Here is a 72089-nt window from a genome sequence, read left to right on the forward strand (position 1 = left end):
TTAACTATAGTCAAACATCGTGGGGTTGTGATTCACTTGGTTTCTTCACTTCATCCTCTCGTTGGCTCGCGACCTTTTCTCTTCTTTAAACTTTTCCTTACGGGGTGGCGAGAATCGCTATACCCTTTTTTCATCCATCTCGCTACCCCACGGTCTTTTCTTTGAGCACGGTCAATCCTCGCAAGGCTGCGAGTTAAGACCCTTGTGACGAGTGGTTACCATCTAGCTACGATGGCTGCGGGGAAACATTTTCTTTAAATTCTCTTTATCTCGCCAGAGCCCGTGGTGATCCTCCTAATGACACCACACAACACGCAGGGCAGCAAGATCACAACTTGCCTTTGTCATTCCTTTGCCCTGACATCCCGCAATAAAAAAGTTGACCAAAGTCAAACATCGCGAGCGCACGGGGAGCCCAGGCCTTGAGTGAAATTTTTAACACGCGTGGAAATTGGAATGACTTAATGAGGGGGTAAGGGGTCGTGCACTAGGACTTAGCAAAAATTAAAAACGTCTAAATTTTAACAATGCAAACATTAATTACCGATATAATGACTTATAACCTAGCGCAAGGGGGCAAGTCAACAAATGTTTGGATGGGCTCAAGATACAAATTAGAGGCACGGGAAACTTGCTAGACCAGTCAATGAGAATATATCATATAACATTGAATGAAGCATATAACCTTGAAGCTTGAAAAATTAAACCAAAAAAAATGAAACCCTAGCATAATTAGGGGTGTACATGGGTAAAATCAAGCAAGTTTTAGTAGTTCTAACATGACTAGTCACATACCAAAATCCCCATGTTGAGAAACCATCACACCTCTCATCATGCACGAAGCATGTATAGAAAATTGCATCTCATCCATTACACCCTAAAGGAACTAGGGTCTAGAAAATAGCTCTTCTATATATCCACAAAATCATAAGCTTTTCTTGAGCATGTAAAACCACTATGTTTAAGAACACGCACACACATCCATACACACTTCACATTTGCAAGACTCAAAAGTCTGAAAAAGCACCATACTAGTTAAACCAAAACAATGGTTTATCATAGATGAGCATATCACCAAAGAATTTTATAAAATATTTGTAAAACACTCAAATCCAAAAAACATGAATATGAGCCATGAAAGTACAAAATCTATAAGGAAAAAGCAGTTCAGGAACTCCAAGCCTATTTGTAGACCAGATCTGAAACCACCATCAATACATGCATCTAAGGGAACCACGTTATTCCGGAAGCTTTCAGATCATCAAATGATCAATTCCATAGCCTCAAAGTATTTGGAGTAACAAAAGCAACACCTTCCCGTACTAGAAAAAGCAAGAACCCAGCATAAGTACATCACTCCATTGTTGAAGCAACACAAACTTCTCCATATCACCAAGGAGCCTATCACAAACACCCAATATGAAAAATTTGTTGCATGCAACTACAAAGTGTAATAAAAACACTCCATGCATCAAGAATTATTTCGTTGTCAAACAAGAGCTCTAGATCAATGCTATTTCAACATGACCAACACTATTTTCTTCCTCTTCACCATCCTTTAAACTGCGTATTGACTTCACATTAGAACAACTACAAGACTTCCACTCACCAAAGGATCAAACCTCAACCGATTCCTTCAAATTCCCTCAAGTTTATCCGACTAAGAAATCTTCACAACAGGAATACCCAAAACTCGAAACACCAAGAAATCTTACATGCATTGACATGCAAGCAACAAACAAGTCCATGCAGCTCACAAAAAAATACAATCAAGCAATATGAGTCCATGCAAGTACGTGCAACTCACTTAAAACACATGCAAGCAACAAACAAGTCCATGCAAGTAAATGCAACTCACAAAAGAGCACATGTAAACAACCTACATATCTTGAAACAAAGCTTTGATACTAAATGAAGGGAAATTGGACATTCCAAAAAAGCCATATGAGATCAATATGCACATCTAACATCAATTGTTTCTTCATAAACAGATGACAATATGTCGATACAAAAACTACTATGCCATGATGCAAAATTAAGAACAATTTATTTCCCACGATTATTACTTGGAGGAAAATGATTGCAATTTTAGATCTTGTCAGACCAAGCATTTTCAACAATATGCATAAATTCAAATTTAACATTACAAATTCATAAAATAGAAAAAAATAAGATAGAAGATGGAACACAGATTTATGTGGGGAAAATCCTTTTGAACAAAAAACCCTATTCCTAAACCAAAGAGCCATTGTATTATTCAGCAACAAAGAATTATGGTTACAATACAATATTCAAGCTCTCTGTATTTACATAGAGATTACAATGCAAAAAGTAGCAGCTTTTGAAAAGTGCCCACATTCAATGTAGCCAATGACAACTTCCTACCAAACGGAGAACAAGTTACAGATATCATGCAAGTGCCTTCACACATGTAACCACCATACAACTCGAAGAAGTTTTCACAAACTTCTTTCTCCAAAAGAGCACCCAAGTGACAAGTGGTAGGAATAACTTTCCCATCGGGCCCCACAAAGTGATGTGGCTTCCTATTTAAGTTAGAACTTAAGATATTATTGAATATGCACCATATTAATCAACTAATACCTAAATAATTAATGTTACGACCCAATGGTTGAGACACCTTAATCCTAACAATACTGATTTAACAGGCATGTGGTCAAATGGACTAATCATAAAAATGCATTTAATGTTTTAGGTTATTTGTAAAATGAATTCATTGTTGCAAAAAAAAATTAATTGTTGGCACCCTGATTTGAGGGAGTGAAAGGGCAACCATGGAAGATATTAGAACAATAATCATGTGCATATATAAGAGGCTTGCAGTGGGGTCATTTGTGGCTTGATCATTCATTTGATCACATCTAGTACTTGCTCGTTGTAAGCTAGGGTTGCTTTTTGAAATGATTTTATGAGGCATGGTGTGGGATGTGAGGCTCTTATTTGTTATTGGATTTTGATCTCATAGAGATAGCAGCAACAGCTGCTGCTTACTATTGAAAGTTGAATCTGGCATGATCTCTTTCCTCTTTGAGAGTGTTGATCTTCCTAGAAGGCTCAAAGCTTGAGATTGTATTGGAATTATTTTGTTGTTGGAGATTATATTGGTTTCAATGCTTTGGAGACACAGTGTTTCCAAGCGGGTTTTACATACCTCTCTTTGTGTGGTGATGCTTTTTTTCATTCATGTTAACGTGTGGTTTATGCCAAGATGCTACTGAAATTAGCATAGATTGTTGGTACCATCGTGACAACATCCTTCATAGGGTTAATGTGGAACTATTATGTACTATGGTTATAGCATGAAATTGTCCATATTTTTTACAATTGCCATCAAGTATCAAAATCCGTCTATGATTTAGGTACTGGTACTGTAAATTTCTGCAGTAAGCTTGCTTGGTCTTCCATTTCCCTACAAGGAGAATGCCTTGAAATGAAATCCTTCACCTCATCATCAATGTTGTTGCCGGGATATCAAGAGTTATAATTGATGAAGGTACCATCGCCTCTACAAGTTTATTGGATAATCTACAAGTACACCAACACAAAATTGTAGAGATTATGATAGACAAAGAAACATGCCAGCAGGCTGCATTTTGTCACTACTACTCCATTGTCTGAAATTAGTCATATCATACAAAGACTAAGAGTTGTGGAATCATCTGGACTACATATAGTCAAAATTCCATTCTAAGATTCAACTTATGTGAGGTTAGGCCAATCCATGGGCCAGTTATCTGCAAATGTCTACTCGTGCATCAAAGATCAATATCAATGGACATTCCAAATTTTGAAATATAATAAATCCTGAAGGATTGGATTCAAATGATAGAAAAATCAGATGCACTTTGTGCCAATCTGCACGAGGGAATACTCAATGCTTGTAACAATCTGCTGACTACCTTCAAACCAAGGACTAGATTGGCTACAATGCAAGAGTTAGGAATACAAGGACAACCTTAATTCTGTTATTGAAAGAGACCCTGCCAGCAAGTATCCACTAAATATGGCTGGCAGTGGTCCTGAAAAATATAAGCAAAATTTTGTAGTACAAATAGGAAATGAAATACTGCCACAGCAAGAAGATCACCAGCAAAATCAGGTAAAACAAGGAGCCGACCCTTTTAATTGCAATAAGAATTGTGTAATCAACTTATTTGAGTAACAAGCACCACCCACCAAGAACATTTGGCTGAGAGAGAATAACAGCTAGGAAAGAATTAAAGCATCTATGAAGAAAGGTGATAAGCAACAATATATCAATAGAGACACAGACCGTATCAAGTAGAGCTCCTATTCGGCTATGTACAAGCTCAACATTTAGAATACAGACAGAAAAAAGCAAATATGGAAAACCTTGCCAACAGGAAAGATATTATATCGCCGACACCTGTTGAACTGGAATAACATTACTAAAATTGTGACGATGATGAAACCACTCATGGCTAGCCACCTTAGGTAAGCCTTAACACAAAACTCCTTCACACATGTTCTTGAACAAATTGATAGAGGTTCCTATGACAACCCAGACAGCAGGAACAATGTTTGGACCATGCAAGCACCTTCAAAAAAAATTCAGGTGCAGCTTGGAGTGATCATTCATTTTCCAAATGTCTCAGGTATTTTGGCAAGAGCAGATAACCTTGCATTAGTCACGAAATCAATGCAGACCCCCTCCTTCAGCTTGCACAAGTGGTTGAAAGGACTAATGAAGCAGAGAATAACTAATGAGGCTATCAAAGGATCATCGTATTTTCAGCTGTATTAACAACTGCCTATTAGTTTATGCTGTTATGATTTTGCATTCATGTTAATGGTCACTTCTATTATTCTATACCAATTTTTTTCACTTCGTATCTACAGACTAATGCTTCTAGGATATATCTTCCTGGGTCAGCTTGATTGTTATAATCATCCATGATATAGCATGCTTTTTGACTTGAAGTTGATGGTTTATGGTCTTAATGCCTTGCATTTTGGATACCAATTACTGACGTATGCTCTTTTACATAATTTTTTCTCAGGAAGCCTTATTCAATGAAAATCTCATTGAATTTTTACATGATGCCACAATAAAATTTAGTATGTTCTCTTCATCTCAAAAAGACAATATTCCAAGGTAGCAGGGCAAATACTTTGACAAAGAATTGAACAGAGCTTGCTGCGGCATAGAAGTTTTCACTCCAAGCAAATCCACAGAAAATAAATTATACATAGCATAATACTAGAAAATATTCCTCTTATCTTAAATTTGTCTTCCAAAACTTGCTCTCAAGTTTTGCTGGTTCTGGATTTGTTTCTTTTTTTCTTTTTCGGTTTTCTGTGACGTATGACAAAGATACTACCAAATGTATGCTAGTTACATTTTCAAAATCGAAAAGCAAAACTCAATTCTATTAACCACTGTGTTATTCTAAAAAAAAAGATCCAATTATCCAATTGAAACATAATAAACCTGATTTTGCAATGCAAGCCTTCTCATAGAAAACAAGTAAATGATAATCTCTTGAAATCTAAATGCGCATGTAAGTTAGCGCAGATTATTTAACTACTCAAGATTAATACTGGTCAAAAATGAAAGAAAATATTATTTTACTGATCCACTATTAGACAAGTCAAGAGAATGTAGCTATGCCAAATGACGGATCATACATTGCCTCTGCTTTGATCTGATCATATCAGTGATATAAATCAAGCTGCCTTTGGAATCAAACATCCAGATGTCTCTTTGCCCTAAGCACCCCAATCTATTACGCATAACAATCTAATGACCTTAAGCAGCCACCCTCTTTGCTGTGACAGAGTTGCAAATAGTAGCGAATTCCGGTCCCTGGCAACATAATACAAGTTAAATACAGAAATACAAGAGTGTTTTATGTGGAGTAATTGATTGCCAGAAATTCAAAACAAGAGGCATTACTAGGAGCCACTACTATCCCACAGACAAAAACTGAAGAATATCTCATTGCACGTTCATACAAGGATTCTGCAAGGTTGTTTAAAAAAATTAAATCAAAGAAGCAACAAATGAGGAAAAAACAAGAATCAATAGAACAAGATATACAGAGTTGCATGGAAAATTGAAATCAATATGATATCAAATAGGTATATAAATAGATACAGCAATTATAAGAATATGCATGTATTCAATTATTAAGTTATCTAAGAACAGAGAACATCCCTGTTAAAATATTGTTTACATATGTGTGTGTGTGTGTGTATGCGCACGTGTATATGCACGACTTTTTAATAATTATTTATTTTGCAAATTGGATAGGAAATTAAATATCGTGATGTATCGAGCAATATTGGGTAAGACCAAATATTGGCTCACATACAGATATATCTGGATATGGTATCCATGTTGTATCTATCAGTATCATATTGGCATCGAATATCCAATATTTAGATACACATGTATCTAAACAGATGGGAGAAACTAAATAAAAAAAAGTATTTGGCTTTAGTACTCGGTGGTGGAAAAACTTTGATGTGTTTGCTTATTTGGTTTCCTCTCGAAAAATTATGCAAGTTCATAAAAAGGCATGTCATTTCAAGCCCATATGCAAAAGTTATTTCTTCCAAAAGATGGAGGATAAGAGGAGAATCCAAGAGAAGTGGATGTCCTACTCTGTCCTTTTAAGCAAGAGGATGTGAAAAGTCACAAAAATGAGAGGAAAGGTTACACAATGTCTCATTAATGAAATAAAGATGAAAGGTCACACGTCTCTTCATTTCCTAAGGCTTTGAAACAAGCATCGATGGAGTTTGTAGAGTTTTGTATCTATGGGAGCTATTTGTGAGCGTTGTTCTCATATTTTGGTTGTACTGAAGCCATTTAGAGTACTTAAGTGAGTCTGGCTCACATTTTGGTGGAGATTTTACCCACAATGGATTTCTCTGCATTATTTCTTGTGTCTCAATTGTTATGTGATTACTTTTTCACTTAATGTTCCTGACTGAGATCTGATTGTGTGCAAGAGTTACCCAATTTAATTGCTCTCATAACTTACTCTATCTAATTTCTGAAATTTGGAGACTAACCTAAGGAGTATCCTTGGTAGCTTAAGGATCGAAAAGTATATGGAAAATGATAACAAGGATTAGCTAACAATGTTTTAAGCTCTATTTTTCTTTGTGTTTCCTCCATAAGCAATATGATATTACTCAATATTTGTCTATAATATGGCTATGGTTTTCAGTATTTATAGATGTCAATGGTATTGTCTCCGAGGCAATTTGTATGAACAATATTTGACATCTATATTTACTACTTTTAACACCTAAATTTACATATCCAAAAAAACATATCACAGAATATTAAACCATGCATGTCAAATTCTCAAACACCTTGTGTCAAATCAGATCACACTTGTTTGATGGCTTGAAGCTATGTCACCAAACAAATGAATTGGTAAAACAAGCAATCACACTCAATTTGATTTCTTGCATGTCACCAATAAGTATGAATCTCAAAGGATCAACATATTAAAATTTAATATGAACTCAAAATCAAGGCTCTAGAACCTCCTCTTGGTACTCATACATGTCATTAGTTGCTATCTTGATTGGCAAGGAATGCTACCAAATAATCATGTATCTAATAACCACAGGAATCTTCCAACAACAAAAGTACACTTGTACATAGTCAGTCCATAAACATAAAATTTTGGATGCCCCTTGTACAGTAAGAATCAAGCATTAGTCCGTGGAAGTGACCTCCCTTGAACAAAATATATTGAATTTTTTAATACACAAGTATAAGGACTTCAACACCATACATCTATGCAATGCAAACAATTCAGAGATCATTTCCCAATAGAACACATACAAAACCTGTAATCTCAAAAAACATGCAGACATCAAAAACAATCTGCTGTCCTACTTCCAGTCTGGCAATAAATGCAGACACTGAACAAATCTCATGCATCTGTAGTGGCTATGTCCAGTAAAAATAGGAAAAAGAATACATGTTCAAAAAAAAAATACATGACAACCTGTTTTAAGTGAATATGCCAAATCTGTTAATTATGTGAAAAGCAAGAACCACCAAGACATGGTGTAAGGGATAGAGACACAACTATTCAACAGATGATTCAAAGATCAAAATCGCAAAATAGAGTGTTTCCATAACAAGAAACAACATACGAAATGCCACAAGACATCAGTGGCAAAGAGCTAGATGCATAAACAGAAAATTCACACTATCATCGTAACAATGCAAACGAGGGAACAAATACATATGGAATATGTGAGAAGGAATATGACCAACAGGAAGAAGTAACTCCAGAATATCCCAAAATAGAAAGAAATAACTCCCATGGAAGATGCCAACAACTCACTCCCTGACCCACTTCTAACAAGCCTAAGCAAGCTAAGCCCAAGTGTAGGAAAAGCACATAACAACTATATGAATAAAATAAAAACCTACACTAACAAAATCATGGCCTGTAAATAGTATTCTTAATTCAAAATAGCATACCAGTTGACAATGAATACTTGTGAATAACAAAGTGAGCTTGCACAGAAACTTAAATCCTAAACAAGGCTCCAGCATCTCATTTCTGTCCAAACATGTGTGGCAAACTATGGGTTTAAAACTATTTTGAGTAGATACAATTAAATCAAGAATTTCAGTCAATCAAAGTTAAATAGACACAGACGCCCAAAATAATGAACCTTCGATTCCAATGAAAAACATTTCCTTCAATTTTGACGTTTTTCCATTTTCAGTACTCCTCCTGATCCGAGGAGGAGGAAGATGATTCATATCCTTCAAAGGTGTTACGAATTTATGAAATAGGCAGAAAAATTTTTAAAAGATTAATTTACAAGTAGATACAACTGATGGTTGTTGTAATGAAACCTAGAAGTATTCAAGTAGGTGTCATTTCTCACTAGCTGTCTCTTGTAAAATGCATGATGCAGGTTGCATTATGGCACTCAAAATGAATGATGCATGTCGCATTATGGCACCCAAAATGAATGTCTTATTTCTTGAAAAAATGGTGCAGTAATCTTGTAAGCTCAACAACAGCGCTAAAATGGCAATCTACTTTCAATTTATATAGATACAAGCCCTTTCAGCACAGCTGTTATAGTCATGTATCAAACTAATCACATACTTGACCAAGGCAGCTTAGGAAATGAAAGTCTATTGTAAGATTTCAATTTTAGTGTTTACTGATGACATCTCTTGACCAGTAAAATCACACCTACAAAGTTACTTTGATATTCAACAATGTTTGAATCTAGAGTGAAATTTTTTTACAGCACCAATAAATCAAAAACGCTAATAGATATCAACTCACTTAAGCTGAAGATTACCTTCAAAGAAGCACCACCAACAAGAAAACCATCTATATCTTCTTGCTTAGCCAACTCTAAGCAATTGCTTCCATTTACAGAACCTGCAGACAGTAGCACAACTCAACACAAAAAGCTTTACATAAATAAAATAAATGCACAAATTAAAAGCTAATCGCAAGAATTATGATACGCAAAAAATGGCCAAGAGCAATGTTTAAGTTGAAGTAGACCAACTTTATCAAAACAAACAAACAAACAAACTTAGCTATATTCAAAGAAATATTCTCACAGATAGGAAGAAATAGAAACATAGGCCAGACATTAACAGGCTAGACAGTATTAACATTTTTTTCCAACATCGCAGTTATATAGAATGAGACAGTTTTATTGGGCATTCATGGCCATGAATAGAGAAAATACAACAAAGTTTCTATCGAACAATTTAGCAGCTTAGATTACAGATGGCAGCTCAAACTTCTGTTAACACTATTTGGCCAAAATGCCTATTCCCAACCAGTGCGAAGTAAACAACGGAGCCCATGTGTTAAGAATGGTATAATTATTGAATATAAATTATAAACACAGGAAGTCATAAACACCTTGAAACCCCAGGTCAGAATATGAGAGCTTTGAAAAGAAATCTTGTGCCAATTCAATAAGTGTCAATTTCAATGATTTTGACAGGCATCTTCATTTGATATAATAAAATTGTTCAAAGGAGAGTTGAACTGTTAACCTTCAAGTCTGAATGAAAGGATTTCCACCAACACAGGTGTTCGTGTCTTGTGAGCGTAAGGCTAAAAACATTGTTTTGAAATATGTTTAGCTTGTATGAAAGGAAAAAACCCTTAAAAACTTACAAATAATTAGTCAGTAAATACTACAATCAGATCTTAAGTACTTTATATTAAACTACACTCTTAAAAATACTCGAACTTGCAATAGTATTCACAAAATCTACTACAATAGCGATATAAGGAAATATTTTATGGCCATAGATTTATTTTCAGATGTTCAGATGCAAGCGATCATTGAAGACATGGGTCATGGAGGATGTAAATGGGACATCTTCAAATAATTTGGCAGTACGCCCATTATTGCACCCACAGATGGTGCAACATACTAGAAACTAAAAGATGAATCAAATTGGAAGGTAGGAGAATGCACAGCATCATGAGTAGTTTCCGTAAAACACAATATCCTATGAAAAGTTTCACACCGAATAAAAACCATCACCTCTCAATGTTAATGTAAATAGCTAAGGTCGGACTCCTTTAGGACCAACACAATTGTTCAAGACAATTACACATTGATTTAATAAAACAATTAAAGACGTGAATGATTTGTATAAATATATTTACTTTATTATGCTGATATCATTTAACAACTAAACCCGCCACCCTTGGTACATGTTAATGAAGAGACACGATGTTTTATGATGACGGACTCTTGGAAGAGTCGTGATGGTTAAAGGAACACATATCGGGCGTATATAAGACTTTGTCTCCATCCTCCAAAGGCATCGAATGATTAATACATAAGCAGATCAGGCATTCAGATCAGATCGTCTCCTTCTTTGACAGCAACAACGATATCCTTCAGCAGTTCGTGTTCCTCTAGCAGATCGTATTCATTCATTAGTGGTGTGCTCTCTTTCTCTAGGCAATTCATCAATCTAGATGTTAGATCAAATAAGGATTGACCTTCATTAAGCAGTCCTCACGGCTACAGCAGTTCAAATTGGTTACAGCAGTCAAGGGTGAATCAATGACTTCAAAGAGTGAAGTGAATCATTGTAACATTACTTGTCATACTTGGAATAATAAACTATACTTCATTGCTGGGTTTTTTCACCTTCAAGAGGAAGGTTTTCCTTCTTGTTGGATTTGTATGTCCAGACACTTGAACATGACATTAGCCACAAACAACAGCTATTGTGACAATTCACACACGAAATGTCTTCGTGCTAAGCTCTAATACCAAATATTATTTTCACAAATGAAAGGAGATAGGCAAGGATGACAATGACAAAGCTACAAACCCCAACATCAATAATTTCATTATTGTAAAGAAAATTATATCACAAAGCTTTACAGCTCCCTTCGATCTCCCCAGAGAACTGAATGTTCATTTCCTTCCAAACTCTTCAATATTATTCTTTATAGTAGTACTACCTGTCTTTAGATCAATTCCTAACATTAAGGTCTCCCTCACTAACAATTATTTTTTATAAAGGATGAAAAAAATTATTTGTAATATTCAGAAGGGAAGAAAAAACTAAAAAATGGACATTTTCAAATATTTATTTTCATTATAACTAATCATATATATAGCATTCAGATACCCATATTGACAATTTCATAATTGTATTTCTCAGTATTTCTCCAAATTTCCTAGGCATAGTGAATTTTGGGACAGCAATTTTTTTCAGAATTTTTGGGACAGCTATCAAAATAATATATAAGAATTATTATTTGAACTTTTAACAGAAGATCCACAATTAGTTTTGGTTTTCTAAGATTCTAATTGTGAAATGGATAAAATATAGAGTGGAATCAGTTATCTTCCTCTTTTTCTTGAGAATCCACAACCAGTTGGATATCCAAACCTCCAGTGTCCTATTGCTCAAATCTTGTGGTCTCCTTCAAAGAGACTTCTTTGTTTACCACAAGAGACTCAATCTGACTCAAACTTACAGGCCCCAGAGGCCCCTCAATGTTGATAGCCGCCTTCTTCATTGCCAACTGAAAGAGAGGAGAGCCCATCACCGAAGGAGCACCCCCAATTTATCCTCAGACCATCCACAACTGGGCAGCAGCTTTCCTAATTCCTTTCTGCATCCAATAAGTGTATGAAACTAAAGGGCTCTTCAAAGGACACTGTACCAATTTATGCCCCAACTAGTTGTACCAAAAGCATTTAATGGCAGCCCATCAGAATTGATAAATTGAATCTATGAGCCTTTCAAAGACAATGATGGAAAGCAAGATAAGTTTTTGAAGATCCATCAAGACAAACACTCACAACTCTGTATTGAGAAAGATTCAACTTGCTGTCAATTCTAATAAACTCACCCACTTTGTCAACCAATTATTTTATCAATCCTAGGTCCCTAGATCCCTCATAATCAAAGGAAGATTATATGAGAAAATCCATATTGGAGCTTTGGTGATAGTGACAGCTGATGGATCAAATAATGGGGTCCAAGGGCACACATAAACACCGCATTTCCAAACAACTAAGGCCATCATTCCATACAAAATGACAGCCCTCAACCATCTCAAGTTTGAACAATAAAAAACCTTTCTCTAGTAGAGACAGCATGGACCACAATCAAACAACTTTCATCCAAAGATTTATTTCATCAAAACAGGGTTGCTTCCCAACAATCACTAAAGATATACTGTCAATTGCCATTGCCATAGAATATAAATATTTATCTGAATTAGCAATTTTTGCACCTCAGTGGCCACGACCACAAGAACATGACCCAAAAATAAAAGTGGTGGAATCTCCTGCATTTCTGCTTTATTGACAAACTCATTCTATTCAAAACCACTTCATCCTTGTTCCACACAAAATCACGGTCCTCAACTATCTAAAATTTGTCCAAGAAAAAATCTTTCTCTAACAGAGATAAACAGGAGACCACAATGTGCTTACAATCATCTAATGATTTATTTCATCTGAAGAGAGTTGCTTCCCCAAGAATATGCTTACCAAGTATTCGCTGCCAGTTGTCATTGTTATAGAATGTAAATATTCATCTAAAATTGGCAATCAGTGCACCTCATCAACTAGGAGCAAAGGAATATCAACCAAAAATAAAGGTACTCGAACCTCCTAGGTTTTAAAATCACCAACAAGCTTATTCCCAGAACGTAATTTAGTGGAGAGAGCCTTATCTGGAACACCTCCATCCCTTTTCCCCAACCTATCCAACCACATCTTCACCCAAAGAATGGCAAAATCAAGAATGGGTAGCTGCAAGCAAAATTGGAAGAAGGGCCTACAAGAGTCCATGAACCAAGAGGGAGACAACTACTCTCAAATGTATCTTCATAACCATTGGAAGCAAGCAACAGAACAGGAATTTCATTTGGTTGTTGGATTGAGCATTTACATGATTTAAAAAGAAGATAGTGCTGAGTTGTAAGCACATGTATGGGAATTGAGCAGTACTGCAAATGCATCTTGTAATTGATGCATGTTTAAAATTGCTATTAGAGCAATCAAACTATTTGAGCAAGAAGGGATGTTTATCCACCCATCATGTGTAATGTCACCTTTTGGGATTGTTCTAAATCTTGCCCTTGCAAATATCAAAGTCTGCTAATTTTCTCTCTTATTAATTCTGATATTAGATATTTATCCCTTGATCCATTGACTTTCTTGTCTTCTTTGATCTAATGGATGATTGCTCCCAAAATGAGACCACCTCTTTTTTATATCCTCCAATATAAGGAAGAGTGGCACCTCTTCACCATGTCTGCCCTTTGCAATGGTCACAACCTTCATAATTATCACCTTTTGAAAGAGACACAACCTTTCATAATTATTACCTTTTGAATAAGTCATAACCCTTCAGTTATTTCTGCATTTTTGAAAGAATCGCTTCATTATTTACTTCCCATTCCTCCTTCTTCCATTTACCTTTCCTTATTTCTATGCTCCATTCTTTTTCCCCTTCCTCCTTGTCCTCTTTCAAATGAACTCTTCTCCCTTTTATATCTCATGTTTGAGGAGTCACAACTCTTCATGTAGCATGCCTCTTGATTTTTCATTGAACTTAATTAACTTGTAATTATAGTATATTATATTTATTTATTTATATTTTTATTTCATTATTATTATTTATTATTAAATCCTATTTCAAAATAGGGACATTATAGTCCACCCCACCCAAGATTACTTGTCCTCAAGCAATGATCATGGATTGTTAAAAACGATTCCCAATATGAAATGGCTTTGAAAACACACATGGAATAAACTTGTTGAAAACACATCGAGTATGAACCAAACACGGAGCATACACATAAAAACACAAAGCATACACATGAATATATGCAAACACAAAGTATAGACACAAATACACTGTGTTGTTAGATCCCTTCTTTTTTTTTCAAGCTAGAAAGTGAGCCTAACCCCATCTGTTAATCTTTAGAGGATCCGGTTGATACTGAGAGGGGGGGGGGTGAATCAGTATTAACAAGAATTTCAAACTTAAAACTCAACCTTATAGAACTTTACCAAATAAATCATAAAGCAGTAATAAACTCTTTACAAGTACCGATAATCACTGATAATCATCTGCTAAACTGATTTATCATGTCTGCACATTAAGTGTTCATTTACCATGCATTGACTGAAAATAAAACATAACAACACATAAAAACATTCACCATATGAACACCATGTTTTTCACGTGGAAACCCAAATTGGGAAAAACCACGATGGGAATTGGTACCCATAAATATTTTGCACTCTTTCGGAATATGCCGTGTTAGGAGCCAAGCCCTGTTAGAAGCTTACAATGATGTCCTGTTAGGAGCAGACCCTGTTAGGAGTCACCCAGTTAAGGGATTTAGATAATGAGCCCTGTTAGGAGCTATGACCTGTTCGGATTAACCTCGCAAGAGGATTTAACACTCAGATACTGAGCTACCCGGTTAAGGGATTTACAATGTAAGGTCTGTTAGGACCTACCCGGTTAAGGGATTTTAGCTGCTGCAATTGTTAGAGAACAACAGTGAATGATCGGGGTATAGCACTTAACTGCTTGCTTGATTAGATCCCAAATCTACTCCAAATCTACAACACTCTGGTTCGGCTTCACACACTTCTCAAAACCACCGACACAACAAACATCAACTGTACCGGCCTAAATAACCTTTACAACTTACTCGGTTACAAAACCCTAAGACTTACATCATAGATCATCACAGATCTTTACAACTCATTACAGATCATCATATGGATCATTACAATCAATTACAAATCAATATCAACCGTTGAGTGATCGCAACTCATCACAACAACTCGATTTGATACAAAGTCAAACCCTTAGCTCATTCCGCTAAGCACTTTGCACATTCCCAAGAAATTCCATCTTGATCGCGCCAAAACATAATTCAAACACTTCACGCGGGTTGTGTCACGTCACCACCAACATATGAACTTGATGTAGATCACCGTCAAACCAAAAATCATTACTGGTTAAGAGAATTATTTAACGGTCCTTAAACCCTTGGAAAAATATCACAGAAATCATAAACATGACTTCCAGTAACCAAAACATGATGTGGTTCCGGTCAGATACATATTACAATGATACAAACTCATATTCCAAACCGCAACACTTCAATCATCACCAATCTCCAGAATCAATCAAAACATTTCCTCGTTTACCGGTTAAGGTCCTAATTCTCAGTTCATTGTCCTCAATACCGGTAAGGCATTTCCGGTAGACCAAAAAGACCAAGATGACAAAATACAACATAGTAAACATCAATTGCCATCAATGACAACACAAATAACTGATCAAAGTCATCCAATCATACAATCTCAATCTCTTCATCACAATGTCATCACAAACAATCCTTTACCGGTTCAGTCATCATTCTTCATCTGCATCAGTTATGCCAAACATGCCAACACCCATCTTCCTACCCATAATCCATTTTGAACCAAAAAGTGAACCTTACCCCATCCTTCTGCCCATAATCCATTTTGAACCAAAAAGTAGGCCTAACCCCATCCTTCTGCCCATAATCCATTTTGAAGCAAAAAGTCGGTCTAACCCCATCCTTTTGCCCATTATCCATTTTAAGCTAGAAAGTTGGCCTAACCCCATCCTTCTTCCATAATCCATTATGAGCCAAAAAGTGGGCCTAACCACATCCTTCTACCCATAATCCATTTAAAGCTAGAAAGGGGACCTAACCCCATCTTGCTGCTCAAAAGTAAGCTCAAGTTTGCCTTAAATAGGAATGATATTCAACAAATTGCTTCCTTTCTCTTCCAACGCCCTTGAGCCCTTTGGCTAGTTTGCACTGACTATCTTCTATCCCTCAGCCTGGCAAGAACAGTCCTCTAATACCATTTGTAATGTCCCCTTTTGGAATTGCCCTAAATCTTTCCCTTGTAAATATCAAAGTCTACTAATTTTCTCTCTTATTAATTCTGATATTAGATATTTCTCCCTTGAACCATTGACTTTCTTGTCTTCTTTGATCTTATGGATGATTCCTCCCCAAATGAGACCACCTCCTTTTTACATTCTCCAACGTGGAGGAGAGTCACACCTCGTCACCATGTCTGCCCTTTGCAATGGTCACAACCTTCATAATTATCACATTTTGAAAGAGACAACCTTTCATAATTATTACCTTTTGAAAGAGTCCTAACCCTTCATTTATTTCTGCATTTTTGAGAGAATCACTTATTTATTTTCCATTCCTTCTTCTTCTGTTTACCTTTCCTTAATTCCTATGCTCCATTCTTTTTCCTCTTCCTCCTCGTCCTCTTTCAAATGAACTCTTCTCTCTTTTATATTTCATGTTTGAGGGAGTCACAACTCTTCATGTAGCATGCCTCTTGATTTTTCATTAAATTAATTAATTTGTAATTATAGTATATTATATTTTATTATTTATTTATTTATTTATATTTTAATTTAATTATTATTATTTGTTATTAAATCCTATTTCAAAAAAGGGACATAACATCAAGGATGACCATGAGGAGTTTGTCCACTTGGGAGATACAAAGAGAGATAACATGTATGAGCAAATATCATTTTCAGCCTTTACATACCCATAGTTATGATTGGCAACTCATGTTCACTTGTAGTGGCATATCAAGGAAGGAATAAGTGGGATTGTACTGCAAGAAAAAATTGGCAACAACTTCTTCAATAGCTTTATAAAATCAGCAAACATCATAACATAGGCAACAAGATTGTTTTTTCTCCCTTGTTTTAGCATATACATTTCTTTCATGACGATGTGTTGTTGAAAATATCAAGAACATTTGTTTTCTACCTTCTTGTAACTTGTAAGTTTCTTTGATGATAATGCATTGTAGCAAAGATCAAGACCACTTGCAATGACATCTATTGTACATATGATTTGAGCATCTTTTCAAATTGTTTAAATGTTTCAGTTGTTGGTAGAGCAATGGGAACTAATAACTCTCGTATGGGCAAGCATGGGAAGTATTCTACTCATCATGAGTGAGCATGGACTTTCCGATCTATGGTAACAATACGAAAGTAAATAACTTGATTTCAATTTGTATCACTAGCAACTTATTGTGCATGGCAATAAGCAAGGAAAAGAAAGGCGCTACAAGGGAGAAAGCATCCAAAGCATGAGGCTGGGCAGCAGCTTCTAGCAACAAAAACATCAAAATAATTTAATTGTATCTTTTCCATTGTACTTCACATAATATCCCACTGCAGTATACTGGACAAACAATTGTTACTATAAGGAAGAGCACTTCAGTATGATTAAGTTGTTGCAGTACACATAGATGCACTTCAATAATTGAAATATTGTTGTACAAGTCTGATTTCAGCACCACACAGTTGTTATAGTATGGTTGGGGATTACAGTGATCATAGGTGACTACTTCCATCATCATGTAGATTATAGGTATGCACATAAGGAGCTGCAGTAGATATGGCTAAATTATGCATGACTATTTCAATTGTTGTGTGCACCTAGTACATGGTTATAAGTTTCCAAATCTGATTTCTGATTTCGATGTCACATAAGTTTGATATGCATGTATTGAGCATTGGCAGTCACAATACATTGTACAATGTATGATTCCTCATAATAAGCATGCTTTGTAATAATAAGTATTCAAAACATGATAACTGATTTGTATGTGCAAGAAGTTATAGCATGAAGACGACAACATATACAAGTGTTGCAGAAGGGTTTTTACATTGCATGGCAATTGATTGTGGCATGATTTGGCCATCAAAATGCATTGACACGAATATTTCAGCTAAAAAATTATTTGCAACAGCATCATGTTTGGTTTTCTCTCCATGGGTGAGAGGAAATGCACAAGGGGAAATTGATTACTCTTTCATTCAACATTGAGAAGACCACAAGGTCAACCAGATGGCAAGGATGGCAAGAGTTTGGAATATCCAAATCTATATGAGGCAAATAAATTTGTTTGCATGAGGAAGAAGAATTGACCACCTCTCCTCTATAAGAAGCAAGGTAAATAGCAGGTTTCAAGCATGTTTTATGGAGGATGAACACATCTTTAGGATCTTTCTATGTTGCATGAGGAGGAATATTTCACTAATGCCTAATATCTTGAATACTTTGAGTAAGCAATACACTGGGAACACCTTGAGATGCAAAAATGAGGTGTGAAGAATTTTCTTGCAAGGGAGATGCAGGAAGACCAAAGCAGGAGTTTATTCGCAGGTTGGCATCATGGCTGAAACACCAAAAATTACTTACAAAAATGTAAGCTTTTGTAGAACCAAAAGCCACCTAAAAATGGAGGTCTGATCCATAAAGAACTAAAAAAGTAATCAAATAAATCCATTTACTCCAAAAAGCATCAGCCAACCCAGGAACAGTCATTAACAGGGCTTAAAATAAGGAATTTCATGCATGGTGACAAAACTCTCATGTTCAACTGGTGATGATTACCTGACCAATCATTGGTTATGAAAATGCAAAGTAACACAGATGATGATTACCTGACCAATCGTTGGTTATGAAAATGCAAGGTAACACAGGTGTTGATTTTGAATTTGATTGTTTCAACATTTAGTAAGTTAATGTTACGAAACTACCATGGTCAAAAACATAACTGCCAGTCTGCTACATGCAGAAGTTTTGTCACAAGAATCTGTAGTCATCATAACGGCATAACCCATGTCTCTTCAATTCTTCAACATTTGGGAGTCCTTCATGCATGATAGGGCACTCGCTGGGCATTATGAGACGAGAACAATTTGGTGAGCAAGTGCATAAGAGTGAGAGCAAGTGTGACGAAGTGAATTGGTGATGTATTGGCAGAGTAATCAGCTGTTCTTAATTAGAATTACTCTGAGCCTCTTATAAGTATTTTTGTAGCAGCACAGGGAATATGGAAGACATAGAGGGTATAGGTTACGCTCAAAGAGCTCTTTGTATTGAATTCATTTAACAAAGGAAGAAGAAGAAGAAGAAGAAGAAGATGTATCAATTGCCACTCCCAGCTGATTTTCCCCACCTTTGTATTTACAAGATAAAATCCTTGTCTTAATGTGGTTCATATCTCTTCTATCCATGTTTATAATTGAGTAATGCACACACTGGATACACATTCTACTACCCTGACACACTCTAGTACCATCGCCATTTGAGTAAATCCAAGAAGATGCAGCAGGATTAAGGAAAAAAGGTTTTGTATTTGATTCCCACAAGCAATGTTTTTACAGAAATTACCAATTGTTCATCATTTTGAGGCTATGGCATAGAAACTTTTCATTATCGTCTAGCAGATCCATAGAAATGGCATCTGCTTTGTTGGCCATCTAAAGTGACATACCTCCATAAATAATTCTTGTTTGGGATGCAACTTCAGGTGAAACATTCTTGGATAACCATTCACGGACTGCTAAATGCACTTCCTGAGCTTGTTGAGGAGTAGCCACTTTGCCAGTACCAATGGCCCAAACAGGTTCGTATGCAATAACCACATTAGCCCAGCTAGGCACACAATCTGCAATCCAATATATAGATTGTGAACACTTACTACAATACACATACATCAACCTGAATTTTAACCAAAATCTAGAATCAACCAACATCCACAAACTATTGAATAAGAGGATTTGGGCAATTTTTACCAGTAAAAGCCTTTAGTTGTTCATAGCAGACATCAAATGTTCTCCCTCCTTCACGTTCTTCTAGTTTTTCTCCTATGCATGCAATCACCTTGAGATTCTCACTCAATGCATATGCAGCTTTTTTTCCAATAAACTGCCAAAAAAAGATTTAACTAGTCAAGTTCTAGATCTTACTCTTAAAGAAAAATATCACAGTACACCATTCCAGCTTTGTGTTTGTGACAAACACTGATGATTATGAGGAAAATATCAAACCACTTGCCTATATTTTTGGACATAAAAGAAATGCAACAGAGCTATGACCATCCACAACTTGTAAAAAAAACTACCATATGATTTTAAGATTACCGGATTATCCTCTCCAATAACATGTCTACGCTCAGAATGCCCAAGGATAACCCATTCACAACCTATATCCTTCAACTGCTCCACGCTGGACACCAAAGGAAACAATGCCAGAAAACAATATAAGTTACAGAAGATCAATATGTAACATGATATTGAAAATAAGAAACATGCTTAATTGCATAAATACAAGATATTCAGTAAACTCTGGATAATACTTTCAAGGAAGAATTCAAGGGGAACTTAATGCCCAAAGACTACTAAAACGGATCTGGCAAAGGATAGAATTATTATAGAGTTGACCAGCTACTGATAGCTGTAAATCATAAAAAAGAATATTGAAAAACAATGCACTTCTTTACACAGGAAAGTAACATGATATTGAAAAGAAAAAAAAATGCTTACTTGCATAAAGACAAGACATTCACTAAAAAACTTTCAAAGAAGAATTCAAGGGGAACTTAACGCCCAAACACTACTACAAATGGATCTGGCATATGATAGAATTATTATAGAGTTGACCAGCTACTGATAGCTGTAAATCATAACAAAAAAATATTTTCAATAATCAAAAAACTCGATTCCAAAGACAATAAAAACAGAGAGCCTTTTTATATTTATTATTTAAGTCAATTTATTATTTCCATACTAGAAAGATGAACTTCACAGCTTTTAATCCTTACATCACTATCTAGTTTCAATTGTGATTTAGAAAAAAATCATAACCTGGTATTCTCAAAATCTGTATTTATCCATCAAATAACAAAAACAAAGCACCTTACAAAGTTTTCAAGTAAAGCTGTACCTTGCATGGAAAACTGCCTACCGGTTCATTGATAAAGCCAACATACCTCAGGCTTGCTCTATGTGAAGTTAACTCTGCCTTTGATGTAAATATTATTAGAATTTTTGGATAATCTTTGTGCAGCCATAGCTAAGTTCAGTAAAACCTTCTGCACTTCATGCCAGCAAACGAATATGCTACTTTTAGTCATACGTAGACGTGCATATTTTCTTTTTTTCTCATCCAGCAAACTATTGTAGGTAGACTAGAGAAACAAACAAATTCAATCAAGGCTGAACCCCATACTTTCCAGTTCAAAGCCAAGCTGTTTTCTCTCAAGCAGCTCCTGGGCATCACTATTTTCTTAAGGCATATATTTATCCCTTAGGTATCACAAAATACTCTTAACCACCTTATGAGTGTCATCAAGGGGCCAATTGCCATAAAATAAATCCATGCACCCAAATTAGACAAGAAAAACTCAGACCAAAAATGTAGAGTCTGTAATAATATTCATGGCCAATAACAACAATCCTCATATTAAAAGAATTGAAAGTTTACCGACTCCATCAACTGATATCTTTCACATATGATGCATCTGTAGCATCCAAAATGTTGATCAAGGAAAACCCTAATAAAAGGTTTCAGGATTAAAAACACTTATTACTGTGAACCTTGAGAAAAACTTCACATTTATATGAAAATTATACACCTAAAGACGGAACACATTAAAACTGAAACATAAGTATTTACAAGAGGTGGACGAACAGAGGAAACAAGGGTTAAGTCCCCATAGATGGAACAGCAAAGGAGTACAAGAGAGCACAAACAAAAGAATTCCCTAAAGACAAGGTAGAACCTAATACTGCAACAAAGACTACATGGAAAGTGGAATTTACAACACCAACAATGCAAGATACAATGGGGATAGAAGAAGAAACCCCAGAATTGAATGTGGTCGGAGAGAAACAACATTGCTCATACTGTGGAAAGAATTATTTACAATTGAAGTAGAAATAGATACAAGTAGAGAAGACATCGAAATAGAAGAAGAGGCAACAAAGAAGGAAAACGATAAATAAAGAAGTAGAAGAACTATGTACAAGAATGTTGGAGGAACTTACCAGTGAGAATGAAGAAACAATTGATGCTTAAGAACTCAAGGCTGGTGGGCTATTGTCCTTCTTTGCCACTTTGGTTTTGGCCATAAGCCTATGTATGATGGATGGATTCATTAGATGAAACACACAAACACGCAGTTTCATAAGAATGATAGACTCTGTGAAACTCAATCTTACTGAGAGAGTAAATATGAGCTTGGGTTCTATTCTGGGAACAGTCGCTTTGCTGTTTAGGATGCTTTGCAAAGAATTCCTGCAGTAGAGCATCATGCATCAAGGATGCAGTGTTCTTGAGAGTTCGGCAAGGGACCTTAGAAGATGATTGCTGGTCTACATAGCGAGTTCTTGCACTATAGAGATAGCCAAAGACCACAAGACTGAGTTCAGATGGTCTTCTTCCTGCAAACTCCAAATAAATATGCCTATGGCATGCTGAGTCTTGTCAAAGGCTTCTTGGGCAAGTTCTTGTAGAACAATCCTAGGGAGTTCCACTCTATTATAAGAAGCTTTGCACAGAGGTGAAAAGATGAGGATGGGTCCAATCCCACGAATGGAATTGGAGAAACCTGAGTGTATCATGGGGAGTTGGGCTTGAGATCAATATTCTTTGTGTCATGCCCATGAAGGATGCGAACAGAGAGGTGCAGTACAGCATTGTATTCGTAAACAATCTCTAAGTTGGAGCTAGTAATGGGTAAATGTTGGGTGTTCTTGAGAAGAGACCTAGGCCCAAATTGTGTTGAATAGCATTAGAGCTGGTAAAGTAGAATAGAATGGGATCCTTTTGGGAGAGGTCAAACTCTTGAAAAGAGTAAAGCATGACGACCTGTGTGAGTCTGAAATTATGGATGAGCTAGGTTCTTGATATGCTGTGAAAAGATTCTTGCCAAAGAACTTATTGGTGCTAAAGCAAGCTAGAAATGGAGCGAGCATAAAGTGTGAGCATGGTATTTGTACATCATTTGAACAAGGTTCATGAGGTTCTAAAAAGGCATTAAGGGAGCATTCTAGTCAGGGAGTAAGGACATCTTCATGGAGAGTTGTTGGGTTCCTTTGGGAGTGATGTACTTGTTATTGTAAGGGTTCCAAGAGTTGTTGATTGTGCCTAAGTTGGATACACAGGGATGAGCTAAGGGATGGTGAGTTCGAGGATGTGGATGTTATAGTTCGTCTGAATGAATCAAGTAACTATCTTAACTCAATTATGTTGTGTATTGTGTGTCTCTATTGTATGTGGCTTTGTGGTATTGCATAGTATGGTTTTGAGTTTGCTATAGAATATAGACTTAGGAGGTGGGACAACTTGGATCCACAAAGGACGAGCTGGTCTTAAAGGTAAGGTATATGTTGGGTTTTGAGAAAAGTGTTGTCCTCATAGGAAGACTAAGTATTGAAAAGCTAGTGCCGCATGGGGCTTGGAATCTACCTCCATGACCACTCAAACTAGACTTCATTTTCTTGTTCTCATCTCCATCATCTCCTTCCCTAGAGCCCAGGATCTTCCATCCTTGTTGTGCAGCAAGAGCTGTGCTTCTAATTTGTTATTGTGGTTGTTGAGGTGGAAATTGTCCAATTTTATTGCTTGACTGAAAATGTTTTGAGGTATCCCCTTGATCTCATACGTATTTATTGGTTTCTCTTGTGTTAGATGGGTCGTGAAAGTTGTGGCCACTTGTATGTTTCTTGTGTGGAGTAATGCCCATGTTGTCAAAGAAAGGCCTAATAAGAATCACTCCTAGGAAGAAGAGGTAAGGAAAGGTGCTTGATGAACACCTTTACCTAGACTAGACTTATCCTAGGCAAATGGAAAGTTTTATACAAGTATGAAGGGGTGTTTGATCCCTTGACCATGGGTTCCTAGCCCCCCACTAGAGCATCCCATTCTACAAAAAAATTCAGCCTCCATTCACTTTCATTGAGAAGCTCTTCAATAGTTGCCTTGGCGAAGCATTCCAATTTTAAAGGAACATAACTGAGGATTACCTTCAATTATCTAATGTCTTCTTCATCTTCCTAATCATCAATTTTGCATTTGTCCTAGAGGCCTTCAATTTCTCATTTTCCTTCAATGTCAACATAAGGGTTGGTCGTATGAACAATTTTAACAATAAATCATCACCATGCCTCAATCTTGGCAACATTCCATTACAAGCTCCCAAGATTCTTCTTCCAATTTGAATTTAACTATTGCTCCATAACTTGATCTTCTTTCTTCGCCACCTCTTGTAGTTCCCTCCTTGAGTCCAAGTTCTCATCAAGATTCTTGAATTAATTGACGTCCGATCACATCTCATTAACATAAGAAATATTGACCTAGAATTTTCTTTGAAATTTTGCAAACTAGCCTTCTAGCTTATAATACATGTTAGGGCTTCGTAAAAAAACTACAAAATCTTTCATGCGGGAGTCCAAGTTTTCCTTTATGACTTTAATTGTCTCCAATTTTACGTTGGAAAAATTCATTATGTTGGTCATGACCTTGGTTTCCTTGAAAGTTTCGGACCCCGATTAGGACTTGGATTAAGGTTCCAAATCAATTTTTCATCTTGCTCCCTACTTGCCCCTTCTTCTAAGTTTATTTTAGTACCCCTTCAAACCCCAATCCTAACAAGAACTAGGAACTTCTAGGTCCACGTTCCCTCTCGAGATTTGTTTCCTAACATATATTCATCTTCATCCCTTTCGGACTACAAACCCCAATTGGAACTTGTAACTCTTAAGTTCCACTTTCTACTTCCTCCTTGACCTCGACATCCACAGTTCTTGTTGGACTCCAAAATTTGAGTTTGAAATGGAACTTTCTGTTCCAAGTTTCCATTACCTCTCCACTCCTAACCCCTACGAATCTTAGTTTTGAATTCCAATTTCTTCCCTGCTACCAATGCCCACTAGCCCTTCTATAATTTGTGTTCCATTTCCTCCCTAAGACCCGAACCCGACTAGCATATTTCCTATTCCAACCCACAACCCACTACCGAATCAATGCAAGGTTCCAAAGTTCAAGTTTCCTCCCAAAACTTCACCCCGCGACATTGATGTATTAAGAAAGGATAAAGGTAAACTAAACAATGGAAAGAGTTTCAAAACCACATGAAGTTCCCCACAAGCACCAAGTATTGTACAAGTGTAGTTTTGATATGGTTCCTAGCACCACTAAGGTTCCCAATGAGTGTCTAGTTCCCAACAAGAATTTAAGAATTGAAATAGATATTATAAGAAGCATTTTAAGAGTTCTTGGTGGTCAGTGAAGATCCAACTAATAGGAAGTTGCAAAAGGAAGTTGTCAGAGCATTTTTAAGAACTAGGAACCTTCACCAAGGTTTCATGTTCTCAATCTACCTCTACCTCTAACTTGAAATGAAGAAGAGAGAGATGTGTTTGTCAATGATTTAATGTGCTTCTTAAACCACCTCCTCGATCTGACATAGTTTTGATTCTTTCCCAAAATGCTAACGACTTTTCCGAAGCTGACATATTTCAAAGGAACCTGATAATAAAGTATGTTTCTTCGAATAGTTTGAGCACCAAATGCAATGGCATTCTTACACTCGCATAACTAAATATCATTGATGCAAAGGAGCTCTCCCAACAACATACATTAACTCTATCTACTCTCCATTAATCCTCCCAACTATTGTACCTCAAGTAGTTGACTTTCAATCTGAAATGCCCATTTTAGGTGGTAGTTGTTTCTGCTCACTGATTTTTGTAGTGCTACTTTGTTGTATATTGGAGTTTCACCCTATTATTGTCAAGAAGAGGATTTTGCTTCAATTTGAGGAAGTTGGTTCTTCTGGTGGCAACTCAAAACTATGCAGATGTAGGGTTTGTCTAGGGTTTCAATCATGCCATCCTATAGCAAGGCATTGAAGCAGTGAAACAGTTGAAAGATAAAATGTTGCCAGTAAGCAAAGAGTGTCTCCAAGTTGTATGTATTTCTTCACATAAATCTTTACTACTATCAAGGTTTTCGCATGTCACACTTGTTGACATGATTGTACTGGGCATTTGAAAAAGTGACAGCATTTTAAAATATTACATTGTAATAATCATTTGTTCAATTCATATGGGTTCATGCAATTCAGTTTTGGATTACTAAGTATGCAATTCAGTTGTATAATGCTTATAATTTGATGGCACATGTGCCTAAATTAATTCTTCTATGTTTCCTTTCGTTGCTCTCCTTCCCATTGTCTATGACTCTATAGCCAATCGAATAGGCATAGGCATTGGTCCACCTAATCAATCTCAAATCATTCATACAAATCGTAACATTTACCTATATTGTAGGAAGAAAAAACTCAAGTTGTGGATTCATAACTTTGTAATATAACCAAGGATTTATCATCAAAAGAGCAATGAAATGAATCTATTTCATGAGGGTTACACTTGCACATATTGCATCAGCTATATAGGGGCTTTGAGACAGCTAACTGTTTTTGGCTTAGTAACAATCTTTGGGGCCATGTCAACAGGTTGAGTTTGGCTATCAATGTTTTTGCTTATCTATTGTGTTTGATTTTAATACCTATTTATGTGTCCCTTGGGATCACCCTCCCAAGTCTAAGCAGAGTTTAGAGAGCAAGAGATAAAACCCACTCTCATTGAGTTGGCCTTCAACCCTCCACGATCTGTTGATGACCTGATTTCACTTGCATGGTGACAACCCTAGCCTTGTGAGATTTTGTTATAGGAAAGGAAGTGGAGCTACGATTTTGGCACCCAACAGTACCAATGGTTACGATTCAGCTGTAATGACAGCTCATCTAGTTCCTTTGTTATGGCTTCAAATGTCTACTTTTTCAAGGTAAGGAAATGACACAGATACAAGAATGTGTAGGACACTTTCTTATTTTTGTTTCTCAAGATTATATGTTAAAACTTCAATGAGTATGTTTGTATTCAGTAGTGTCCAGCAAAGTTACATAGGTGTTGCAAATTACAGTGTTATTAGACATAACTAATATGGTGTTTTTACATCATTAACATAGGCAATAAACACTCGTGTGTCCAATACCCCTTGCTTAATGATTAAGCTAAAGAAAATTAAATTTTATCCTAAAATTTGATGAAAGTAATAGTACCAGAAGGTTTAGCCATTAGATCAAGAGATTGTTTATGAGAAGTGTAATCGTGGAAAGATATATCATCAATGTCAAACTAAAGGCTGAATGTAGTGACAATGAACCTCAATGTGATAATGATCATAAAGTTGGTTCTTCATTAAATTTGGGACTCCCTAATTTCGCAAAAATATGGAATCTATATAATTTGAGGAAGTTGTAATGCTGGAAACAAAGGATAACCATATTGCTTTGCAACTAGCATTAGCAGTTAATTTCAACTCTACTTCAATGGAAGATAAGCTACAGGGCATTGAAGTTTACTTTGCCATAAAATATCTCTTGAACCCAAGGAGAAAATATAGCCAATAGTTGATCTCTGAGTTTCAATTGAATCATCCCAAAGAGAATCTATATCCTATTGACCTAGGCAATCGGTCCTTGGATAAAGAATGCCAAAGCCAAGAGTACCTTTCACATATTATAGACTGACTTTGTTGCCTACCCATGAACAATCAAAGGTAAATAACTAGCAAAACCAAGATATGGTCATGTGGATATAATTTATCAATTGCCCACCAAGTGTCTATTGAGTGACAAATTGAGATGATGAATCATAACCTAAGAACTTCAGCCCAATATCCAGGTGTAGTACAGGGATTATAATCAACCATGTAAAAGTATTTCAAATATTTGTACAAACCAACTTAAGCTATAAAAATGAAATCTACACCTAACAAAACTGATAGGGTGCCTAGATGGTCTCGTCTAAAGAAGACCATCCTCGATACCAAAATCAAGTTTATTCAACCAAATCTGGTCAGATCCGAATTTTTAGGGTCTAGCCAAATCTGTTTGATTGGCTCAAGTCTTTTCAAACTGTATAGAATTTTTAGCGCGCTTTTAAAAAAATCATTTTTTGAATTTTTTTTTCCTTCATAAGGAATCATTTTTTTTAATTTTGTAACCATACAAAACATAGATCAAATGAGAAGTGTTGATTTTCATGTTTTTATATCTAGATGAGCAATTGGGAACATAGTCATTTCAATTGTATAAAGCATTCATTCCTAAACTTGAATTAACAAAAGTCATAGAGCAAAATGAATATTTAGCCTCCATTTTTGTTGGTGTTAAAAAGCTAGTCACAATGCGTGTTGTTTAAGCTCCTATAAGTGAATTATTTGAATAGGATTAGTTTCCCATCATAAGCACACAAAAAAGAGAAGGGGAATGGGGGGGGCTGAATCAATATTTTGAACTTTTAAACACATGAAACCACATAAACAAATAGATAGAATAGAGAGAGCAAACATCAACAAGGAGAACACCTAATTTCATGTGGAAAACACTTTCAGGTAAAAAACCACGGCAGATCAATAGCTTTCATTCACGAAATGGGAACCAACCCAGATTACATAAGTGAACACCAACTCTCCTCAAAGCACCAACTTCAGTTTTCACACAAACTCGAATGCTTTGAAACTTATTAACACTTTTCATAATACACCGAGTACTTCAATCACCATATGAAAATTACACACATACCGCTGAAATAGTTCTTGACTTCTTATCTGCAGCAAGTTGAAAACACAACAAAAATATATCCCACACCAAAAGTGAAGACAGCAATTAATAGTAGAAAAATAATCTTGAAAAGCTTAACATGCAGCATACATGCTTTTCTCCGTAAACTCTAAACAAGGAAGGAAAGGCCGAGGCATTTATCAATTACTTTTGAATTCAAAATGATTCCCTTTTTAATGCTGATGTTACACAACCATCATCAGGAATAAGCCGCCCCATTCACAGTCAAACGAAGAATCTATTGTCGCTCAAGAAGGATAAATAAATTAATGTGCCACCAAGAATCAAAGTTTGAAACTGTCAGAGTATACAGACACCTACAGCCATCATACACTAAGAATAATACCATATCGCCTCACTAAATTACCACGTCCAGCAGATGATATTTATTTCATCAAACAATAGCACGGATAAACTATAATTGCCAATAATTAAGAAAATCGCTAACTAGCTTTGACATCAATGACAAAATATTCAACATACTGTAGGTAATCATTTTAATTTCTTGCCTTCGGAAAATTTTATAAATTTTGGTGTTTTTTGCCAACTTGTATTAGTAGAATTTTTACTGCCTATTTACCAAAGGTTGTTCGCTTGTCTAGGAAGGAGCAAACACTACCGGTGGGAGTAATCTTATGTTTTTGAGAAACTATTGATGTGAAACTTCATCTCCATGATCCACTATGCTTGTCTTTACACCATAGAATGCTTAAAATGTTAGGTTGGGTGTTTCCATAATGTTTATTCCGTTTCTGTTCACTTGTGAAGAAAGAATATGCCTATCTGTGAACTAAGTGAACTAGAGGGGTTTCCTAGTGTCATTTTACTTGTATATTGGGTATTGTGAAGAAAGTTGGATGCTATACTCTTTCATTTAAAAATATATGCTTGTGGAACTGAAGTGAATCAAATGATGTTTCTTAATATATGCACTTCTCCATTTATGCTTGAACTAAGTAATTGGTAAATGGAAAATCTTTTACTTATTGCATTAATCTTTTCCTTGTTGCTTTAATCTTTTCATCATTGCTTTAGTTTCTCATTTTGTATGGGGTGATGAATATGACTACCTAGTCACTTAGCATAGGATGAGAGCTATCTCCCCTATTTGGTGTCATTGGGTTAGCTGAACATGTGTCGTCATTCTTATTTCTACCCTTGTAGTGAGTTGTCGCACTTGAGTTAAGTCTTCCATGAGTGCTTATGTCTGTTTGAAGTGTCACATTGGAATCCACACTACCATCAATGGATTGAGATGAGAATGCCTTTCTACTTGAGGTTCTATTGTTTTCACAAATGATGATGATACTGGTGCACATGCAAATTATGCAATCTTACAATATTGTGTTGCAATTGTTAACAGGAAAATATTGCTGGCTATGTTTCCACCCATTTTGTCCTGAGTAATTTTGGGGCATTTAATAGACAATCATGGGAAAAAATAGGCAATCCTAGGCAAAAACAAAACTGAAGTGTGCAACAGATAACCGTTGGAGTGATCTTAGGGACTGAAATAAGTTAAAATCGGGTCAGATTTATGCCAAAGAGGCATAAGATTGTACTTAACTTTGAAGACAGTGGACAAGTGAGCATTTTACCTTACTTTTCCTGCATTTTTGTCCCTGAATGCAGATTCTCCATGGCAAATCCTTGTGTCTTCTCTCTGCAATGTTGTTGCTCTTAAATTTCATTTACGTTCATTGTTGAGTAACTTGCCTAGGGAGAGCAGTTTGTTAAATTCTACATTTAAGATCTATAACTAGTGTAAGCCATAGCTGTCTCTAGTTTACGGACAACAGACAAGAAGTTATGCGATGACATAATATCCATAAAAAATTCTGGGTTGTTAATGCTTAAGCATTTTGTTGCTGTCTATAGCTATTACTGTCTGTTGAGAGCTGCAAAACCAAATAAAAAATGGATGACACTATCTCATGCATTTCTTTGTGTGCAAATAAGCTTTTTTGATCTAAGATAGCCAGATTAAATGGCATTTGCAACATTCCCTACCATCATCCGATGAAAAAATCATCTAAAAGGAAATCACTTCAATCATAAAGGCTGGTATAGATTAATATACACAACGGTCATCAACAGAAACAACCTGTTTCATCCCCACAATTAAGTTATTACTTGCCCAGAAACATGAATAGAATTCTCAATCAGCTCTATTCAAAAATATGCTTTACCTGATTTCTCCAGTGAATGCCCCACCCTTGCCAACCCAGGAATTTTGGGCTGAAATCTCTATACGATCATTTAAAGTGCTCTTCACAAAATCAATATAGACAAATGGTGGTGCCACCACAATATCTGTTTTGTACGAGGACAAACAATTATTAAGGCCATGCTCAATATTTTAAATAAAGAAATGTTACTGTACTTCATTCTGATAACATCATATTCTTTTGCAAAACAGAAATGCTGCACTTGAATTTTCTTGCAAATAAACAAGAAAATAGAAATAGATTCTCCAGAGGCTCGAATGTTGAAGAACATTAACGGAAAACTTAAGAATATAAATCAATGTTAAAACATTGAACTATAAAAAAAATAGCACATATTTTTGCAATATGCAAATATCAAGTAATTAAATTTCACAACATTCTACGACTTGTAGCACACCAAATAATATCATGTATTTTAGAATCATCATTTAAATGAAGCACTAGATGTGTTTTGCATTTAGAATCAAATGTTAGGGTTGCAACCAAATAATTGTTAGCACATACACAAAGTGCATACAAGAAGAAAATCTGCCCGACTCTGCACTTCAGAATTATAGGAAAAAATACTAAAAAAACCTTGTAGCAAACCATATAACCCAGTTGATTGGAGTTTCATCAAAGTAGTTTTAGAAAATATTGGCTTTTCAAAGAAAAAATGTTACTGAACTTTGATGTTGTATCTTGGGACCACAATTCTCTGTAATTTTGAATAGCTGCCCAGAAGCTTTTTCCCCTACTCGAGAAGTCAGGAAAAGAGATCCAATCTATTCCAACCTCTTCAACATCTCAGTGTAGGTTTTCTTATCTCCTATTCTGTCTTACAACACTTATACTGATATCAAGACTAATGCTTCCCATAAAACCATTTACAACTTTTTACCAAGGTAACTCGTGAAAGGCTATGAAAATTCTTCCAAATAAAATATCTTAAGAGCAAAACAGTCTCATCTAATGCAAGCAAATTTTGGATGGAATCAGAGGACGAGGACGTGATGATAAAACTGGATATAAGCAAAGGATATGCCCAAAATGACTAAAATTTCCTAAGACTAGTCTTTGAGAAATGTCTTCAAAAAGGAATGGTGTCACTGAATCTATAGCTATATCTCAGGGCCCCAATTCTTTGTACTCCAGCTGCCCTATTAGTTTCTTCCCTTGCTTGAGGAATTAACCAAGGAAACCCCATCTATCCTTACCACTATAATATCTTTGATAAGGCTTAGTTATTGCCTATATTGTATAAATTTAGCAATGGCATAACTAGGTCTAAAGTTCTATCTTGAAACTCCACTTCTGCATACTTGCGAATGGTTGCTCTGCTAGTTTCTTCCCTTGCTCGAGCAATGAGTTGAGGAGACACTGTCTCTCCTCACCTCCTCATTATCATGGCTAAGGCTTTGCTTTCTCCTATTTTTTATACAAATTTGACGAGGCTACTGTGGAACTTTTCAAATTTGGCATGTAAAACTGACTCAAAACTTTTACTTTTTGAATATTCATACTCATATGTTGCTTAATAATTTTCTTCAATCTTAAACAGATTAGATGTTTTTTGCTTTATAATCATAAATATCAGATTTTTAAGTCCATACATCCTCATATTCCCTTCTTTCCCTGTTTTTAACTTCTTCAAAAACCTCTACTTTCACCGAGACTTAGAAAATTCAGACCATTTTGCATTTTTTGTGCAGGTGCAAAGAAGCAAGCAATTCTCAATTATTCTGCCTTTCCTCCGAGCAAAGACTTTTCCTTTCCCAATAGGGAAAAGCACTACCCTTTCCATCCTTTCCTTCTATTAGAAACATGTGAACCTTCCATTGTTCTTCATCAGGTCTGGCAGAAGTGCTTAGCAGTGCATCTCTACCACAATGATCACAATGAGTCTTAGGATCCTCCAAAAATGTGTAGTAGCATTTTCCTCATTTGTCACTAACCTTTGTAGAATTTATTTGGTTTTTTCCTGTTGCTTCTTTGGCTCATTTGACTATTGATTTTGCTTAGACGACTCCCTCACCTAGCTTCTCCTAGCTTGTGCAAACATTTCATCAAAGTCTTAAGACTTTCTATAGACAACTCTTTTCTTATGCTTGGGTACAATTTTCCTGTGAATATTATCATCATATCCTCTTCCTCCAAATGTGAGTTCATCAATGTGGTTTTTCTATATAATTAGATGGTGTAAACCTGCACAGTCTAATCAGTTTTGTGTCTGACAGGATAGTACACCTGCACAGTCTAATCAGTTTTGTGTCTGACAGGATAGAGATGCTTCTGAAGAAATTCTGTAATCCCTTCCCAACTAGACACTACCACCCTATTTTCCAGATGAGATAGAAATGCTTCTAAAAAAATTCTTTAAACAATTCGCCTAATTCTTCTTCTGAAATGTTGTCAGATAATTTCCCACCAAATGAGAGTTGACCTTCCATCTTGAGACATGCAAAAGAAATATTCTGTGCCTCACCAACTGCAAGCATGCTACAGAAAGCCTCCATTTGCTTTCAACATCAACCTATCCTTTGGAAGCTTCAATATGTACTATTGTTCCATCTTTGAAAGGAAGATTTCAGCAGCAACTTATCCTTGCTTTAATGTCTACTTTTGTTTTCAATTTTAAAAGGTTCATTCAACTTTTTGTTTACCTTACCTTTTTCTTTTTCTACCTTGGAGTACCATCAATCCATGTACCATTCCTTAATCTTTGTTCCTTCATCCTCTTCATAAGAGGCTGCTCTTCTTCCACTCAAAAAATCTTCCATCTTATGCATGTAAGTTTGATGCTTAACAGTCGGCTCTTGTTGTTCGATAAAACTTTCTTTGGTTTTCATCATAAACTACAAGTTAGATTCAAGTGAGGCAACTTTTCTCCCAAAGGTTTCTTCACCTTATTTGTCCATCTTCTTTACTTCTTGTCAAAATATTTTATTGACAAGGCTGTGATTCCTCTAAGATCTTGTCATTATCATGCAAACCAACACACACAATCCATGATCCCAAAAGCATTGAACAAGTCTAATCTCTCATGATATTATGCTTGACTTGAAATTTACAAATGTGTATGCTCCGTACTTGATTTAACTTTATTTTAACAAAGATTAGTAACATGAAATAAAGCAAAGTGACAGTTGTATGAAACAAAGATGCAACTATTTAAAAAAACCAAGTACAAACAAGATTAGCACAAAGATTTTAAACTAGAATACAGAGTGGAAAAACTAGCTAGAAGTAGCAATAGCTTAGCTTCCTTGATCTGTAACTTGCCCTTATGGCTATGGAAGTCGGACAATGAATTCATTGTTCTACTTAGTCTCCTAAATTGCAGTTATTAATGGAGCAATTAGAGTGTTATTAACAAAGAAATTAAGGGGTTAAGTATAAAGTGCAACACAATACAGATATATGGAGCTGGTAAAAGCCCTATGAAGGGTGAAAAACTCAGATGGTGGGAGAATTGCTCTCAATGGGAGTGTATTGCTCAAATAGGCAAATACAAAGATTTTTACAAACTTTGTTCAGCCTATGAGTACTTCAGCTTCTTCTCAAATATACAAAATCCAATTCTCCTTGCCTTCTTCTCTATGGCATGAATCAAGTAGTTGAGACCTCCCCTCAGCCTCCCAAAGGTAAGAATAAAAAAAAGTCAAATGCCAAATGGAAGAGAAACCAAAGCAGGCACATACATAGGAATGTCAAAAGTCACCCTTTGGGCATTTCTAAATGAACACAGCATTTTTATCATTTATGTCATTGATTCTGACATGTAGCTTATCTTGCCACATGGATGACTATACAAACTTTACTAACTGTCAAAATAACCTAATCATCATTTCTTTAGGTTAAACCACATCCCATGAACTTCAGTGGCACCTTTTTTCAGTGCCATAACTTTCTCACATGGACCCAAAGTGATGTCTTTTTTGAAAATTGCATAGCTTTCCAAGAGGGCAGAATATGAAATGTAAACATGTTCCACTTTAGATGCCATATGAGTATGAATATTTTTTCCCTGCAATATAGTTTTGGACGCTGATATCTCTCCCCTTAATGATGAGCTTTACTCCTAGATCCAATACAAATCAATCCTCTCCTTCCATTGGCCAAAGTAGTTACAAAAAGTTCTTGATAAAGCATGTCATGCTCATTTTCCTATTGCCACACTTGCTCTTCTCCGCATTGAACTAGTTCTTGCTCCTATAACCAGCTTAACTTATTAATTCTCTTCCTCACACTTACATGTTTACAACCAATCTTATGTCTCTTAGAAATAGAAACACTGGGAGCATCCTAAAGTCATTTTTTCTTTCATTAATCTATATGTGCATTTGAAACAAGCAAAATCACCACAGCTGTCAAGTAAAAACTGCTATGACAATCGCACAACTGGCATGCTATTTGTAGATACTCTACGTTTAATACTCTGTTCTATTAAATATGCTCTATCTTGTCACCATTAAATATACTCTTATGTTTAATACTCTGTTCTGATTGAAGTCCTTGGTTGATTGATAAAATAAATTCTTTTCCAATCCAAGGTCAAGATCCCTATCATAACTTTAAGCATTTCTCCTTGCAGTCAGCACTTCATTCAAAGTACCGCCACACTTTTTAATACACGTCCAACTACAGAAAATGGATCAGGTAATAGTTTGCTTTCAACATTAAGAAAATCATGACCATATATTAGTTCGGATTTCCTAATGATAGAAAGTCAACACAAATTACTACAACCCTAGTAGACTGAATTAGGACTTGATATTACATTTTATATTCCATTTTCTGTGTGGTTTGAGTATCTGATGAATAGCTCTTCTGATACTTAAAATAAATATATTAGGATGTGAAGGCTCTTCATTAATTATGTTTTTAACAGGCAGAACTTAAGAGAATTCCTCTCCAAAATATATAAAATAGAAAACAATGGAACAAAATAAGTCAATGCTAAGCAGCTCCAAGTCTCCTCTTCTTTTTCCCTAACCTAGGCATTGAATGTGATAAGATTTTTTAAAACATTGTCATAGCTAAAAAACTAGAACATACATCTAAAATCTCCAGAGTTGCATCTTTTTTTAATAGCAACTTATGAAATGAAAAATAGAAAAATATAGTGATTTAACATCCTGATCATGCCAACACATCCAAAATGTTGACCAGAATCATATTGAAATTACATTAATATTTATAGAATAAACAGCAACCGCAAGGTAGAAATCAATAAATCTTCCCTGCATTGCTCCATAACTAACTCGAAAACAAAGATTACATAAAGATATATAATAGGCAACTGACAGCATAACAAGACATATTCAACAAGAAAACAGTCTGCATTTCTTACCTACATCGTCTTCCAGATTCACACTGTTCAAGTCAGACACAAGCTTTGAAATGGAAGCTTTTGTGCCATTCTGTAATACAGTCAAAGTTCAAAAGGATCATAAGCTTTGTGTAAACCAATTATTTACTCTCCAGTGCAAGCTCAAAAAGATTTGTAGTTAATATCTAGATTATAGATTCAGCAAATAAGAAAGAAAGAAATTATATTAATGTCCACGATTGGCCAAGAATAGGTCGAAAGGACTGAAACGTACATCTATTATACTAGAAAAGCACTAAAGAAAAAAGGGCCCTAGACTCAAAGAAATGCAAAAAAAAAAAAAGAAACAGACAAGTCGGAGAAAACCTAAAATGGTAAACAAAGAAAAAAAGGCACTGAATATATTATTCATGGTCATTAAAAATTCTGTAGTAAAGAATACATAAGAGGAAGAGGAAGCACACAAAGCAATGTAGAAGAAGATGAGAACAAACCCAAATTTCCATGGGTGTCCTAGATCTTCCTAACTATAGCGTCCAGATTGTGGGTACAATTTCAAAAGACAATCCAAGACGTCGATAGTTACATATAAAAATATGAATTAAATAAGAAAATAAGACTCTTAGATATGCATACCATTGCTTAAAAAAAGGATATGAACAAAAGAAGAAATAATATATATTAATGTACATCACATGTAATTCGCAGTGTTGGTGTATATTACTTTAATCCATAGTGTTGAGACTCTGGACTTAGCAAGCTCTTTTTGGACTTGGATTTGGACTAAATGGAAAATCTCAGGCAAACCTAGGCAAAACTAAGCAATTAAAAACTACATTTAATATATATAAAATGCTTTTAATGTTTGTTTTTTTTAATTTCAAGTTTATTTTGTAATTTCTTCAGACTTGTTTGAGTATGTGAGTCCCTGACTTCTCACCAAATCTTGAACACTGCTTTAATCACACAAGTACGGACAGGAAACAAACCATCCAAGCAGAAAAGAATAGAGGATGCGTGCATGTACATGATTATGTGCTGAAAGAATTATCTTGCTCTAAAAAATATGCAAGCATTAATCAATAAAATAAATGATTAAAAAACTGACATCAAAATGATGATACTTACACATTTCCAGTTCCCTCCAACAAAAAACTGTCAAATCCAACGCAAAATATTAGTGCCATATGATGGGAAAAATTAATTAAATGGAAAATGAAACTAACAAACAGAATCTCATGAAAAAAATGAAATTATACTCAATCCTACCTAAAAGGTCTTTATTTTTTATTACACGAGGTAAATGCAATTCTCATGAAATATTACCAAGTTAAACAGGAATATCTTCTAACGTAAAGCAATACAACTGTTTGAAATACTTACCAAGCCAACTATCATTAGAAAAACTAAATTCAACTACTTTCTTGAGAAATCAATTAATAATTTCCATGAATAGAATGCTTCAACTTGATGTCTGCTTCATCCCAGTATATATTCACACACATACTTATAAACATGTGGTTGTGTGTATACTTAATAATGGTAAGGAATAACATCAAATTCTTCTATAGTGTGACTAACAAAAGAAAAGCAACTGTTTCAATATTTTGAGAACAACCAAAAGAACAAAATTTGTTGTCAAATTACATCCTCCCCAGATTCAATGGTGAACTTTAACTAAAGCTTATAATTTAGTCAATGTATCTAATTTTGTCAAATGTGGGATAAGGAGAGAATGAATGAGTAAAAACTTAAGAAATCTGGATAAGCAATTTCCCGCCCATCCTGCGTAAACAGGTTGGATGCATAAATACCACACAAACATTAAGACAAAGCCCAATGACTGCACATGCATGGATGTAATTTATGAGAAGATGGTAGATTATTCATTTAGGCGTGCCTATCAAATAATAGTCATTAAAGAATGACCAATGTTCACATGGATATGTCAACCATATGATTGTATATTCCAGTTTAAATGCAAATGCACCATTGGCATAACTATGGTGCACACTCCATACAGGCTACCTTGCAACAGAAGGGTTACCATACAAGAAAAAAAGGAATGTACTACGCAGAAAAAGAAATAAAATGAATCCAACTGCCATTGATATGTCATGCAAGAACATGTAAGCCTCAAAAGATCTCTAATGCCTGTGAATTATACTTTGATCAATTGATATTCCCAATGCCTATAAGATAAAATGTTCTCCATATCATGTGAATTAGATAACATTTATTGTAGATTATGAAGACACTTATGCAGAATTTGACAAAAGAATTCACAATTTGATGATTTCAATATACCTAATATGCCCAGCCATGAAACTAATTATTTATAATCCAGTATATGCCCACTGACAGTAGTAGAAGATATCCTACTGAGAGTCTTGCCCACTGACGGTAGTAGATGTCTCATCTAAATTTTTCTTACCCTTCAGGAGAAAAATTCTTTCCATTGGATTGGTTTATTAGTGAATCAATGAGATTTTTGGATGCCTAATTGAGCAATTTTCCTCTATGCCTTGACAGAGGTAACATTTCTGTTTGAGATTTTCTATGGTTGGATGAAAAGCAAAACCTATGCTATCTGCTTCTGCCATTTTAAAATACAGATTTGTATCTCTTACATTAAGTTTTTCATGCCAAAATGAATAATCTCTTACATTAATCTTGACATGTTATATTAAATTTGCAGCGAATTAGAAAAAGTGTCCAGAGTTACAATGTATTATTATCTTAGGCATGTAACATTAAAAATGCCACTTTAAGTTGACTAGAGTAAGGATTAGGGCACTTAATTTCCAATAGAACTACAAAAGACAACACCACAAGACGAGGGAACTGAGAAAGGGATGGATCTTTTACATGATACACTATATAAATTCAGATTATGGTCAATAGGCAAGTTTTAATGTTTTATGGGTGATTTGTGTAGACACCTAAAAATGGTCAACGCTTGCGGAGTCATACTTTAACATTGGCGCATTGCCTCATTTTAGGTTTTTGCGTCGCATTAACATTTCTCCTATGATTCGTACTTGGTTTTTATCATTTGCAAACATCGAGTCATTCTTCTACATTCTTCATTCTGTCTCGCTTTCAAATTTGGTCTTGTCGACAACACTATCCAATCATAATTTTGATCGATTTTATCCTATCGCATCAATGTGCGTGCTAATTTGTTATCATTTTGGACATCGTCAATCCTAATTAGGGTTTTGTCCTCTTATTAATCTTATCATTAATCTTATCATTTTGGACATGATCGATTTGTCATCGGTCGTTGTCATGTTCGATTTTGTCATTTTGCGATCGATTCGTCATCGATCGTGGTCATTTTTAATCTTGTCATCTTGCAATCTAGTTTGCCGTCAATCCTCGTCCTCTTGTCAATTTTGTCATTTTGGATCAATTAGTCGTTGTTCCTCGTCAATTGGCACAATTTTATCAATCAAATCATTTATCAACACTGGTCATTTATCAATTCAAAATCATGATCGACATTAATTATCTTCAATCAAGACCTAATTGTCATCCTCGCATTGCTAATTCACCTTCTAGGGTTTTGTGATTTAGTCATTTAACCTTGCTTATCATTTTCTTCCTTTAGGATTAATAAATTACTTATTTATCCTAAGTCTTCTCATTACAATTAAATGTTTATTTAATTGGTTAATTAATTTCCTCCTATTTTTGTGAATTAATTAATAAATGAAAGATTATTAATTAATTTACCTAATTTCTAATTTTTCATCAATTTCCTAATTTCCAAGTCATTATTTCCAACTTAATTTTCTAATTTATCCTAAATTCCTAAATATCTATTTCTATTTCAAAATCTTGTCATAAATCCTTGCATAGCAATTTGTCATAATTTTGTCATAAATCATCAATCAATCAATTTTGCATAGAAAGTGCAAATTTGTCATAATTTTGCTATTCTTGATTTGAATTTCCATTCGAATCATTATCATGCTAATTTGATCATTTTTCCAATTTATCTATAAATTGGATGAATTTCTTCAATCAAATCCCTTGACCCTTGATTCTTAATTGGTAATCAGACTATCGCATTTATGCTTCTAGTACTCTTGATCAAAAATCTCGTCTACTTGCTTTCAATTGTGTGTGTGCACTTGTAGGTGAGATCCACAACCAAATCATTTGAAGAGGAAAGAAGAACAATGGAGCCGCATGAAGGAGCATTCAAATCACATCTTTGGTTTGCATAATCTTTGCTTTTGAATGTTTTTATTTCATGTCTCTATTGAGTGTGTCTTAGGATAGATTCATTGCAATGGATGCTTTTGTGATTGAGCTATTAATGAATATTTTCTCTTGTCTTGTGATGATTTCCTATTTCCTATGCTACATTAATTGGTTATCAAACCGCATTTTCAACAGTTCAAAAATGGTGCATCTACAAATCTTCATTTTGTAGAATAAAATAGATTACCATCTACAGTTTTGTGATGCACAAATGAAATGTCACCTATTATAATACCCTAACAAGATGTCTTCTTTCTCACAGGTTACCTTAAATCTATCTTACATGGCAAAAGAAACAACAACTCATGTTTGGTAAAGAAAGACTATGGGATACTGTCAGTGGAAAAACACCAGAACTGATGAATACTGATGGTGTGATGAAATGGGTTGTCAAAAATCAGAAGCCATGGCTATAATTGGCTTGGGGTTATCTGATGGATACTTGTATCATGTAGATCTTACAAAAACCTCCAAGGCAGTTTGGGATGAACTGGTCAGTCTATACGGTTCTTTGAAAATGACTTTGAAGTAGAGATTGTTTGGGTTAAAGAAAGAGAAAGGCAACAATGTAGTACAACATATAAATTAGTTTCATCCCTAAGAAATCAATTTGGTATACAAGCTAAAGTAGAAGATGATGATGTCCAAGCAATTTTGTTGAATGGCATGCCCATCAGACACTCCTATATTGCGTTTACGCTAAGCAACATTAATCCAAGCCTGGAAATATGATAATCTACCTTGATTGATGAGGATAACATTCAAACTAAGAGAAATGACATGTTTAAATAGGAAAGTGCAATGGTGAAATAGAAGCCAAGTATCTCTCCCAAGTCTGGCCAGAATCTATCGTCGTCAAATGCAAAGCAAACATTAAAGAACAGGTATGTACATTTCTACTGCAAGCCATAAGGGCATCTGGTAATGGATTGTGTTCAAAAGTATCATCCTCAAATGCAAAGCAAACATCAAAGAACGGGTATGTACATTTCTACTGCAAGCCATAAGGGCATGTGGTAATGAATTGTGTTCAAAGAGTAAGAGACCTGATTGACAGCAAACCAAAGAAAGAGAAGGCCATTCTCACAGTCGATAGTTAAGATGATGGTTGTGAGTAATGTCCCCTACTGGGAGGCTGTCAATTTCCCAATAATCAACACCCATTACTTAATATTATCATGCCTTAAATGAATTTATTAAACTACATAACCAAATTTATTCATATTACAATTGATGGTGGCTATATTCAACCTCCAATCCTTACTTCCTTTCTAATCCTCGACCCTGGATGGGGATTTACTTGTCTAGGGCGCGATGACACCACCTCCATAATTGGGCCCAAGTTTCAGGAACATCCATCGAGACCACCCTTGGGGCTCACCTAATTTGGGATGGATTTACTCCACCTCTCCCTAACAACACCATGCCTCTCCTTATGGGAAGCAATAGAAATGATTAAGTAATTGGGCTATGAGTACACTAACTTCTAATGTATTATGAATATATATGAAATTAAGTATGACTGTCATACATATTGCAGGCTATATTAATATTCCTATTAAATTCTGCGTAAGAACATTATCAAGCTTCATATATTAATTTCTAATGGTCATGTGCAAGTCAACTCATTATAATGCTTTTACATTTAATATCTTCAAGGGGAAACATTTTCTCAATACTTCTGAATAGAAAATAGATAGTTAATTGGACAGTTAGAATTTTTATAATTAAGATAAGGAAAATGGGGGTTTCACATTTTATTATTTAAAAATTAAGGAGTAAAATAGTTCAGAGACAAGACAAAAGTATTTAAAGCCAAGGAAGAAAAAAGATATTTACTAATAGAATTGATAACAGACTTATTCAATAGAATTTTTAGATAGAGATGTAATTGGTGGGTTGTTTACTTGATTTTATTAACAATAGGTCACAAAATTTGGCTTAAGTTAAAGGCAGTGTTTTCTTTACTAATGCTAAATTCAATTTATAAGGCTTTCATATTTGCTTATTATTACAATGTTTCGGTTTGGCTAAAACTGAGGCTTTATCGAAACAAATCTGATGCTTGATTTGGTATGAGTGTACGGCTAAAGCATACCACTTTACATGTTCCAACTTCTTTTAACCATGTTTGAATAGAGAAACCAGTTTAACCAATGTAATAGGTCACATGAGCAAGAAATTTTGTTGACATCCAAGTAATCAATGGGTTCAAGTTCCATCTTATATTGGGGAAATATTGGATAGTCTGAAGTGGGATAAAGATAGTGTTAATGTTTTTCTTATAATGTTTTCTAAAGATCTTCTTGGTAATTCCAATAACGTAGGAAAGGGATTACAACTTTGAAGCTTGTGTAGGGATTCCAACTTTTGTTAAAATAACTTTTAATCTGCACTTTAGAAAGCTCATTGCTTTTGAATACTTTGGTGAGACATAGTTTATATAGTGGGCTATGTCAGCAATGCAAAATGTACAGATTCTAAGATTTTTAAGCAACCCAACATTTTGGGCACGGTGATGGTGGCAAGTAACTTAGAGCACTTTGCTCAACCTCCTTGATATTGAATATGCTCTCAAACACCATTTAAATGGATAAGATTTTTTTGAAGGTTTTCTCTAACATGGGGCCAGACAAGAAAGTTTGTTGACAAAATAAAACCAGCATTTTGTTTAGAGGAGCACAATCTATGGCATGTCACTTATACTATTGTGCTAATAGGTCTGGATTAATAGGGGGCAAAGAGGAACTAATAGCAATACCTACAATATGTCAATAGAATTCTCCTTTGCAAACGAAAAAGGTTCCTTAAGTTTTGAGGTTGTTCGATTTAGAGATGACTTCTGCCCAAGGGATTTTGATGGAGGGGGAGAGTACATCAAAACAACAAGATCTTTTTTATCAAATTATAAGATCTTGAATTTTCCTAAATTGGTAGTTAGTGTTTTAGGTTATGGCCGTGCAAAATACATATAAATATTTAAAATATAAAAAGTAGCCTAAATTAGACCAAAAAGTGCAAAATAAATACAGAGCACAGCTGAAAATTGACAGTTCAATGAAAAAAATTAAAGATATATCAAACAAATATATATGTTCATAATACAGGAATATATAGTTGTCAAACATGCAATTGTACACGGAAAGTCGATACAAATCATCAAATTGGATAAATAGTTTCTGTTTTTTATTATTTTTTGGGGGGCTGGGTTGTAATTGTCCCTTCTTAAATTTTCATTGTTTTCTTTAAATATAATAAACCCTAACTCACAATAATAGTTTCAGAATTAATTAGGAGTATGAAATTTGACCTAGAAATTGTAGCTTAACAGTTTATCATATATTTCAATTTTAATACTTGGAATGTATATCAGAAAACAACATATTCTCTTATCTCCGCTGTAAATCTTCCTTCAATCTGAAGTGATCTCTCTTTATTTAAATACCTTTGAAATGTCTTAGAGTTTGCCTCAATCAGGGGTTTTCATCCACCAACTAAGCAATAGAAATTAAGGGGGTTTTGTCCTTTAATTTCAAACCTTGAGGGGTTTCATCCTCAGCTTGCTGAACCACAGTTCACATTCCACAAGGGATGAAAATCAGATATAAAATATATTTTTCAATGATGCCTTCTTCACCTTGCTTAACTCACTTAAATAGAATCTTGCTCCAACAGTCACCACCCTTCCCATGCCCCTTGGAAGATAAATTTTAATTATAACACCGTTAATTAATCCAAACACTGAATTTTTACTTTTTGTGATTTCTTTTTATTTGGTATCTTTTGTAATTTAGTGCTTGCTGCTATGATTTGTCTTATTCAGCATCTCTTATTCCTTTCTGGCTACTAAAATCAGTGGCAGTTTTAAGAAAGTAAAACTCCCTTGTCCTGTAGCAGCTGCTCGTAATTGGGCCCTCTTTAACCTGGCTTAATAAATTATTAAGATTCCTAAATAATTCCATCTGGATTTATTTTTTGAATTGGGAGCATTACATGGGTGCAGTCCTAAATTGTGAATCCTACCTGGGTATGTATGGAATGCATCTCAGCAAGACCCACAGTTTGGTGTTGTACCCAATAGATACCTGGTATGCACAAACCCAAGCGGGACTCACAATCTAGGGCTATATCCTGGATGTAAATGGGTTGTACCCAGTATGTACCTGCTATGAGTATGGCATGGATACATGGATACACATCATGCCTGCTAACACAGCTTATTAATATCGTATAACATTTCTAAATTGGATAGCGTTCAAAGGATATTTAGGGCTACGGACACCATGAAAACTTGTAGGCAATGTTAGCCAAGGCGAGGATTATAGTCAAACAAATCATGAGTTTGAGACAAGAGCATTCAATAAATGGACGCTCAGGCTGGACAATGGTTTAAGTGAAAACGAAAGGATTGGATCATGTAAGATAGTGCAGTAGGATATCTAGGAAGAAGTGCAAAAGAGATGGATTGGAATTCAATGAAAAAGGGAAGTGAGGTGGTGAATCACTATAAGGTAATTGGCATGGTGCCCATGAGGCAAACTGGCATGGTTCTTTGAAAACAATGTGTGGAATTAGACCAAGTAAATTCATAGGATGACAAGTTACCGAGAGGAAATGAAGATATTTAGTACAAGAAAGGAGCCAACTAGGAAAGATGTGGCAAAGTAGGTAGTAATAAGAGGTAAATTAACAGCAGTAACAGTATCAATAGAGATACAATCAGAAAGACGAGATTGTTTACAGCTTGGAGGTAACTATATTAAAATTCAGAGTGTGTTATGCAGATCCTGCACTCAAACAATTTAACTACACTATCTAAGTGAATATCCAATCAAAACTGCAACCCTCAGCACAATAATCTGTAAATGCAAGTCTGCTGAAAGTACAAAAAATAATAATAATAAAATTGAATAACTTGCTATTTGAAAAACTTCATTATTCTGAATTTGCTTCTGCAGTTCAGTTACAAGATAGCAAGTGCCCAAGGTCTTAAATAGACCTCCAACTTAGACAATCCAAAAAATTAAAAAATCAAGTCTTGTTTTTAGATGTTTTTATCCCAAAGAAAGCACTAACAATATTTGTCTAACATTCACCCAGAAGCAGAAAACTAAAAATAAGTGTCTGTTGTCTGCCAAACATAAAAGTAAAAATACTCCAACTAACAGAAACAAAAAATAAAACACAAAAACAAAAATAAAGCACGTAAAAGAAAGCACCAACACTAAATATGAGTGCCTAGAATTTGGAATCAACACCTAATCATAAATGCCTATTGTAGCAGCCGTAAATACTAAGCGAAGGATTTGAAATCAGCACCCAACTGAAGGAGAGTCATTTCTTTCCTGCTTCCTACGTACAACTGTAGGAGAGCAAGAGTTGAGCAACCAACATAAAAAAGAACACCCCCTCTTCACAAGGAAGGTTTTCTCCATCAAACCCAGCTTCTCTCTTGGTATTTCAAACTTCCCTTTTAACAAAAGCTTGACCGAAATGTCTGCAACCTATTCATTTAAAGGAAAGACCTTAACAAAATGAACTCCCTCGTTGTTAGAGAATCCTTCAACAACTGAAGCAAGAGTCTCATTAAGATCAACTCCCTTTTTCTGAGGGAATCCTATGGTGATAAATTTGTCCTAGTTCTTTTCAATACTCCCATCAATTGCATGCATGGAATCAATCAGTGATTCCACAGTAAGTTTAAATAACTATCTCTGTAAAAATAGGACACTCCCTCCATCGTGGCATCTTGTCATACTTGCTTGACTAGATTATCAAGTAACTTATAAAGGCTATAATCTCTTCTGAGCAAAGCTTGACCAAGTTCACAGCTGTGTTTTCTAATAATCAATTGTTATCCATCAAACTCAGACATACATTAGAGATCTATAATGTTGGAGCATACAAGACATCACCTAAAGGCATGCAAAAGGAGACAGTTTACAGTCCCCATAACAGAATAAGTGGCATCATCACCAAGCTCAATCTATATACCAACCTTCTACTGCTAAAGTCTACCAAAAGCCATCTTATTTAAGTCCATGTGTCTAGATGCTTCACTGCGCACATACCGTCCTGCACCAAAAACAATGTCAATGGATAGGCATGACACCATGGATAAAGTTGTCTCAATTTTGGATGCTAACTCATCTTCTTTACCTCGAACATCAAGAGAGAGTTGACCAGTTCAAGTGGAGATGATGCAATTCAAGAGAGACGGCATTAAACGTACCCATGGTACAGTTATTTCAGAAAGATAAGAATAAAGCTAGCAGAATTCAATATACGAGAAACATGTTTACTTCAAAATAATGAGAAATTCATGTAAACTTTGTAATAATTAGAGAAACTCTGCAACTCTTCAAGAATGTCAAATCTATAACTCTTTTTTTGTGCAACCAAGCATCAGTAAAGGCATATTCATGATCTAGTAGAGCAAAAACAGATTCATAAGAGTTAGAAAATTCAGACCATTCAGTTAGACTACTTGACTCGGAAAAGAAGTTTAGTTATTAGTTAATGTTCTCAGACAAGGAAAAATTGAGATGCTTATTACTTTATTTGATATTTCTATGAGAATTCATCTGAGTAGCTTTTAAGCCACACACATTGACCCATAATTCATGAGTATGAACCCATCTCTCATGAGAGTGAATGGTTCAGTTAGCATTCAATGCATCTAGGTAATGTTCACAGGGTGAAGCATTGGAGCTCCACAAGGGGGGTGACCTATCTGAGAACTACTCCAACTCAAGTGCACTTATCCATGGAGTTTCCCCCAAGATCAAGCCTATTTAGCTTGCTATGTCATCTGCAAAACCTTAAGCAAGTGTTGCACCTTATGAACCATTCATCATAGAGTCCTTTTAGTTCATCAATGGATAAGTGGACTTGATCTTGGAATCAAAGTAGCACGAGGATGGGTGACCTCAAAGAAAGTTCCAATGCTTCACCCCTTTGAGCATCACCTAGATGCAATGAGTATAGAGTAGACCATTCATTCTAGATGTTCATGTGAACAGATAGTCATGAAATATGAATCAATGAGTTTGACTCAAAAATTACAGAGTTGAATCCTAATGGAATTATCTTAATTTGACACGTCATGGAAAATACCTCCTACTTATCACTTATGACTTATCAGTTAGGCTTCATGACTTGATCAGTAAATTGAAACATAGGATGCATCTACTTTATCCCCTTCAATCGAGTATTTGCAATTAGCACAGGCCAAATATATTAATGCAAGAAAACAGCTCATTTCTCTCCATATCAATCAAATGCCTAACTTAACAGACCTTACACACAATTTCCTCAATCTAATGATTGAATGCCTAAAGATTCGCCTCTCATTCAATTAATTTTGTTGATCTGTCAATATGTTGAATGCTTTCCTAAGTCCTTTGAGAACTCTGTACAGGAAAACACGTTTTATTGTATAGATTTAAGATAAAGTAGCGCATATTTAATTGTTATCTCTAACTCAACTCAAAGGACTCAGGGGGGCATTCAATTGAAAGAAGAGAGATCAGATCTCTCCCAATCAATACATCAAGCCATAACATAGGAACAACTATCTAATTAAGTGATCATGTATATTAGCATTACGGATTTGCTGTATAAGTGCAACTGCAGACCATCTAAGCTATTTTCTGGTTATATTTATAAATAAACATCCATCCTTATAGAGTTTTTGAGCTGGATACACAATGTGGGTGAAAAAACCTACTGTGTCTCTCCCAGGTTTTCTTTGATTTAAATAAGGAAAGGACTTCTTCAGCTATTTTTTCCTTTACTTTCTGTACAAATGTTCAGTTGCATATGATTTTAATCATTTTGCTAACCGTAGGCTTCTGTTGTTCTTCTCAGCCGCGCCATGTAAACTAGAAACCTGCAATATCTCTACCAGATTTTCCTTGATCTAAACAAGGAAAGGATTTCTTCACCTATTTTCTCCTTTAGTCTCTATAAACATACATTCAGTTGAATATATTTCGAATCGTTTCGCTAACCATAGAGTTCTACTGTTCAAATGCAAACAAACAAAGGAATATGCATTATTATTTCTAATAATTCAAATCTATGCACGGTTCTTTTGTGATCTTTACCGTATGTTTAATCCAGACAAGTAGCCTAGCTAAATCAATAAGTAATAGCAGAAGCTAGCAGATGACAAAAATTGTATAACAAAGTGTTGTAGAAAACAGAACCCATCTGTACAGCCTGCGATTGGAAACTGTGATACTAAAGCTACTCGCACCTTCAAAATAACTTTGACATATAACGGAATAACTGTGTGACTTAATGTTTGTTTCAGTTTTCATTCTCCATGATCACTGACGGTTGCCATACAAAATTACAGATGCATGTGTTGTAAATGTGGCAAACCATAAATTCCCAGATTTCCATGTTCCCGCTGTTTGGGTGGCATCCCTGAAGTCCAGTATTAGGGACGCATCTTGGACGGGCATCCCATCTTTTCAAGGCTGGACAACTTGTTTCATTTGGCACCTAAAAATTTAAAAGGCAATTTTTTGGTAGCAATGTTCCAGAATGCTGTAAATAGAATAGAAGATTTTTAACGTCTACAAGGCCAAATAATTAAAAGGAGTGAATTGTGATTGCAAATTCACCACATTATATTTACTTTTTAAACGTTGGCTGCATTTAATTTGTTTGAATTATTATAATAACCACTCTGAAAAGGAAATTAGTTCAATTGAACTATTAATAAGAAAGCTTGGTTCACACAGAACGAAATCGATTCCCGCCTTAGACCTGACACCGTAAGAGATAAACCCAGATTCGAATCCGTGGCAAATCTGGGCTGCAAATTCCTCCAAACCAAAAAAAATGCCATCCCCAAAACAGTGTTCCCACTTCCCAGGACATCAGAGAAAGAGTGATAAATTCCGCGATTGGTAGAAGCATTCAAACAAAAGTACCATATCATACACCTGCATTGCCCTGATGAAGTTGGATCCTTCAAGATTTGAAATTTACAAAGATTTAGTCCTAGAGCAGAGATATTGACAAACCTTGCCAGTCCCTGCCATACAGGTGACAACTCCGCGTGTGGGCTTGGCCTTGCTTGTGCCCTCAAGCTGAAGCTGAAGCTGAAGCCTCCTCTGCATTTGGATTTGTGGCCTCAACCTCTTCACAAGGAAGGCAGAAGCAGATGCCGAGGCAGATGATGCTGTTATCATAGCCGCCATCCTTCCTTGTTCGCTCTGGGTCTCTGGCTTTGAAAATACACCACAATTTTAGGGTTGCAGCACACGCGTAAGAGCGAAATATGCAATGGTGTCTCAATCCGTATAAATAGTAGTTAGCGGTTGAATGAAAGCGAGATCGGACAGCATTAAATGTTTGTTTTCCCCAGAGTCACACATAGAAATGCCTATCTCGATGCCTGACTAAACGATAAACAGACCAACGGCGATCACCCCAACAATTTTGTAAGTTGCCTCTACCTCGTACGAAAAAAGGCCCGCAGTCGGTAGATACATGCAGGACCTTTTAACCACAGGTTAGGTGGTTTGAACGACAGGTACCTACATATATTTGACGCTCACCCCAAGCCTGTCAACTTTTACTAGCACATGCATTCCAATTCCAACAAGGTGTAATGGTTATGTCCATATCTGTGGTTATGTCTATGGTAAATATGTTTTGGGGTTTTGGATAATATATTGGAAGGAGACAAAAGTTGAAAGTGTCGTGTTTGTGAAGTGTACCTGTACCTGCAACCACAATGCACTCAATAAATCATTACAAGCAATGGTTAGTGAATTAAAACAATGAAATGTAAAACCATAGCTAATCGACTTATTGCCTCCTAGTAAATGTGAATATGAAAATGCTCTCAGATCTGATTATGCAAATTTCCAGTGACTTGATTACACTTAGATGGAGGATTTGAATGATGCAAATGCATGATCTTAGCAAGAATAGCATGATTAAGCTATATGAATCTAGAAAATGAGCTAGAAATAAGATGCAATTAAGCTAAAATTGAGCATGATAACATTGCTAAAGATGATAAGCTATAAGCTAGATGCATATAGTAACAATGCAAATGATGAATCAAAATGATATGAATTGGGACATGAAATTGGGACCCATATTGCTCCAAAATGAGGTCTATTTATAGGATTTTCCAAGGCTAAGGGTGATGTGGCAAGAATCAACGGTCAAGATTGATCTGAAGATATCAATGGTTAAATTGGAGGAGGATGGGAAACGGAGTTGGATTAAAGGGAACACTTAGTGACAAGTGTCACAAAGGTTCTAGAAGATGTTAGATGAAAGGGGACATGGCGGTAGGTAGAATGGGTTAGGTTTAGGAGTGGTAGAAGTTAGGAGAATTTGAATTTAAAAATTCAAATAATAGGAAAAGGATAATTAATCTCAACAATTCATGAATGATTTGTTATAATTAATTAGGACTAGAAGAAATGATTTTGATGGGGGGAATTAATTAATTTGAATTAATTAATTAAAGGGGTGAAATGAAATGAACCTATTTAATAAATCCTTAGATTTATTAATAAGTAGATGAATGAGAGATTTAATCAAATTGCTTAGTGAATTCAATTAAATTGGGAATGAGAGATTAATTAAATGATTGCTTATTTAATTAATTATCTTCAGACCATTTTTAGGTGTATACAGAAAGAAGCAAGGATTACTTTTGTTAGGATTGATTATTTAGAGTAGAATTGAGTTGATCTTGAAATGTGGGAAGAAATTGAATATGAATGGATGCAACTTATAATTTAAGCATCTTTTTTACTTGGTTCTACATTCTATATGTTCTGCTGCAACATTTGGTGAACTTGTGCTTGCGTTGTAGTTTCACCTTGTTCTCAAACATTGTTTGTAAGGTGACATCTATCGTGAATTGGTCTCACAATGATTTGGCATTCGAATGTGATGTGTAGATAGGTTTGTCCATGTAAAAATATGATAGTTTTGTGAGGTCATCAACCAGTATTATGGACATTCCACCAAAGCATAGATGTTGATTGTGGGGAAATGCCTCACATAATCTACTCTCTATGTTTAATAGTAGCTTTGGCCCTATGAAGCTCATCTCGTGAATGAGAATGTATCTTGGGTGCTTCAATTCTTCTTTGAATGTTGTCAATGCTTGTCCTTGCAATGGCTACATTTTTTTGATAGGATTCCTGAGCATTGAATTTATAGTTGATGTATGTATGTTGAATGCGACAACTCCTGTAGGAGCTAGTGTGAGCAATTGGAATATCTTCCATTCAGGAGAGTGTTGAAACGATACTATATCTTTGCATTTTTTTCATGTACTCCCACCCAACCCTTTTTAACCTAAATCAAAGTACAAAATTTAAAACTTTTTTTTTAATATTGGAACCATAAACTTGACTCTAATTAAACTCTAACACTTATCACAATTAAACTCTAATCCTAACCATAATTGAACCCTAACCCTAACTTTATTTGAACTCTAACCCTAACCTTAATTGAACTCTAACCCTAAACCTAATAGAATTGTAACTCCAGTTGAACTCTAATCCTAATCTTAAAATTAATTGAACTCTAGACCTTAATTGAATCGTAACTCTAATTAAACCCTAATTCTAACTCAAATTAGATGCTAACCTTATTTAAATTATAACCCTAACTTCACTCTTATAATAATCAAACCCCAACACTATTGTAACCATAACCTTAACCCTAATTAAATGCTAACACATAACATAATTAAACTCTAACCTTGATACTAATTAATCCCTAACTCTAACCTTAAGTGAACATGTACCTTTATTTAAGTTTGGCCATGAACATAATTAATCCCTATTTGAACTTGAGGCCTAATCGTAACCCTAATTTTACTCTAATCATAAATGAGCTCTAACTCTAATTTCACCTAAATCTTAATTGAATTGTAACTTGAATTCAAGGATTCATGAATAGTGATAAATTTAATAAAAATAATGGACTAATTTTGAAGAAGCTTTAGGGGTCTCTTATTAGGTTTTGATTTTGGCAAGCTATTCATCTATCACAAAGTTAATTTTAAGTTTATCTATGCATGCATTTCAAGAATTCTTGACTATTTAGTTTTTTTAAATATGAAATAAAAACCCAATTATATGTGAATGATTAAAACATATACAAATTCATTAGTACTTTATTTTAAAAACATATTCAAATTGAAAATATATAATTTTTTTAAGATAAACATGATGTGAATGAAAGCGAACGACTGAAGTTTCTCTACAAACCCTCCAAAACACCCCCGTGGGCAGGGGAGGTTTCACAGGTCATGGTAGACTGGTTTTTCTCCTCAAAAGGCCCATAATAATGCCACGAGCACCTCAAACAGGTTCGATGCCTTGAATATGTCTTGTTCATATGCTACAGGGCAAATTCAATGATTTTGAGGCTCAATGAGATCAGCAAATTGGCAGTGAAGGCTCCAAAGAACCTACTTCATGACCTAGGGCAAACAAATGATCCCTCCTCTCAAACGGCAAAGTCGGTCCGGAGACAAACTCAACGGTCCGCGCAGATACTCTATAATAATCAAGCAAATTCTTCTCCACAAAAGAAGAGGGTTTTCCATAATAATACACAGGTTTTTCCGAAAAAATGGCTCCCTAACAGAGGATGGTCTTCTAGGTTGCCTCTCCCCCATGTAGAGACATTATCTCGAGATCATGGCAATGTGGCCTCTGAGGCAAACAGAACAAAACTTGGGGTAAGAAAACCCTTATCAATTTGTTCAAATTCTCCCACTCGAAGAGGGGAGGGTTTCTTCCCTATGCATAGCCCTACAATCACGCAAAAGTCATCATGCCTCAACACAGACAACATAATGATAATAAGCGGCAATCAAATAGATGAATTGTGGGAATGTTACAATGATTGAGGGCTCTTCGGTAAATGGTTTGGTTTTGGAGCCTCTACCTCTGAGGTCTTCCAGTGGTTGAAGTCCATCGTGGATAATTAGATAAGTATCTCTCACTTAGATAATGATTTTTGTTTATCAAATGCAATTCTGGGGATCTAAAAAATAATCTACTTAGAAACAATAATAGATTCTTTAAAGGCTATTGCTTCAAAAAAATTAATTGGAAACCCAATTTTTCCCCCACAGACTTTGAGAAAATTAGGGTTCCAAAATGGTTGTGATTCTCCCATATGCTGGTAGAATTAATCCATAGCCAAGTCCTTAAAAAATTAGGGGATTTTTTAAGAGGGTTCGAGGGTTTGGAGGACAATTTCATGGAATCCTCTAATATCAAAATTCTAGCCAATGTTGAGATAGGAAAATTAACATTCGAACCCATCAAAATTATCACAAATTATTCAATATATGAAATTAAACCAGAGATCCTCATGGATGGTCTCACATCCAGGACTGTAATCCCTCCTTTTCAGAATACAAAGAAAGAATGCTCTAAGGTTGAGACTGTTGTGGATTTAAACATAAAATTCCACCCTTTGGGCGGTTTTGTGTTTAACAGACATAATCCTTGGACTAAAGAATCAGAAAACATTCATAAAAAGGTAATTGGCGGAAAAGAAAAAATTAAAAATTAAAATACACTTAAGGAACCAGTGAGGGAACAACGAAGGATAGGTTTAGAGAATAAAGTAAGTGATTTGCAAAACGCTTCACCATTAGCTGACATGGTATCCATGGACATGAGCAATGAAGGTCTAGCTAATTACCCCATAAGGTCAGAGGCCAACCTTGTCAGTCAGGAGGATCCATCAGAACACAACGAAAATTCAGAGGTGCAGGTTGAAGTACTAAACAACCTTGTTCCGAACAAAGAAGAAATGGGGAAAGGCTTAAGAAAAAAGAAAAAGAACAAGAACAAAAAAGGAAAAGGAAAAAAGAAAAAAAGAAAAAAGACCATAACATAAATAACAGCAATAAGGATATGAACGAGGATGCTAGGAGGGAAATAGAAAATAAATGCATACTTGAGTATGTTGGCAATTCAGTTACAAATGATCTCATTGAACTATTTATTGATGAAATAGCTGATGAGGACGAACTAGCACTACAAAAAACTTTGCTTGCTCGAGAGATATGCAAACTTGACATAACTGAGGATATGGCACAAGATCCCATTGATGTAGACATAGATAGCCTGGGGATTGCTAAAACCGATGAGATTTGTTCTCCATCGGATTATGCCTCTGACCTAAAAAAGCGTGGGAGAAAATCAATTTCTGAATTACTTACTAGAGCTGGAAGTGATGTGGGTCAAACTAAAATCACAAACCTTTTTGAGGCAGGGAAGGGGAAGAACCTTCCCACAAGATTATGAAAATCCTTACTTGAAATGTTAGGGGTATGAATGCCCCTAACAAGCAATGTATCTTTAAGCGGTGCATTGCTAAATACAATCCAGAATTATTCTTAATACAGGAAACCAAACTTAATCACAACGATCTCACAAACCTAAACAGAAAATTAGGTATTAAAGAACTAGAAGGGCAAACTGCCTATGGAGCATCTGGTGGCTTGGCCATCATTTGGGATCCTAGGCAAATATCCTTCAAACTTATTTGCAAATACCCGAACTAGATGTGTGGCAAGGTTATGAGCATCAAAAGTAACTTAAATTTTATTATAATTAATGTCTATGGTCCTATCCAAACACAAGCAAAAAACCAGGTCTGGAATGAAATTGAGAATTTCCTTCTCAGCGGCAATGAACAGACATACTTAATTGGTGGGGATTTTAATGCAATTTTGGACCCCAAGGAACAATGGGGTGGCAATAATAAAATATCTCAATCATGCCTAGATTTCAAGGATTGGACGCATAAATGTAACCTGTTGGAATTAAAAACCAGAAATGAAGCTTTCACTTGGAATAACAGAAGACAAGGTTTCTACAACATTGCAGAAAAACTTGACAGATTCTTCCTTTGTGGAAATTTGTCTTAGTCTTTTGAATCCTCTGTCCTCCCATTCTCAGGATCGGACCATTTTCCGGTCCAACTTATTATATCAGAAGGACTAAAGCCAACCAAAACCCCCTTTCGCTTTGAAAAAATGTGGCTTAGGGATGACAATCTTTTACAACTAATTGAAAAATGGTGGAATGAAATTGAAGTCACTGGCTCTAAAACTTTCAAAGTAGTAACCAAACTTAAAAAAATAAAACAACAATTAACCATTTGGAACAAAGTTCACTTTGGTAATATCTTCACACAAAAGACAGAGATTGAGAATGAAATGGAGAAAACAAATGAGGAAGTAATCAGGCATGGGATGAATAACACTTTATATCAAAAGGAAAAAATCAATCTAGCTCGGTATGAAGAAATCTTAGCCCAAGAAGAAATTTATTGGAAACAGAAATCCAGGGATCATTGGCTAGAGGCTAGGGACAGAAACACAAGCTTCTTTCATAATAGCGCAAAACAACGCAGAGCTTTTAATAGAATCAACAAGATTAAATTGGTATCAGGTGACTTCAGTGATAATCCTGAGTTGATTGCCAAGTCAGCAATTGAGTATTTTGAGACTATCCTTAACAATAGTGAAGGTTCCAAATGGACTAAGGAGAACGAATTCTTAAAACAGATCCCAAAATTAATATCTAAAGAACACAACTTGATGCTAAACAAAAAACTAACTTTGGAAGAAGTAGAATTAGTGTTATTTCAAATGGGTCCGGATAAGGCCCCTGGCCCTGATGAGTTCCCAGCACACTTTTTTCAAAAGTGCTGGAGCTTCATGGGTAAGGAAATCATAGAGGCCTTAGAAGGGATGAGAAACTCAGGGAAAATTCTTCGAGAACTAAACAGCACATTTATAGCTTTAATCCCCAAAAAGGAACTAATGGAGAGTTTTGAGGATTTCCGTCCAATATCTTTATGTAACACCCTTTATAAATTACTCACAAAAACAATGGCAAATAGATTACTCAACCTTCTCCCCATAATTATCAGCGAGGAGCAAACAGGTTTTGTGCCTAATAGATCTATTTATGATGGTATAATCATTGCTTAGGAAGCTATCCATTCAGTACAAAACAATAAGGTACCAAGCATGTTGTTCAAATTGGACATTAAAAAAGCATATGATAAAGTTGACTGGCACTTTCTTTGCAAATGTCTTGAATATTTTGGGTTTAATAAGCAGTGGATCAACCTGGTCTTTGAATGCATCGCTACACCTAGGGTTTCAATCCTAGTCAATGGGGCCTCTGAAGACTTTTTTGAAATTTCTAGAGGTCTCAGACAGGGAGACCCCCTCTCCCCCTTTCTTTTCATCATCATGGCAGAATCACTGGGAAGAATGTTCAATTGGGCTAGAGAAACTGAACAGCTAACCGGTATTAAAATTACCTCTAACATGGAACATATCACCCATCAACAATTTGTTGATGATACCATGTTGTTTGGAGTAAGTAATTCTATAGAAGCAAAAGTAATTAAAAAAATCCTAAATAGCTACACCACTATCTCTGGACAAGAAATCAATACTCTGAAGTCTAACATAACCTTTTTTAACACAAATAAAGAACTCCAAAGGAAAATCCTCAATATCCTTAAATACAAAATAGGCAAATTACCATGCAAATACCTGGGACTCCCATTAGACAAGGGTTTCAGATCATCCAAACTATGGGATCGGGTTGTATCCAAAATCACAAACAGGATATCCTCATGGACAGGAAAATGGTTATCCTTAGCCGGTAAAGCCACAATGATCAAGGCGGTCCTCTCTGCTATGCCAATTTACCAACTTTCATGCATGGACCTTCCCGCATCTAAGAGAAAGGAGATCACAAGACACATAAGGACCTTTTTTTGGCAAGGCTCTGAAGACAAATACACACACACACACACACACACACACACACACACACACACACATATATAACGAACTTAATATTTAATATACATTATTATATTTATATTTACACAATCAAAAGGAAAATATAGGTATAGATCATTTCATATGGATAAATCTTCAACTTAGATTTAGAAATATTCAATTTTTTAAGAGTTTATGAATATACATAAGTTATCATTCATAAGCACTCTATCCAAAGGTTTAAACACTCAATCCTGCGAAGCTGCGAAGCAGAGGTCAATAATTAACTTAGCAGGTGGGGGCACTTGTACCTACATATAATAATTATAAAACAATAAACCCCCAATTAAGAGTGTTGGCTCATCATAGCAAGTATGATCTCCAAGTAATCTTGGAAATAATGACAGGTCAGGGCTACGGTGTAAGGCGTACTTGTTGGCCTTTTACATCAGCAACTCATTTTGAACATCCGCCAAAATTAAATGTGGCTTCTCAAAAAGGGTTTTCCACAAGCGGCTCATCATTTAAAGATATGGAATTATTACTCAACCAATAAGAAACAACCAATGTGGGCTAAAGGCTCGCATGATTTTAGAATGAATGAGAAAAACTCAGACTTCACATAATTACCCTACATGACTATTAAACCAAACCTCCAGATTAAAATTTAGAGGCTCTTTTACCCAACAAGTCCCAGGCTTAAAGAATAGCAGATGATGGACACTCCGATCAAATTATGCAACTCTAAGAGACAAATGGCATTTGAGGGTGCCATTACTAGGGATCGCCTTAAGCGCATCATTTGCCTCCCCCACACCTTAGTTATTGATGTGATTGAGACTATCCTTGGTCCGGACTTTCTCTCAAATTCAGATAGAACCAGAGCTAACACGGATGTGGCCGCCATGTTTCTTGCTGTGACGATTTCCTCCACCAAAAATCGCGAGGACACAGGTGCTCTGTGTAGGGAGGTCTTCATTGCCTCAATCTTAGGTGATCTGGAGCGGGTGTTAGTCAACATTAACAACGAGTGGACCATCCCTAGGCCAAGAGACTATGACATCCTCATTTGGAATAATAGGCCGGTCCCCACACTTCCTATTATCTCTACGGATGGTGTAACCTTCACCAGGGAAAGGTATGATGCAATTAACGAGAATGTCAACTTTATGCTATATTTATTTCATGTGAAACATCCTCCAAAACCTACTTGGTTTGAGGACTTCCTCAAGGCAGAGGGCCTGGTTCTGGACGAGGAGCAAGCATTAGCCACGTCTTCTGAGTCGGAGTAAGAAGGTTTTGGCTCTTGATGAGTGCATGGGGCAACTTTGATAGTATAATTGAATTAATTTTGTATGGGATAATCTAATACTAACCGCTTGACCTATACTGGCGATTTAGCATAATACTAATTCTAGTAAAATAGTGTTAATTCTGTAGCTAACAGAGACTTTGGAGAAGATATTAACCTTGCCGAATTCTAAGTACAAAACTTAAGTGACCTACGGGACACTAATATAGTATCCTTTAATGTTAATTTTAAAAGGTACTAAAGATAAAATAGGTATAATGGCATGAATGTTTATATAGACATACGGATGGGAAAATAGGACCATTATATTAGCATTCTGTTATGGACACTCAGCAATATGAATATATATTGTAGATATTTATAAACATCTGAATGTACTCATTTATTGGTATTTATTCATAGTGGTGGAAATCCTATCAGGGTGAGAAATAATGGCTTCAATTTTTCCATATGTTTGCCCTATTTTGGAACATTAAACACTAGCTGTAGCAATCATGTGCCATATGGTGATGAATTCTCTATTTTAGGGTGACCTTCTGACAAAATCTTAGACAGTGGCTTAGATGTGGCACACATGCAAAATATTCATGGTATGGATAGAGGTTACATCTTGCCTTGAACGCATTATATATTCCATTACCTTCTCTATTATTAATTTACAGGGGAGGATGGGTATGCCGATTCCTAGCATGGCAGATTCTCATTTACCTACTCTTGTTTTTGTAGCCTGGAATTTATCCATTACTAGGGATAGCATCCAGGAGCACAAACAAGAGCTGGTAAATTGGAGACTCATTAATTGGAAGGGGCAAATCTTGTTTAAGATAGAAACATTTTCTTTAAAACTCGGCTCATGAATAAAGCATCGTCTTCAAATTGGGATAATGAGGATTATCCATCTACGTTTAAGGTTATGTTTATATCTCTTTGCATAAGATCTGGAAGGAAAGGCCTTAAAGGATTTGTGGTTGTGGAAATTTTATAGCTCGATTGATATAATTTCATCTGTAATAGCTGACTAAATGGTACTAACAATTTTGTCAAGTGTTTGAGAAACTAACCCTGCAGGACAAACAAGAATATCTCTTGACAATTATCAGATATTGCTATCAGAGGTCAACTTCAAGGCCATGCCCCATGAAGTCTGGGATTATTGATAACTGAAATTTGTAATCAAGGGTTTGTAGGGGAGGGGAAAAATATATAAATATACCCTCCCACCTGCCCACCCTAGCCCGAGGTGTTGTTGTGTTATTAAGATTAGAAACCACTGTATATTGATGTAATATTATCTGGACTATGGTCTCGGGCAAGGCCGGAGGTTTTCTCACCTCCACTCATTCCTACCGGCGCCCGTACGAGTGGAGCAATGTAAAATTTCAAAATGATTAATAAAATTCTTGACTTCGGCCTCTTACCGATCAATATATATATATATATATATATATATATATATTTTTTTTTTTTTTTTATTTTTATTTTTTTTTTTTTATTGTTCTACTCAAAATGAACTTACAAATAACTATTATTTTTCTTAAAATTCAAAAATTTAGAAGAATGTGAAATAAAATAAATAATATTTCTAAAATTTATTTCTTAAAATATAATATTGAAAATAATTTATATTGTATTGCATGTAAATAAATTTATGGATAAATTAATATAAAGAAATAAAAAGTGGCAAATGTCTCAACCAATATCTTTATATGATGATGATATTTTTCATATGAATATTACCACTTTGTGCCACCTTTTTAATGACATTTTAACACAATTCTCTTTGTGTATTAATATTTGATTTACGAGATTACCAAGTATCAGTTATATGATGATAACAAATAAAAACTAAATAAATAAACAATTAATGGTTTACAATATTTTGCAATTATAAATTTGATCTTCAAAAACTTTAAAAGAATAAAAGGTTGTCCTACATCTTAAGTTATTTGCATTGGCAAATTTGATCCTAAAAATGGTTTGTTTTATATCCTAGGTTACTTTAGCTATACAATAAAGAAACACTTTATCTTACATTCTTAGTTTTTTCTAAATTACTTTTTACAATTATAAATTTGATTCCAAAAAAAATTAAAATAAGAAAATATTTTGTCTTTCATTCTCAATTACTTTTGCGAATACAAATGCAATCCTAAAATTGTAGATCACTTTCAACTTATTTTTTTGATGTTGTGAATTTATATTTCATGAAACTCATTGTAATATTTAATGATTTGCATAATTAATAAAAATTACTTTCCTTATATCAACTCAGATTAAAAATACCAACTTAATGATTAAATAAATGATGAAAAACGTGATTTTCACTAATCCAAATTGTATAGTATAATCTTATACGAGACATGGATTATAATATCATAAAATGTGAAGAAATGGATTCTAAGTTTATTGTTTGGATTGCCTCCGCTATATGAAGCAAAAATGTCAAAATTCTAATTAGAAAACTAACTTATTAATGCACCCCTTGGACTGTTCATCACTTCATGGTACTTTAAGAATGAAATCAAGCTCGTATATTAATATCAAGGCATCTAAATTCTAAGCATCATTTTTTTAGTTGATTCTTTTAGATATGGGCTCATATTTGCACATAGTTTAGTTTCTTAATAATGGTTTTGTACCAAAGCAAAGTTTTATGACATTTACTAATCATTTAGGGATCTAAATGAGGATTACACAAGCCTCACAATTCAATAGATTTTGTAATAGTGAATCCTAACACTATTGCCACTCATTTTTTACTACAAAACATCACATCCAAAAGAGCTCTAAATGCTTCAAATCATTGTCTTTTATTTTTTAAGTTTCTACTTATCCAACATTTAAAAAAAAAATAATAAAGGTAAATGCTCAACTAATGGATGATATTTTATTTTAGTAAAGTTATAAAAGGTTAAATAGGACTAATTTATTTTTAAAAATAAGAATCTATTTAATAAATCTAATTTATAAGTGCATCTTCCACTTGGTCTAATTTCTATTCTCTAACTATTGCTTTCATCTAGATGATGGATCATATATTATGATCTGAAATGTTGATGATGAAAAATATCACATAGTGAAATCCAAAAAAGAATAATGTTACTATGAAAATTACATTTTAATTATAAGAAAATTAATAGAAAATACATTTTAATTATCAAGTAATAAGTAAAATTATAAGAAAATTAATTTAAGAGTTTAGATTCAAAAATGAGAGGACTAAAAGAAGTTTAGTTTTTCTTTTTATTTGATAGTTTAAGTGGAGTGATTTTGTTGGGTGAACTTAATTAGTTGGGGCCTTTGTTAGTTGCACATTTAAATAGTAAAATTTAGGAAATTTAATAATCCATATATTTTGATAGATTTAATTCTATAGATACAAGATTAAAAAAGAATTCATTAATTAATAAAAATAAATTTAAAAGTCAAAAAATATTTAAATATAAAAGTAAAACATTTTTTTTTCTTAAATTTATTTATGCATGTAGACAAAAAAATTAATTATATATTGAAAGAATGGGTTTATTAAATTTTGTATTTATTGTACTTTATTTTTATTTTATATTATATATTTTAAATTGTGATTTATGTTTTCTATTTTATATTAAATTTTGTATTTTATGTTTTACATCAAAACTTCTATTCGGTAAATTATATTTTATTCGTTTTTAATTTTATGTTATTTTTATTAAAATAATAATTATTTATATAAAATATTTAAAAATGTTATATCATTTATGTAACATTAAATCTTAAATTTTACATTTTATATTATATAATAGATTTTATATATTTTACTTTTTACATTAGCATTTTATCTAATAATTTATATTTAATTCTACATTTTAAATCAAAATGAATATTTAACATTTTATATAAAAATTTATAAATTAAATTTGTATATTTAATTGGGGTTCACCTCGTAGTGCAATGACATCGTTGCAAGTCGTGTTGATACGACGATCTGAGTTCAAATCTCATGCAAGTTGTTTCGACTGTGTTGGTTGGCTCATGTGCCCGAGGTGTTCATGGATTCTGGTCAGCGGTTTGGTACCTTTCCCGGTGGTTAATGGCCTGGCTTGGTTGGTCATGGTGTTCATGCCACAGTGGTTGCTCTTGATCCCTACCCTACACTAATCGATTCCTCGATTGTCTCCTGTGCAGGGGTTGAGCCATTACAATTGGAGTTACAGGCACGTGGTGCAAACTAGGAAAGAAGTATTCAGAGAGATAAGGAGATTGAGAATGGAGTGATAAGGAGAGAAAGTAAAATTGTGGAGAGATAAGGTGATAATGGAGCGATAAGGAGACTGAAGTGAGAAGGAGAGACAATTGCAATAAGGAGATTACAGAGATAGGACAAGATGATAGGACTAATGCGTAAAGGTGTTTATACCTCATGTATGAATTCGGGGATGAGGCCCCTCGGTTTGTGGCCTCACTTGGCGATTGGACTAGGCTAAAAATCCATGTCACCGAGCAAAAAATAATAATAATATTAAATTAGATAAAATTTAATATATATAATTTGATATAAAATGTTAAATATTCAATTTGATTTAAAACGTAGAGTTAAATATAAATTATTATACATAATATTTTGGATTAAGGCAAAAACATGTTTTGAAGGGGCCCTGAAACCCTTTGCAAAATGATTCTAAGAGGTATAGAATCAAATATAAACATCCAAAACAAAATGGGTTGCATGGATAATCATAAATTGCAGCAGCCAAAGAGACAACAAAAGCCCAAACGGGCACAAAAAGATAGCAAGGAGACCAAACCCAAACACAGATAGAGTCAGCAACCAGAAAATAGAAAACAACACAAACCCAATTACATGAGGCTTTTGAGGGTCTCAACGACCTCAAGCTCAAGGGCATTCATTGTATCAGCAACAGTCTTCATAGCTTTGTAATCCACGTTTTGAATAGCCGTCTTTTTCTTCATGTTCCCACGGGTCCTTTTGCAGGGTCCTTCTCCACCCTGAGTCGCCTCAGCATCATCCTCAATAATAACAACGGCCCTATCTAGTTATTCCAGAGTATTCACCATAGTATTCATAACCACTGCAGACTATTTGACAATTTTGTGACTATTTACCATAATCATTTTGAGGGTGTCCTGGATCTTGTTAGAGCCTTCCTCAACACGAGTAATGCGATCCTCCAACCTTTTCTTCAGCTGATCAACCCCTTCACCCATCTTCTTGATACATTTCATAACCGACTTCTTCTTAGCCTCAGTCCAATTCCCTTCATTATTCGGATTACCGTGAGTAGAACCGACAGGGACACTTCCATTTTGCTTCCCGAGGCTCTTTGGTTGATCCTTATCTCCTTAAGTTCATGGAACATCCATTTGAACATGTTGAAAAGTGTCAATAGCATGTTCATGAGCCATGCCCAACACATTATCATAATCCTCCCTCTTATCATTAAGCTCATCACTTTTGGGATGAAGGTCTTCAATACCAACCACACCCACATTACTAGTCTCCTTACAGAAAGAAGGAGAGGTTGGGACATTAGGGCATTCAGGGTCCTTACCATCTTCTACCTTCTCACTAGAAGAGGGGGAGCCATTCTCAGCAGAAGTACAGGGGGAGGACATAACAATGTTCTTGTGCCCTTTGATACCCTTCCTTACCTTAGGTTTTGAACTCGAGGGAATCTCAATTTTAGCTTTTTTCAGGGGAGGTGAATTCTCTTCAGACCCAAACCCAGAGGCTTCATTATCAAAGTCGCCCACACTAGTCTCATCATTCTCAGAAACAATATGGATATAATCATTAGGGGGAGGAAGAGCACAGAAATGGGCATCAATAAGGACCAGTGGTCCTTCGTGCAAGATGGGAAACTTGGAAGGGTTCTTGTAGTGGTCACTGAAATTAACCCTAAGAGCTGACATGAGATAGAAAGGGAAAGACATATTCACACCATGGTGGAAATGATTCAAAATAACAAAGTGATGACCATACACCGTAGTATAACGACCATCCAAAGTAAGGTAATTCATGATTACCTTAAGAAGCTTCTGCTAGAAAGACTTAATGATCGTAATTTCATAGTAGTTGGTCGTCTTTTAACAATTTTAGCCCGCTCTGCCTCCTTGGGGAAATTCTACATAGCTTGCTCAGTATACACTTTGTCTCTGTAATACTCCATGTCTTCCATAGATAACCATGTGACTTGTACAATAAGGGTTGCATCAACCAGGACCTTTTGACCATGGAGAACAATCATTCCATCCTTCCAGTTATGAGAAAAATAGTTTGTGACATCCTTATTATGCCCTTGTAGCCTCCCAATGTAGGGAGTGAACCCCCCTTTCTCCAAAATCTGCCATAGCTTCTTTTCATTCTTCAACTGCACACAGTTAGGCAGCTCAATTATTTTTCTCGCACCACCCATTCTATCTTGCTCTATGTTACACTCTCTGCAAATAATTTTCAAACTAAAAGTAAGACTCCAGAAAATGTTTAAAATCTCCCACAAAGCATGCGAATATAAGTTCGCATCAATTCTCATGTCCTCTTTGGCCACCTGTCTCAAAAAGGAAGGTATTAGTAATTCTAGAAACACTCGAAGTCATTATGGCACAAGTTATCATTCAATTTACTCCCTTGACTTTGCTCATGGAACAAATGCATAGCAAATTTTGAGTCCAACCTGTCACCACGGGTCCTTTACATGTCACTCCCCTATTGATAAGGAAGTCGGCAGCCACATTGGCTTGTATGTATACATGAACAATAATGTATCTATCAAAGGTTTTAATAATATATTTTGCCTTCTTCATCCAAATATCAACATTCCAAGCCAGAGTAGATTTGCCCTTTGGGTAGTTGATAATATTCTTTGAGTCCCCCTTGACCCAAACAAGCTTAAAGTTGTTCTGTTTAACATTATACACAATGTTAATGTAAAAAGTAAATTAAAAATAAATATGTTAGATTATTTTATAAAATAAAACATAAATATTGCAATTTTCATATATAGATATACAGATATTAAATTAACAAAAAAAAATTAATTATGAAAAAATATTATTATTTATAATCTTAAATTTTAAATTTTATATTATATATTAGATTTTAGATTTTTTACTTATTTATGATATTTAATATTTAACTCTATATTTTATTTCAAATAAAATATTTTATATTTTATATTAAATTATATATTTTAGATTATATTAAATATTTTAGATAAATGAAAAAATATGTAAAATAAATAACTAAAAAAAAATATTTTAGATTATTTTATTAAATAAAAAATTGTTATATACAATTCTATATATAACAATATTCATATATGCACCCATATCTCTCCTTAATCCTTGCCTTCACATTTACTGCAAGAGTTTCAAAAAAAAACATTTGTAATTTTCTCATGTGTTTCTTTGTTTTTTCTACAAGACTCTTTGTCTACTAGCAAAATGGGAGACGACCTTGTGTGCACAAAGTCAGAATAGCCAAGTGAGTTTTTAAATGTGGAAATTATATGGCACATTTGCAAGGAAGGTAAAGTTGATGGTTATCTCGAACAAATGCAAGGGTTTGACGAAGAATTATTGATCATGTTTTCTATTTCTTGGGTGAACCGGAGGGTCGCTGTGGATGGTATCTCATTTGAGGTTAGTAAGGAAGTGATTGTGCAAGCGATTGGCCTCTCCATGGAACGTAGGAAGTGGAAGAGGATGAACCATGTTGCAAACAGTGAAAGTTTGAACTGACTTTTTCATGGGAAGGAAGCCCCTGTGAAGTTACAAGGTGGTTATGCGAGAAAAGAACTCCGTGATCACTAAAAAATGATATGTTTAATGATAATGAAATATTTCACTCTCTAAGGTTGCCATAAAGTCTATTATTTTTATCATATGTCGCTCTTGAACCATTTTAGGAACCATGACACCATTTCTTTCCCTTTTTACCTTTTCTACTCTTTGGAGCACTCACTTAAAGAAGCCCTTGATCTAAAAAATCAAGACAAAAAGTCACTGCCCTTGCACCAAGGTCTAATTTATAGGCTTTATTCATTCCATCTTGCCCTTTGTCCATTGAGAAACATTGTTGTTATGGGAACCCCTACCATGAGTGCCTCCACCTTGCTTATTAGTGACCCTAGTGCTTGGACCAAGCATTGTATTCCTCATTCGAAGGTTGCTTTTATGGCCTCCCCTAAAACCCCTTCCAATTATGTGGTTTTAATAGATATTGAAATGCCCAAAACCCAAAAGGCCTCAACTAGCAAAAAGAAGGGGAACATTTCAAGCCACAAAAAGATTACAATTATTGATGAGTTGATCAAGGAGGAAGATGAGGAAAGGGAAAGTAGTCAAAATGAAGGTAGGTGATGGTCGCACATACTTGCCTCCTGTGAGTTTGGGAAGGGTAAGAGGTTAAAGTTGGTGGATTATGGCTATTAAGAGGAGGAAGGGGAGCAGGGCCCATAGAGTATGAAGAAAAAGGAGATGGTGAGAATACTGATGGTGGTTGGGAATGTCTAGATGAGAACCTTGATTATTTAGACGAGAACCCTAAAAATTTGGACAACCCTAAAAATTCAATCAACAATAGCTGGGTAGAGAAGGGGGCTCGATGGTGGATGAAAAAATGGAAGAGGTGGCCATGGAAGAAGATGTGAAGATGAATATTGCGGGAAAGAGTTTTGGGGGATGTCAAAAGGATAAGAAAGAGTTGAGGGATATTGAGGAGTTGCGCAAACTTTAAGACAACCTTATTAAGTTGGAATCGAAGATGGGAAGCATTTGCAAATTCGACCTCAAAGTCATGCACAATTCAGCTACTTTTCTTTGCTTAATGCAGGAAAAGGTTTTCGATGATGCGGCAGGAAAAGAAGGCATTCACAGGGAGCTATTTAAGTTCCTAACTAAGGACTAGAACAATGCCTTGCTACAAGCAGACCAAGGGATTAAAAAATCTAGCAATGTCTAGCTGTTTAGGAATCTTTCTTTTTACTGTTATGTATGTCTTCAAGAGCTTGACTCCTTTGATAAACTTTATAGGTTACTATGGTAGGTTTCTTTATTGGCTAATACTCTAGTCAATGGTTTGTTTTCAGATGGTTATGGTTATTACTATCGAACTACTGTGATTTTATTATTTTTGGTGTGTTGTAATTTTGTTGTTCAATTTTGGATGCCTTCGGGTTGTGGTTGTTATAGGGACAACACCCTTGTTACGGTGCTTATAATATCAAAAAAAATATTCCTATATAAATTATAGATATATTAATTATAAAATAGCCATAACCTTAGATTTGGCACACAACATATACTATCCACATACAATTTTACAGATGCCTCTCTAGGCTACAAATTGGTGTTGGGTGCAAAAAAAATCAAAAGTAACAAGACCCATTAAACTTTTTAATACAAAATATTTGTAGATTAATAGCTACCTATTGAATTTAATTTCAGTTCAAGCTAACTTCAAAATACATACTGATTATTAAATATAAAACGTATTTAAATTTCCATGTAATTTTATGGTTAAAAACAGGAAAAAGACTTGAGTTATTGCATTTATTGTTTTCCAATAGTATTAAATATCTCCACAATCAAGTGTATGATTGAAAAGAGTTAAAACTGGCAAAGAAAAAAAATTGAAAACAAATATAAACAAAAATTTCACTGAAAAATTGTTAACATGTGCCAAATTTGATTGATTGTATGATTATTGTTTTTCTCACAATAAGTAAGAAGATTGAAGGGGCACATATGCTTAGTGTGTTTCGCATCTTGAACTTTGTACAATTTTTATTGTGAAAAAAATTGCTTTTTACAGTGAAACTAAGTATGTACCGTTTTGTTGTTATCTAACCCCATCTTTATCTTAGACTTAGTAAGGCTTGTTCTTTGAAAACCTTACCCACTTTCAAGCAAACTTTTTCACTTCCTTTTATACCTAACAATGACTTGACACAACACTAAAACCCACTTTGAAAGAATGCATAATCAACAAAAAATGACAACAAATGAGGACCCTATGAATACATGACAACCCTTTTCAAAAAACTCTTCACAAAACAAAGAATCTCTCTAGATTATTTCAAAAAGAAAGTCCAATCTCCAAAAACTATACATAGCAACCACATACCAAACAACACGAAATGAGGTATTTGGGGATGTGGGAATGATCTTGCTTTGACTCCCTAAAACAAAACCTCCCTCTACATGCAACGTGTCGTGATTTGTAGATCAAATGCAAGGAGACAATAGTGCAACCTTCATGCCAATTAAATAGAAAAACAACAATCTCTCAAGCTTCTCTTTAATCTCTGCAACATGGGAAGTTATATGTAGAAATTACCAACCTTGGGTCTTCAACATATCTACAATTTAAAGTCCTCCCTTAGATTTGTTCTCAAACATAGCAGTTTATCTTTGGTTTAAACATCTATGGTGGTACAACAAATCATTATTATTCAAATACAAATGATGAAATGTAAAATAGGATTGTACGTTACTCGTTTGATAAAATCAAAATTCAGAATAGAAACAACTCACATATTGTAAATATGTCACACAAAATATGTTATTAAAAAAAAAAAAAAAAGTCTAAAGCCAAAAAAAAAAGTTATGTTAATGGCAGAAACTAATAATAAAAATAAGTGTTCAATTTTTAGCATGCCTATTTCTAAATGTGCAGATGAAAATGGTGGTCATGGCTCCTATGGCCTTTCCTCGAATCATACAACTTTTTAGCAATGCCTATTTCTAAATGTGGCAGATGAAAATGGTGGTCATAACTCTTGTGGCCTTTTCTTGAGTCATAACTACTTGGAGAGCTCAATTGATTTATGTTATCACTACAACCAAAATTAGAATATAGAGCGCCCCTTTCCATACAAACAAACAACCAAACCCTGATACACAACAAGCTTAAGGCTCATTGAAAAAATATGCAACCCTTATAAGAGCATATTTTTGTTGTGCTAGAAAACGGCTAAGGATCTACCATGGAAATAATGAGCATGAATTCATTGAGACACAAGCTAGATAGAGACCTAGGGATATTGGACGTGTTAAAGATTCCTACAAGACCATACAAATTTTACAAAAGTAGAGACAATACCCTCCAAATGTCTCTCAAATTGTTGTGGAAATTTTAGAACTACATTTCACAAAACACTAAAGAATACTCTCCAATTGTCTATCAAATAATTATTGAATTTTCAAACCCCAAGTTTGAAGTTTTCTTTAGAAAGAATGGAATTAGGTTAATAGGGAATAAATGAAATCAAAGTACCCACCTATTCTTTGTGGCAGTCTTCCTCGGAATCAAAAACTGTAAAAGTAATGGAAGCCCCAACAAAGCTTAGAAGTAGCAAACGAAATATCCTGAATATGAAAAATGGTTAAATGCGTATGAGAGGCGGTGGATTTTATAGGCAGTGGGAGCTGGTGAAATAAATGCATCCATATTTCAATAATTAATGAATTCCAAGGTCGTTGGGGTAAGATGATGATAAGAAAATGCCATGTTTTTTTTTTGGACAGAGTTAGACTGGGATTTAAAATTTTGATAATGGTGGTCTTTGTTGTGTGTTGTGCAAGTTTTACAATTTTTTTAGAATTGTCAAATTGTTGTATTTGTACGATTAGATTAGCTTTCGTATGGTTGGAAATTGAGGGTACTTATGGGTTGGCCTAACTACAAAGTGACCATTTTGACGTGTATGAGTATATTGGAAATAGACAAAACTGCATTCCACGAAAACCGTAGCATGTTAAATACTTTGCATTCAAATCCTCAACCACTTTGTGACCAATAAATTAGCCGAGATATTAAAAACGGTGTGAGACATGACGATTTCAGTGGAGTTCCATAAAGAATAGCCTATTAGCTAAATATGTCTTCTAGGTTATTACTACTAGCATTTATATATTTTGGAGGTTGAAAGGATACGCCAATAGAAAATTAAATTTAAATTTAAAATATATTTTAATATTATATAATAGTTATTTATCAATATAAATTTATACTTTGATTATAGTTTTGAATTTTCATTTTTACAATTAATTATTGTATTATGTAATTAAATATAGATTTTTTAATTTTTTTTGGGCAAGGTGGCAATGCCACTTGATATATTTTATTAATAAACAATTTTTACAATATATTTAAAAACTGGTCCAAACTAAGCTCCCAGAGAAAAGAACCAGTAAGAAAAACTCTGGTCATTGCTCATCAACATGATTATAGAAGAGAAGTAGTGAACAATCCTCTAGCCGGAGCTAGTTACAAAATAGAGATCAACAAAGGAGCATGCAGGCTCTTTTACACATAGGAGCATGCAAGCTCGTTTTACATAATAGGAGAATGCAAGCTTATTTACAAAATAAGTTCCTGGGATATCTTGAATGCCTTGCAACAAAGAACTCCTGCAATCAAAATTGACATGCCTCTGCACCAAAAAACAACTGCAACCAAAAAATATATATACTACAGAACGCAGAGAATTTACAAGAAACGCAAGGTTCCAAAACATGACTAACACCAACGACATGAGATCTGCAGTCCGCCATTATAGACAAATGCTAAAGGAGAAGAGGTGAATGCAAAAATGCTAGAGAGAAATGAAGCCCAAAATTTTTATGTCGTAAATGAAAATAAAGAGGAGATATATCATAAAAAAATTGACAAACCAAAAGAGGCGGCGTACAGAGATAATCATGAAAACAATGCTACATCAAACTTCAAATGACATATGAAGGACGGATTCCCAATGTGAAAATAAGTATCTCCAGATTTCGCACCAGAAGAGAGTAGCAAACACACGAACAACATCAATAACAACCAACTCATCATTAATGAATGCCAAGTGATGATCAAGTAAAGCAAAGTACCTCAAATCAAAACCAAATGGAATTATGAAAAGAAATACCTCATCAAGAGAAGAGAATATCAACTTGTATAAATGAGCAATCATATAATAAGAAAGATTAAATCCTCAACTCTCTACAAGCTATAATTAATAGGTTTGGGAAGCTCATCAAATCACCCCC

At 35.0% G+C, this 72089-nt stretch overlaps 1 protein-coding gene across 1 annotated transcript; it reads right to left on the reverse strand.

Moving 5' to 3' along the window:
• Positions 1–5524: 5524 nt before the first annotated feature.
• LOC131065529 (triosephosphate isomerase, chloroplastic) lies at positions 5525–50395 on the reverse strand. Its single transcript, XM_058000055.1, has 9 exons — positions 49947–50395; positions 37765–37791; positions 36658–36727; positions 31287–31410; positions 20546–20630; positions 20198–20330; positions 19897–20070; positions 9346–9428; positions 5525–5848 (listed from the first exon to the last, which is right to left on the reverse strand). Exons 1-9 carry the CDS (start codon positions 50121–50123, stop codon positions 5792–5794), a joined length of 930 nt encoding a protein of 309 aa, XP_057856038.1. The 5' UTR covers positions 50124–50395; the 3' UTR covers positions 5525–5791.
• Positions 50396–72089: the final 21694 nt, after the last annotated feature.

The sequence above is a fragment of the Cryptomeria japonica genome, chromosome 1, assembly GCF_030272615.1.
Source record: "Cryptomeria japonica chromosome 1, Sugi_1.0, whole genome shotgun sequence".
NCBI classification, from domain to species: Eukaryota; Viridiplantae; Streptophyta; class Pinopsida; order Cupressales; family Cupressaceae; genus Cryptomeria; species Cryptomeria japonica.

Bases quoted from the DNA above. Each gene is read 5' to 3' on its own strand.
- LOC131065529 (XM_058000055.1), bottom strand. From the start codon at position 50,123: ATGGCGGCTATGATAACAGCATCATCTGCCTCGGCATCTGCTTCTGCC. The intron at 31,411-36,657 runs GTAAGAAATGCA...CGTACAAAACAG, and splicing joins GAATCTGGAAGACGATGTAG to ATATTGTGGTGGCACCACCA. The intron at 9,429-19,896 runs GTATGTCACTTT...TACTGTCTGCAG, and splicing joins AACAAGAATTATTTATGGAG to GTTCTGTAAATGGAAGCAAT.